The sequence below is a fragment of the Poeciliopsis prolifica genome, unplaced genomic scaffold, assembly GCF_027474105.1.
Source record: "Poeciliopsis prolifica strain line A6 unplaced genomic scaffold, Auburn_PproV2 SCAFFOLD025, whole genome shotgun sequence".
Taxonomy (NCBI): Eukaryota; Metazoa; Chordata; class Actinopteri; order Cyprinodontiformes; family Poeciliidae; genus Poeciliopsis; species Poeciliopsis prolifica.
Window position 1 is genome coordinate 2852027 of NW_026562400.1, and position 54116 is coordinate 2906142.

The 54116-nt window shown below is 37.2% G+C and overlaps 2 protein-coding genes and 1 long non-coding RNA gene across 5 annotated transcripts; all 3 read left to right on the forward strand.

Moving 5' to 3' along the window:
- The first annotated feature begins 6049 nt into the window (after positions 1–6049).
- On the forward strand, positions 6050–8792 carry sostdc1a (sclerostin domain containing 1a). The gene is made up of 2 exons (XM_055047229.1): positions 6050–6332; positions 7870–8792. The coding sequence occupies exons 1-2, from the start codon at positions 6119–6121 to the stop codon at positions 8313–8315; spliced, it is 660 nt and encodes a 219-aa protein (XP_054903204.1). The 5' UTR covers positions 6050–6118; the 3' UTR covers positions 8316–8792.
- Positions 8793–9411: 619 nt separating this feature from the next.
- On the forward strand, positions 9412–12155 carry LOC129370962 (uncharacterized). 3 transcript variants are annotated; one of them, XR_008607111.1, is made up of 4 exons: positions 9412–9714; positions 10657–11068; positions 11175–11336; positions 11429–12155. It is a non-coding gene; the product is annotated as an uncharacterized LOC129370962 (long non-coding RNA). The 3 variants fall into 3 exon arrangements; XR_008607113.1 differs by having other exon boundaries at positions 10669–11068; XR_008607112.1 differs by having other exon boundaries at positions 9412–9709.
- Positions 12156–14105: 1950 nt separating this feature from the next.
- Positions 14106–50460, forward strand: crppa (CDP-L-ribitol pyrophosphorylase A). The gene is made up of 10 exons (XM_055047367.1): positions 14106–14476; positions 16994–17267; positions 19923–20072; positions 23991–24095; positions 24812–24857; positions 27536–27633; positions 32816–32893; positions 32978–33070; positions 35164–35295; positions 50032–50460. Exons 1-10 carry the CDS (start codon positions 14226–14228, stop codon positions 50134–50136), a joined length of 1332 nt encoding a protein of 443 aa, XP_054903342.1. The 5' UTR covers positions 14106–14225; the 3' UTR covers positions 50137–50460.
- Positions 50461–54116: the final 3656 nt, after the last annotated feature.

Consider the following 54116-nt stretch of genomic DNA (forward strand, 5'->3'; position numbering starts at 1 on the left):
TACAGCCTCGCCTGTTACTCTTACATCAGTTTGCTGTTTGTTTTTTGCATCAAAACCAAAAACTGGTCATCTTCTAGATTTTTTATTTTTTTCAACCTGGCCATAATAAACAAACAGCAATTGTTTCAATGCAACAAAGTAAAAAACAACAAATTATTGTAAATCCAAGAAAAGGATCTCAAATGTTTGTCTTTGTTTTACATTAGTGGTCCAGAAGGTGATTTTAGTCTATGGGCTCTGAAACTTGCAGTTCTGTGGCCCTAAGTGCCTTTTTTGGATCCTATAAAGTGGCATCAACTAATGTTTCATGGTATTATGTCTATATCATGAAATAATAATCATAAAAAATGGAGATTTTAGAAATTTTTCAATTGTTTCATTCAATAATAGTGTTACATTTCCTCTACAAGGTAGCAAGGTACCTCTTATAATTTTAGATCCATTTTTCCTGTTATTAGATTGAAAACATGCTTTTTTTTTACATCATATTTCACAATGATGTTAACATCTCATAGACGAAAACATATCCATTCTCTGTTTTCCAAAACTATTTTTAGGGCAGGGAGATTATTTTAAAACCTAAAATTAGAGATAAATTGTTAAAAATAACTGACTTCTTACAGTAGATATATATAATAAATGATGGCTTGTCTTTTATGCATTTATTTCACAGCTTTAAATAAATTTTATTTAGCTCGTCTGAGGCAAAAATAGCGATTTTGACTGTACAGATTGGAGACCCCTGGTCCACTCACAGGAACAATTCAAAACAAAAAATCCTTTTATTTAAGCCAACTATAATGAATGGGTGTGTCCAAGTCTGTCTTTGAGTCAAAAGGCAGTTAATATTTTTGGCCCTTCTTACAGTAATACTAAAACAAAAGTATAAAAAATGAGGAAGGAAAGAAAAGTACTATTGTATGAGGCCATTGCCTGTTGAGCGTGAACTGTAAAATCAGACACCCTCAAAATAAAATGATAATAAAACGATCCTCCAATGCACCACTGAGATTCACAAAGTTGAGAATGACAAAACAATCAGTAACAATCACATAAATACCACACAGGAAACAATAGGCTGCGTTCACACTGCAACAAGAAGTTTCAGATGTGACCAGAATCTGATCTGAATGTCATTTATACTCGACAAACGTCACTATTCTGCATCCTGAGACGCACAAGAAAAAGCAACCATAGCGGACTGTGATGAGAATTAAGTTGTTAATGTACTGCAACATCAAAATCATAAGATATTGTTAGCATCCATGTTTACCTCTGCAAACACTGAGCACTTCTGCCTGTTTTTTATGGCGATTGGCAAAAACACGGACCAGCTCTTTATGTGTGACATTATTGCGCCCTCTACTGCGCATGTCCTGAATGGAGATCACAAAAAGCCTCATACATTTGGAAGTAACGCCAAAGAAAAAAACAATTGGTATTTTGTCACTTCAGGCTGAAGCTTTAGTCAGGAAATAACAGCAGTGAGTCAGACACAACCTGTCATCTGCTTTTGGGAACATTTCCAAACCACTGTGACCCTTTCCTCTTGGCTCTTTTCAAGGTGTTGAACACACCTTCTGCCTCCCACCCACTCCCCCTTTCTGCCTTGTCACACCTCTGATTACAGCATGAGGGTCCTTCCTGATAATAAACACGCTCCCACCGTTCTGCTTGTCAATGTCAAGTTAACCCGACCACCTTCCACTTCCTGTGAGGGTCAGGAGCTAAACGGGAGACACCTCTCACTTTTCTGTTACCTTTAGTAGAGGCTCTAAAGCTGGAAGGCAAATCATGTTTCTCTATTCCCAGGAGAAACTTTAGGGGGCATTAAAGAGTAAATATTCCTCTGGGAAGAGGTAGCCGTGCTGCCCTTTATTTTCTCTCGGAAGTGGATTGAATGGGTCTGTGGCGTCTGTTTGGGAAAGACATAAAAGAGACAGGAGATACTGACAGGCTGTGTGTGAAGATTAACAATAAAGTAAATTCTAAATGTCAGGAGCTAAACTTGTAAAAATGTATTTATAAGTGTTGGTGCATTATTTTCCAGATGATTTCATAAAACATAGACCGTGGTGGTTGGCTCTTGAGTATACTTAAACTTGGCATTAGGACCACCTTAGATTGAAATAAGGATGAAAAGAACGACATCCATTCATCGTTCGCGTCCACTTGTCCATTCAGGACTTGTTGATCAAATCGAACAAAAACAAAACATTTACAACAAACGGATTTGTTACACTGGCTGCCAAATAACTAACCTGAGGACACTTTTGGAAGGCAGTTTTAAAGTAACCTTACATTGACAAACTCACCCAGTTTTCCTCCAGCCCAGGATTTGAACCCCAAACCCCCCTTTTTTTTTTCTTTTTGCAAAAAGAAAAAAAATACCCAAACTTTTAATAAGTGCAGTATTATTGCACTTGTCTTGTCCTTTTTAGGGTTATTTTCCTATTCAATCACATCACTTACGTCAGTTTGGTGTTTTGTTTTTCTCAATAAAAAACACAAAATGGGTTCCTTCTAAATTCTGTCCTTTTTTAACTTGCTTGGCCATAAAATAAACATCCAACGTCTCAAAGGATCAAAGTAGGAGCAAAAAATTATTGCTAATAAAAATAAGTCTAAATATTTATTTTTAAATCTCCAGACTCTTTCGAACATGGCATCGATGATTAACCAAGCGTCACTATATAGTGGTGCTGTAAAACAGAAATCCAAGGGAAACTTCGTGATTTAAAAGAGCATAACATAAGTTTATATAAAGGTTGAGGTTTCGGTTTGTTTGTTTTTTGTTTGTTTTACATTGTGTTTGGGTTGGAAACTTTCAGTCAGATCCTGCAACCCTGACTTCAGGCCTTCAGGCTGCAAGTACCACCAACACTGTCGGTCCTTTGCTGTATTGACTGGTAAATATGGCTGAAATCCATCCATACATCCATCAACAAACAGAAAATACCCTGCAGGTAGAATTTCTTCTTTTCATCAGTGAAACAGCTTCTGTTCAAACATGGTTTTCCATTTTTGTTCATGTCTAGGTCAAGTGAGACCTTTTGATCTTCACTAAGTCGCTATTTTGAAGCATAATTGTTGCTGGAACTAAGACTTGGGAAGTGGCAGAGTACAACTCAATGGTTGTTATTGTTTTCTATTTTTGAACATTGTAATTAGCTGTATCCTTTCATCTCTTTTGTTAAAACTTTTCTTCCTGTGCATTTTAATTCTTCACCCTCACACACTTCACTGTAAATGTTTTTGTTCTTTAATGTTTTTGCTCCTTTCCGTAATTTTGCCCCTTTTTCTATCCTTCCTGCAATCTTATTATTCTTCTTTCTTTTATCCTCTTTTAACCAACGGTCCTCTTTCTCTTCAGCAGGATTTAAAATGATAAGATGTTCATAAAATATCTTATCTTATCTTATCTCATCTCATCTCATCTTATCTTATCTTATCTAAGTATTTTTTTAATTCAACCATTGTAAATTTCCTTTTGAAAGTCTTTCAGCAGCATCTGTCGTTTTCTCTACTCACTTTAAAGTTTAGTTATTCCAGTGTTGACCACTAGATGGCTCTACATTCAATAACCTGCTCCTTTAACCTAATCCAATAACATGAAACTCTCACAGGATGTCAAATTGACCAAATATTTGCATAGAGTCGTGCAGTGATTACTGTGTTTAGTTTATTCTGTAAATATCAAACAACTATTCCAGTAAAACAACAGTACTTTTAGTCAGAGCATATTTTAATTCATTCGTTTTTTGATCAGAGAAGTTGTGGAATTACGCTTCAGTCTTGGAATAACATTCACATAAAAAGCTATTAAAATACCATTCATTTTGAGGCCATAAGAAACATAAAGACCAAAAGTATTTGATTGTTCTTGGATTTTTCATGCCATCTTGAAAACAGCAGAAGGCATCAACAGCAAAAGTGTGTTTGTTTCAGTATCACAGCTGCAAATTTGAACAAAACCACTTCAAACAGAACAAAAACAAAACATTTCCAAGAAATAGATTTGTTATACCAGCTGCTAAAAAAAAGACAATATTAGGACACTTTTGGAAAGTTGTTTTGATCAATATTATTTTTTAATAAAAAAGGTTTATCTGTTTTCTCTTTTCATCAGGGATAACCCTCCCTTTACTTAGAGAGCTGTGCTGTAAGCAAAGCATTAATAACTTTTAGCATATCAGGGTTAAAATGACTGCGTTTAGTTATAAGCACAGCATCAAATCACACAAGCAGGAGTTTAATCTCATCCAGATCATTCGTCTTATTAGAATAACTATTAATGCATGTTTAATGACACTGAGTAAGTTGCATATAAAAGAAAAAAAAGACATTTTTCTTGATGTTGACTGGCTGTAACTCTAAAAGAAGAGAAGTGTTTAGACAGTTTCCACTGTGCACATTAATGCTTTTTTAAAGTATATTTGGTGTTTGAACTGCTAAAACAAGCAGTTAAAAGCATTTTTAAAGATGGGTCCCAAGATTTCAATGTGGAAATCAAGTCAAAGTTTTAATAGTCATCGAAACTAAGGAACTGAAACGACCTCTGGTATCTCTCTGCAGTCACGATAAGCACAGCTAAGTTACGTTCAAGGATCGGATAAAACGTAAGTAGGAAGGTACCAAATAATAAAAAGTTTTGTAAAATTGGAGTGCAAACATCAAGAATGAGATCCACTAAAACTGTGCTCATTAAAGCAGCAGAGTGATTTTTCATTTCTTCAAGGAAATAGAACAATAAATACAAATCAACTCAAAAAGAAGCAGCATAAGAAAACATGAAAGATTTTTAATGTATAGGCTTGCTAGACCATAAAGAGAAATTTAAAACCTGTCTTCTTGCAAATGTTTGTTTAACAAATGGATTGCTTTTGCAATGAAAGACTGTTTTGTCCAATTTTTTAAAAAGAAACGGGTAGCGATGCATTCTACCTGAGGGTAACAGTTCAAAGGCAGCAAAGGAGGATACTTTTGATCAGCTTCCATCCTCTGTGCTTTGTTTAGGGATTTCAATGCATAGATGTGCTTTAAACAGACAGAGAGAATGAATGGCAGGATTATACCTTCACCAAATATCATTTTCTGTGCTGCTCTTTAAACTGTTGAAGCTAGCCAAATTATGATAAAATGCGGTCTGATTTTTTCCCGATTTTATAGTCTGCAAGTGATATTTTCCAGTGTAGAAGTTACCTGAAAGACCCTAAAAACTCTCACAATTCAAAATAAATTTTGCATTATTTACATGACATCATGTACTTTGGCTTTTGCAATGGTGGATACAATTATGAACAGTTATAAGCAACAGTTAGTTTGGGCCTAAAATGTGCATATATATGTAAAATGTAGATGGATTTCTTAAAGTTTTGGAAAGGCTTAAAGTATGTTGAAACAAATAATGTTTTTTCTTGTGTCTTATTTTGTTGTTTTATAATCATGTTATTAAAATAAATAATTTTCATTTTGGTTGTTTAAACAGAAACATTTTCACAAAACTTAACATTTTAGTTGATCTGATGATGTGATTTTTATGTTTTGATCAGTTACTCAGTTCTAGAGTAGTTTTTTATTTTATTTTTATTTTTTTTTTACCCAAACTGTTTTACACTTATTTGAGTGATTTCTTGGATGGCTACTTTTTACTTTTACTTCAGTAAAAGTTGAAGTAGTACTACTCTTGAGTAAAACTTTCAGCTACTCTAGCAATCTCTGCCAGATACATTCCTATCAGAGACGCCTGAAAGAATAAACTGAATCAAGACTTGGTTCAAAAAAGTATGTTATTTTTTTATGTATTTACTAACAGATTTGTTTGTTTTTAAGTTGAACTATGCATGATTATTTGTGGAAAACAACAACAAGATTCCTCTTTTTCAGCCTACAGGGTGAATTTCAGGTTCTTGAGACTGAAATAAAACAAGTGGGCGGGGTTAGAGAGCAGCGGTGATGTATGGCGACCAATCAGATCCTCCAGAAACAGACATACCTGAGCAGCTGCCAGAGCCGGGTCGCATTTAAAACCTCTCTCCTCGCGCTCAGCAGCTCATCCAGCATCAGGACACTTATCTGCTTCTCTCAGCTTGTCATTTGTTTTAAAGGACAAGTAGCCATGCTCCTCCACGCCCACGCGTCGTGTCGCTCCCTCCTCCTGCTCTGTGTCCTCCTGAGGAGCTGCCAGGCCGTGGAAAATGACGCCACGGAGCGGGTGGTTTCGCACGTGAGCCCCGCTCCGGCCGCGGAGCTGCAGAGCAACGCGTCCCTGAACAGCGCGCGCACCGGAGGGCGAGGACAGGGCGGCGGTGCGGCTGCGCAGGAGCGAGGAGGTGAGTGGACAGGAAGGATGCTCTGCTCTTTTACTGCTTTACTCCTAATAAAGCCTGATTTATATGCACTATTTCAATTAATCTAAGTACGGCGAATAACAATTCTGAGCTCTTACTTTTGAGTAAAAATATGTTGAAGTACTTCTACTCTCACTTGACTACACTTTTTGGCCACTTCCGAAATTCAATATTTCGGTAGAGGCCAAAAAACCCGAAATATCGAATTTAATCAAAGTTTGATACAAAGCATAACTCAATGGATGTACAAACAGTTGCAGCCATGTCATGTCACAATATTTGTAGACTTTTCCATCTGAAACAATAATAAGATGAAATCTTTCTTTCAAAAATGTGAAAAACTTAAATGGAAGAAATCAAAAAAATTAACAATAATAATAATCAAACAAAACAAAACGAGGCCAAAGCTTCTTAAATCATTTCCATGATTGTCTCATTTGTTTTAATACAATCATTTACAAACCAAACAACTATTTTGTTCATTTGGATTTTGTTATTAACATGAGTGAATTAGTTAACCTTATTGGTTATTCGATGTGACAAATTTTATAATTAGGAATGAAAAAGTTGCAAAGACAACCAACATAAACAATTATTTTTTCAGTAACTTTTTTCAAAAACTCATTGATTTTTATATCAGATTACATAAAAAATCGAAATATTTGCTGCATTTCTGACTGATTTATTTAAATCCTTAGGAAGAAGCAATGTTTTGTTTGACTAAAAGGTCAAAATTAAGCCTAAAAAATAAGCACTACTGAGTAACACAGCAGATATCTGTGCTACTCAGTACTCAATGAGCATGTTCCAATAGACGTCTGAATATTTAAATGTATCTCAATCACAAGAGCAGCAACATTAAGGTAAACATAAAGCATAACAAACAAGAACAAAAAATAAGAATATTGTTTTGAAAACTACAGATTTTAGTTTTCTATTTTTACATTGTATAAACGGAATCATAAAAACACCAATGTCAGTGTATTAGTGTAGTAGAGATGGCTGCAGTCCAGATGGATGAGGTTTTCTCCCTGCGCCATTATTGCCCTGCGGCTCTCCTGGTATGAGACCCTGATGGATGGGGATGTTTGGGGGTGGAGGGAATGTAAGTAAGAGACAGGAAGATGGAGCTCATCCTGGCTCCATTCATCCAACGCTGTCACAGAGGTGTATGGAGATGCATGAATGGAGCAGGAATTGGGTTACAACCATGGAGGGGAGAGCAGGGGGACAGTTTTCATAGCCTGCAGGAGTAAAAACTGCCTGCCTGCAAAGGTGCATTCCTCCTGCTAATCCACGAGTTTTCTCTTTTTGTCACCATGCTGTAATTATAATTTAAGGAAGAAATGTCGAGATCCTATTGTCTTGCATCCTTGTCTTCATGTTTCTTGCCAGAAGCTTCAAATGGATTCACAGCCAATGTAATGGGAGAAAACTGGAGTCAGAAATCCTGAAGGGGGAATGCTTGAATTGTTTAAAAATATCTCGTATAAACACGGTCCTATCTGTTCGCCCACAGATCGGAGTCAGATTGGCTGCAGAGAGTTGAGGTCTACAAAGTACATCTCAGATGGCCACTGCACCAGCGTCAACCCCATCAAGGAGCTGGTGTGTGCAGGCGAGTGTCTCCCAGCTCAGATGCTGGAGAACTGGATCGGAGCGTCCCGCAGCAGGAAGTTCTGGGCCCGCCGGAGCAGCAGCCATGACTGGCGCTGCGTCAACGACAAAACCCGCACCCAGCGCATCCAGCTGCAGTGCCAGGACGGCACCACGAGAACGTACAAGATCACCGTAGTGACCTCCTGCAAGTGCAAGAGGTTCTCGAGGCAACACAACGAGTCCGGCGGCAAGTTCGAGGACCAATCCGTGCTGCAGCCGTCGGTCCTCCACAGACACAAATCCAAGAGCAAGAAGAGGTTGGGCAAGACCCGGCTGAGAGAGAACTGGCATGAGACCGAATCCTAAACATCTTCAGATAATCCTCGGGAGCTTTCTCCTTTTGACCTTTTGAAAGTTGTGGATTATCTTTCTGTGACTTTCATCTGACTCATGCAAAGTCAGGTAGCTAATTTGGAGACTTCAAAGTGGATTCCCAGAGATTTTTGATTTGAAAAATGTGAACAAAAGTGGATTGTACAGTCTGGAGAGTTCCATGTACTAGAACACATTATCCCATATGAGCTGTGCATTTTCTATGGAGAAAACACTAGTGGGAAAACACCCAAACATCTTTAAAACATTAACTGTAAATAGCTGTACATATATGAAATCCCTACTCACCTTTTGAAATATGGCTGTGTGTATAAGATTTTACTCTGTAAGAAATATGATTTTTGATGTAATATATTTTTTGTCACAATATATTTGGTGAATTCATTTGTTTAGCATCTGCAAAAACTTCACTCTTGTCTTTACTTTGTGCAAAATAAATCCAACAATTGATCACATGTTTCATATTATTAAAAGCTCTAAAGCTTTATGTAGACATGAGACCTTACACCCTAACGCATTTACAAACTGTTAGATGAAATCAATTTAATCAAGATTTAAATCGACGACAGTTTGTACAATTATTGTCTTAAAAAAGCTGCCCCTCCTTCAGATCCCTGGTTTTAGCTATCAGGACAAAATGTTTGATGGATACCAGGTTGACAAAAGCACTGTATGCCAATGCCATTCATTTGGAAAGACATCAGCAATGGGTCTAGTGAAGCAACTCTGGTTGTCCATCAATCTGAAAAGGTCATAATGTTCAAACAACTTAAAATTCATCCTTCGACAATGAGTTTTATTGTCGAAGGAAGACACATCCTTCGATTGCTTTGCAAGTGTCTTCATTGCAAAGTGGCAGAGTATACACTGTAAAAAGTCTTACTCACGATTAGTTGACATAAGGTATTTCTATAAGTTAGTTCCAATTAACATAATGAGTTATGAAATGTCAACTTAATTTCATGAGTTATTTTCATTTCAACTCGAGGATGTGAGTCAGTTCAGTGAAACCTAAAATTCAAACGTGTGAACATAACTTGACAATCTGAGTTTTAAATGTTAACCGGATCTTATAAAAACTGATCACCACAGGCAATATTAATGCGAGATACAAATAGTGCCGGGAATTCGCTCTTTATCTGATAAGGGACTAAATATGAGGTGAAATTTAGTCAGAAGTTCTAAAGTTTTCCATCCCAGTTAGAATCGCATATTAAATGAAGAAGAGGAACACCAGCTGACCACATTAAGGACGTCGAAAACACCTCGCGGATGAATACCATTTTTTCCGAGACCTCGGTCCTAAAGGCGTTCAAGTTCGGCGGGACATTTTTTCCAAATGCGAAGCGAGCTGGAGAGATAAAAATGTAAGGTAAGCTGCATTTTGTCGTTTTTTTGATAATGCCATCCATTTTTCAAATATGTTAAGAGCTAAAAGTTTGTGTTACATATTTAAACACAGGACATAAAACAACAGCTTGCTAATTGAGGGCGGCAGTTAGTTAATGCAGTTGAGCCTAGCTAAACGCAGTATGCTACTCGCTTCTAGAACTTTTTTAAGGGAAATACAAGCGGCTTCCACGATTTTTGTTTTGTACACTTCCTCAGAAATGCATATGTGGCGCTTGGTCAAAGTTCTGCATCGACGTGCTAACTGCAGACGAGTTAGCGGCTTCGGGAAAGGCTGTGCCAGTAATTAGTCTGTTTCTTGTCAGTAATTAGTCGTATCCTTTCTTTCGTGTGTTCTGCGCATGTGTGTCCCTTTCTGGTTGCCGGTGAAAAATGCAAACTATCTCCAGCAGCTATTACTGATTAAACTGTATTCTGAATTTTACAGTAATTATTTATCAAGCGTTAGCTCAGGCTGGGCGCGTGCCCAAGACTATCACATATCAAGGAGCTTTGGTGGCTTCCAAATAGTCAGGACCCCACTGTAGGTCCTGAAACATGGAGGAGGGGTTCTGAAAAATCTTTTTTCGATTTGATTACTGTTTAAAAATGACTATTTGATTTAGTTGTTAGTAAAGTGTGTCACCTTACAATGAATTAAACTAGCAAAATTAATTTTGTTGTCCTTCACTTGACCCAATATCAAGGTATATCATTTACAATAAATTGGGGACAGTCTGTGTTACTGTTATTGTGCAGGTCAAATTCTGAAAACTTTGGAACCTCTACTTTGGACAATGAAGCTGATGAAGATAACATTTTAGTCAAGTTATTTTAATTAAGTGGCAAAACTGGAATTTGTATGTATGAATACTTTATATTTTTAAATACCATAATCTGAAATGTATGGGGTTTTTTTGTTTAGTTTTTTGTGCAGGTGTCTGCGAGACCCAGGGTCAGAAAAGGGATGGCACTCATGGTTTCACAGTTTGAAATTTAAAATGGGAAACTACAGGCAAAAATTAAGTTCAGCACGATACCCTGAAGTGGTCTCAAACAAAAGAAAATCTGGAATTTCAAAAGGGGAAACTGTCAAAAAGTCAAAGAAGGGAGAGGTGAACTTCTGTCCTGATCCATCTGAAGGACACAGTCCTGAAAACATGGAGGTGAAGCGCAAGATAATGGAGGCTGAAATGCAGAAGAAAGACCCAAATCATCAGCTGCTTGAGGATTTGATGGTTGCTACATTTTCTCAGCGTAGGAAAGACATTGTAGGAGATCAACCACACATCACAGAGATCATCTCCTGATGGCCTGCTCTGTTCCATGAGAGACAGGTAATCGCATAACTGAATTCGTTCCACCAAGACATTTAGTGATTTAATACTGAGTTAACTGTCCTATTGAGACAAAGTTTTATATTCTATGTATTCTATTCCTCAGATTAGGGCAGAATTTACAAGAATTGTCACCACAGACCTTCTGAAATCTTTTCTTGACTGACTTGATGGCCTGGTTTTGAGACTGCTGGAGGTCTACAAAGCAGCAACCAAATCTGGAAAGAAGCAGCCACTCAAAGACATTTTGGACTGCCTTGCAAAAGATGTGAGCAGGACTGAAGATGGCTAGAAAACAAGGCATAATTTGTTAATTTTGTTAAAATATATTAATTTTACTGCATGTCTCATCTCTTGCAGGACACAAATGAAAGGAGAAGGGCTGCTGCTCTGCTTGGTTTGCCTCGCTACATATCTGGCGAAGATCCATCAACTGTCATCAGGATGTGTGATGTAAGACTAACAAAATTTCTTACAAAAACTGTTTACATGTTTACCTATTTCTCTTTCTTGCTATCATTTCTTTAAAATCTTTTTGTAGCATTTGTGTTTGCAAAAACATATTTTTAGTCCTTATTAAGAGACATCACTTCCTGTGTACTACAGCCATGCATAACATCAAATTCCGATGTAATTACTTTGTGTATCCTTATTAATTTTGCTAAAAGCCAGTTGATGGAAACATGCCTGATTTGCATTTTCTTTCATTTCTTTTGACATTTTAAGAATTTGATGATTAAAAAAATGCATTAAAATGGAAACACTGCTGGTGTCCTACATTTTTAGAATAATTTTAACTCTTCACAATGGTGGTTTTTAATCTGGTGAAGTTCTTAATTGGAGCCTTTTAAGTACATTTATTTATTGAGATTTCAATAAAATTCTGTTTTATTTGTCAAATCGATTTCTGTTTTTGTCAATTTTGGTCCTCCAATAAATGTCAACACCTCTGCTTGTCTTGGACAAATGTTTTCTTTTACACTTGATTTAAGGCTTGTCTCATATTTGATAGAGCAAGATAAAAATAAATGTATAATATTTGAAATGGAAGTGTATTTGGTGTAATTATTTTTAGGAAACTGGTGAACTTGGCATTATTAGTGGAGGAAGTGAACAATATTTGGAAATGTTAGTTTACTTAAATTGCAATTTTAAGTTCAATTGCTGCCTTAAACTCTTAAGTTAAATCAACTCAAAAAAGGAATTGGTATGAATATAGTTAGTCAGTTTAACTTTAAAATGAGAGTTGAAAGTATATATAATTGTTTGTTACTTTAACAAAATAAAACAAGTTTTCTGAATGGATAATGTATCTTTGCAATGTGTTTAAACTCAGAGTATGAAGTTCATACAACAAGTAGTCATTAGTTAGAAAAGTGGTATAATTTAATTATTTGAGTTCAAATAGAATATGATTTTAATTTCACTTGACAAGAGTACTCAATTTTTTGAGAATGAATAATGTTTTGTAGTTAGTCATTTCAACTTATGGTATCATATTTAAGCAACAAATTATAAGCAATTGGGCTACTTTTCTAGCTTGCCAACCTAAGTTGGAAAAATACATAATTTCAAGTTGTGCTAACTTGTGTTTTTAAGGCAGCAATTGTACTCAAGTTTTTAAGTTTAACCACCCTAATTATTTTTACAGTGTAGGTGTCTTTGTGTTTTGTTCAAAAATTAGGGAAAAATGGAGCAAGAAATTAATAGGCAAATTGGTGTATTTTGAAATTCTTCCTAAAGTTAATAGTTAAGAAACTCAAAAAGCTTAACATATGCCTTTTATGGCCTCAACACATTTAATATTAAAATTTATCAATGTATATTTAGAGAAAACCTGAACAAAAATGTCAGGAGAAAGAAAGTGACAAGGTTGAATCTGAATGAACCACAAAACATCTGGAACAATGGATCAAAACAAAATGCATGAGCATAATGCATTTGTCCAGCTAAAATCAAAGTCAGGAAATCAGCACAAACACCTGATACCAGCTGCCAGGGCTGAAACAGAAGGGTGATGATATGGGTTTGTTTTCCAGCCGCAAAACATGGCTGCCTTGCAGTCATTAATCCAACCATGTCCTCCTCTGTTTATCAAAGTATTCCAGAGTCAAATGTGAAGCCATCTGTCCAACAGCTGAAGCCCACACTGGGTCATCAACAGGACATTGTTTCAACACACAGCAGCACATCTCCAGCAGATGATGGAAAAATGGAAACAATGTGTTGCAATAGGGCTGATTTAACCGGATTGAAAAGCTGTAGCTGGACCACACAGAAGCTGATCAGAAAGAGGTTCAGCAACTTAAGGTGTTCTCTGTTTTTCTATTTTGTGTGATACCTTTGTTTATCATTTTATTTTTATTTTTATTTTCATGTACAAAAACAATAAAGTCAACAAGACTGTAAAAAAAAGTGGGTAAATAATGCTTGTGTGGATTCTGATGCACACTTCAGATTTAAATAGTTTCAAATTATGGTTGAAATAATTTTAGTTGATTAATTGAATAATTTAACATTAATGACACTAAGATGTTCTGACTCAACATACAAAAAATGAAGCAGGATGTACTTTTTACACAAAGTAAATAGAAATTTACTGTCAACATAAACAATAAAACTTAGTACATTAAGCAAATTCTGATATATTTCTGTTGGATTTTATCTTGCAAAAACCACTATGTCTTGAAATGTTCTATTTGAAATATCCATTTGGAGATATTTGGTGCACTAGGGTAACAATTTCAGATTTGCTGATAAATATCTGTCAAGTTGAAGTGATAAACCAGGATATGATTTTCAAAATAAAGTGAAGTAACTTCAGACACTGTATAAATTCCCAGGATCAAAGTCTCTAATTGCATGTATTAATTTAATGAGCAATAATAATAATAATAATAATAATAATAATAATAATAATAATAATAATAATAATAATAATAGTACGCATCATCTTTTAATCGGAAATGCACATTGTCTTACTTTGAAAGGTTAGGGCGGAAGTACTACCATTGTAGTGTTAGCTTCATATCGCGGTTATATCCGCCGCTTCTCCATCCACGCCGCCTCAGTGACAGACATCCTGCCGTCGGCCAGGAATGCACAGATTTTGGAGAAACCTCCTTTGACACCTTTTTACACCTCCAACCGTAAAAAGATGGAGGTCAGTCCCGTTTATATGCAGAGTGGTGACAGTGAGCAGGATAGGCCCGCTTATCCCCGGGTTTTCCCAACAGGCGAAGCCCGGAAGCGCGACCACCTTAAGGCGGGACTCTGCGTGGACTTCCCGGTGTCGGTGGTTCTTCCGGCCGGCGGCACCGGAGAGCGAACCGGACTGCAGACACCAAAACAGTTCTGTCCGTTTCTGGGTAGACCGCTCATAAGCTACACTGTAGAGTCCTTTGAGAGGTAGGAAAATAAGCTACGATAAATCCCTTTTAGTTATAAAATACAAAAAAAACTGTTGGAAATATAGTTGCCTCTGACAGGGATGGTTTTACTACATGTAGGGCCCAGGGGCTAAAAATTAAAGGTCCACCCCCAACATCTCAAACTGCATTTATTATTTTCTGCAACCATTCACAAATCAATCAAAATCCATCAGGAATTAGAAAAATTATTGAGACCAAACATACAAATCCTTTGTCTTTCCAAAATCAAAATATCTTCTTTTCCCAGCAGTTACTGGTGATACAAGGAGAACATATTAAAATGTCATTGAAGGTATCAGAAAAAAAGGTCCATTCCATCCATTTTGTCTGGGTATCACAATAAAATTAATGAACACAGAGAACTGATGATCGAGATTATGGTTATTGAGAAATATTCAAATTCTGTTTTTCCAATCGGTGGATGCGCCATAAATGCAGGTAGGTTCTGCAGACGCTAACAGATAACAAGAACAATGTTAAGAATAATTTTTGTGTGAAACCGAAGTCACCTATAGATAGAAAATGCATGAAGTTATTTGAAAAGATACACTTTTGACAATGTTTTGGGAATTACAGCTTATATTTGTTTATCCAAGTACAAATCTTCTCAAATGAGCAGTACCAATATCATATACGTTAAAGACCTTTATTCAGAAGTTATAAAATAAAAAATAAGTTAAAAAAAAAAAGGCATGTGTTGACCAGCTGATATTTTGAGTTGTCAGGATAAAATTTTGGCAATTTTCTACTCGAACCCACTCAGTTTTTTATTATTAATGATCTCAACATAAATAGACTGTGTTATGAGAAATTCCCAGTATTTTCCGATCGGACTTTGAAGTTTTTTTCCCCCCTCACATCCTGGCACGTTTAACCATGCCATTGTTAGGCTTGTCAGGAAGTACTCCAGGGTGTGTGTTTGCATGGAAGGAGTTTGTTTTATTCAAGGATTACCTTTTACAAGAAATGTAAGTGGCTTGTTTTGTGTGTTTCAGGAAGCTTTGATCCTGCCTTTGGCTGAAGTGTCCTGTTTTGGATGGCTTTTATTAACCACATAACTGCTGTGGGGGAATACCTTGATTAAAGCAGAACAATATAGTGTTATAAACTAAACAAAGCAAAGGGTTGTTATTTGAAGGAAAATTTAGCAGTGGTTCCGCTTTAAGTCATTTAAAAAACATCAACATTGTAAATTAAACAGCCAATGTAGATTGATTTAAAGTAAGAAAACATAAACTCTATTTTGAAAATGCAATTTACTTTATTACAGTTTGCTGGTGGAATATTTGAGTTTTTGTCTTTGGCAGACAGGTGGTCATATTTTCAACAGATTTCAGGCTCCATGATGGGGAAATGAAACTGAGGATGTTTACATTACATCTCAATCCCTGGCTGGTGATAAAAACTGTTAAAACAACAACTGCTGTTGATCAGATGAGTCCTATTTACCTGTTGATTGTTGATTGTCATTAAGCGAGTGAAAGGGAGAGGTTTTCTGAGGAGAACAGTCAGGATCACGGTGAAATGATGGTGTTAAAAGACACAATCTGAACCCTAAGTGTCCGCAGAGTTTTATTTGTGACTCAGTTTTCATATGAATGTATCATAGTTTGTAGATGATGGAACAGATCTGATCCAGTATCTGACCAAAGGCCACCAATCCATCCTAGAGTTTATACTTTGGCTGCACAGTTTGTCCAGGCCATTTGCAGCCCTTGGACTGATTTTTTTTTTTCACGGCCCCTGACAGGGATTTTAGAATGATACAATCTGAACCCACCAGGCACAAATAATTGATTTAATTTAAGCCTTTTTATTTTTAATTGGTGCAAAATGATCATAACTTAAATTTGTCCTACAGTTGGAAATACTGGCTACAATGAAAGTAATATGTTTTGTAGACTTTTCTGGCTCATTTTATGAACTTTTTTTATGTTTATTTAGCAAATTTAGCACTTTAATACTCCATAATTTATTTTCTAGTGAGCAAAACTGTCCTTGAGTGAAATGAAATGTAAGTTCGTTCTGTGTACGCTGTAAGAAATAGAAGTGAAACTCAAAGTATTTGTCTTTTAAGTAACCAGGGTTTTTATTTTCTCCTGCAAGCTCCACATCTCTCCTTTGATTTTTTCTCAACATTTTCATTAATTTATTAGAATTTGCTAAATGTGTTTTCAAAGAAAAAATATACTTTTCACAATTGGCCTATTTTTTTAATCCAGACTTAAAAAATTGAAGACTGGATGCTTTTCCTTTAGTGAGGAATAAATAAAAAAAATCTTATTACTTTAATTATATCAATGTGGCTTAGTTTTTCGTTCAGAAGGAAAAAATAAATTTTTCTGGCCTGCAAGTTCTGACTTATTGATTTCGACAAAAAGTTTGGACACCCCTGCTGTAGGAAATTGCAGTTACTCAGATCCAGCTGCTGTGTAGCTGGATTTGTTCTGACTGTGCCTACTTCTATCCTTTTTCATTTGCTTCATTCTTGCAGGGTGTCATGGATCCAAACCATTGTGGTTGTTGTTGCGAAGGAAAACATCGGCTTGATGATGGACATCATCCAACGGTTCCAGCACAAGAAGGTCCTAGTGGTACCCGGCGGCTCAACTCGTCACAAGTCCATCTGCAATGGAGTCGCGGCGCTGGGGGAGCAGCGGAGGCCGGCGGCCCACAAACCCAAGGTGGTCATCATACATGATGCTGTCCGCCCGTTTGTGGACGAGGACTTCCTGTACAAGATAGCGATGGCTGCCAAGGACCAAGGAGTGAGTGCAGAAAAAGCTAATTTAGTAAATACAGACTTAGGGATGGGTATTTATTGTATTGTTTATGATTTATTGTAAAAAATTAATTTCCATGAGAAGATTTTGATTTGTCAGTGTCACAATAAATTCAAATTAATGATGTTTAAAAACCCCTAGAACTGTTCATATTGTCAGGATTATTATAAAAGTGCATAAGTAGTTCATGTAGAAATCTGAAAAAAGGACAAAACTTTAAGTCAATATCCCCCACCACTACAGGGATTAAATTAAGAGGAAAATAAAAAAAATTAATAAGATTTCATCTACCCGTCCATCTGAATGGAGCTAATTTGAGATGCCCTGGGTTTATTGGAAGCTTGGATTTATTAGTCAAATGATTGTTCTGTGTTCAAGGCTCAGCAAATGGAAAACCAATGAAGTCAGTAAATTTCATCTCTCTGAGGGACAAACAGTGCAGAGACTCAATATAATCCCTGTTCAATTGGAGAAACAACCCTGAAAGCCACTCTGTCGTCCTCACGCTTGGAGAGACCGATGTAAGCTAAATTAAATCCTGACTAGAGCTCAAACTTATTCAGCCTTGAGCTGAAAACCAGAGAGGGTCAATCACAGAAACAAGTGGAAACAAATCCGCAGTGATTAGATGTCCCAGATTCAGATATTACATAGGAAAGCAGGGTGTAAGCTCATCTTTAAAGTCTTAAAATGTCTTAAATCCATTTTAAAAAGCAAGTTGGCCTTAGACACATTAATCACAAGTCTTAAATTTTGGATGTAGGTCCTATGTATTTTTTTTCTCTTGTCTTGCTGGACCTTTTGGTCAGACGCAAGTTTGAATTGCACACAGACATTTTCATTGCATTCTGCAACTCAAGATATTTGAGGCTACCAGTAACCAGATGCTAATATATCACTCTTGCTAGCTAAGTAGGAAGCTAGCTTGGTTTTTGCGTCTCTCACGGCAAAGTTAAAATTTTGCATTACCAACCTGGAGCATTATGGCAATTTACTGATTTTTTAAAATAAATTTCTATCATGACACATTTTGAAAGGTCTTAAAAGTGTTAATTTGAGTTTGTGAAACCTGCAGAAACCCTGGGACTTGAACCTAATTGTTCACCTGTTTCTGTAAACCCAATCACAGAAACACTCCAAAGCAGACCGAAAGAGCAGAATCAGGTTTCATGATTCGAGCTCATTTGAACTAGATTAATGCATCATTTCATGATGACAAAACATTTAGATATATGGATAATTTATAGTTAAAGCTGAACATGATGCAGGATCCTGTTGAAAGGAGGTCACACAGGCTATTAAAAGAACATTCACAGATCCCGGCATTTCTGATGTGTCTGAGCTTTGAGGTGAACTCCCAGAGCAGGTGGTCTGGTCCTTATTATCTAACCTCCTGAGCCCTTCTTTGGTAAAAAAAAAAAAGCAGATTTTCTATCTCAAAAGCATGCAGAACCCATTGAACATAGTTGCCTGCCCTTTACCATGCATCCACAATGCTGGACCAGAAATATTTCATTAGAATAGCAAAGGGTATGCACATTTGCTATTTTGTTATAAATCATTACACTAGTGGATTAAGTCCATTAATATGTCATTTGGTAACTATTTTAATATTTTTTCAATCAAATCCCTTCTTTGGATTTTAATTTTATTGAACTACATCTCAGTAATCCTCTGAGCTGCATTTAAGAGCCCTGCATAAATGTCTGAGTTATTGGAAGTGCGATTCGCGCACATTGGAGCGATCTGGTTTCATTACTAGCCTGGTTGATGCGTTTTGTCAAAATCCTGGAGCAGAAAGAAAATTTTAAACCAACTCTAATGAAAACTTCAAATACAGATTTGCTAAAATCTCCTCATCTGTGTTTTCTTCTGCTTCTCCATATATGGCAGCACTAGTCATAGTTGTGATGTAACATTAAACCAATTACAACTTGAACTCTCACTCCGTCTGAGCCTGGTCTTATTTTTCTAAAAGCACAAAATCTTACCACGTATTTTTGGTTTAGCTTCTGGTGCAAAAGTCTTAGTACATTTAAAATAAAGCAAAATGAACTTAAAAGTAACTTTTGAGCATGATACAGAGGCTTGTTTTAAGTAAATAATTCCTGAAAAAGTACTGGTTCCATTAGCAGATTATTTTACTTATAACAAGACATCATTCCTATGTTGTAGGTTAATTTATCTGCCAATGGAAAAGGTATTTTTTCTTCAATATTTAGGAGCTGTTTATTTGAAAAAAGTGGCTAAATCTAGCTGAAAAGTTACTTGTAACTTAGTTTGTCTAATTTGAATTGTGTTAAGATATTTGCACTGGGAACTAGACCAAAAATATTTGGTAAGATTTTGTGTTTTTGTAGAGATGATAAAGCTTCATCTTTTATTGCATGTATTAATCTGGCAGAAGTGTTTCCCAGTCAATCACCTTAAAACTCACTGCTTGCTGTTCCTGTCTGATGCCAATTGGGTTCAGCAACCCAAATTTACATGGTACAGATTTGTTTTTGTGCATTATACACAGCAGGGAACTTGCATGTGTCTAATTTTGCCTCTTACAAATATTTTGGTGAACATTATTTCTCTCTAAACTCATTCTTGATTCATAATAAATTCCAGATCCTACTGTCTTTTTCCACACAGGCAGCTGGAGCTATCAGACCGCTTGTTTCCACTGTGATCGCCACAACGTCGGAGGGATACCTGGATCATTCATTAGAGCGAGCCAAGTACAGGGCTAGCGAAATGCCTCAGGGGTTCACATATGATGTCATCTGTGAGGCCTACCAGAAGGTGAGGGCGGCTTTCTAAGTTACTGCGGTTTGATTCTTCTTTATATTTAGTAAAATAAAGAAATGTAGAAATGTTGGGACAAACCTTTATGTATGATTCCCATTTTGACAAATCGTAAAAATTGTTCCATTATAGTTCAATATGCCGAAAGCTACAGAGTTTCAGTGTAGAGTCAATTTTACAAGGAAATAAAATCTTCTGACTGTCTTCTGTTGGAGCTCAGTCCAGCATTCGACATTGTTGACTGTGATATATTGCTGAAATGTCTAGAGAGCTGAGTCAGACTCTGGTAGTGTACTGAACTGGTTCAAGTCTTAAAAAAAACATTGTTGTCTTTTTATCCGAGTGAACAGAAGTTACATGCTGGGTATGGTTGTTATAAACGATTATTTTAGTAAACGAGTATTCTAATAATTAATTGAATAAAAACTTGATCAAATAAAATACTGGTAAATCCTACCATAACAGCAGCGAGGTTTCCCCCAGAATCCGGTGGTTGGACGCTAGTGCAGTCGTGTTTTCTTGTTAAAAAATATCTAAAGTTGAAAATGTAAAATTATCACTTCATAAGAATATGTTACTCAAAGATTGGAGGATTAACACCTGGACACCTTCTATAAAGTCTTGAAAAATGTAAACATTTTAAAAAGATTTAAATAAATAAGCAATGCTTAGCCTTGTGGGGGCACAAGTAAAGGCTAGTGGCCCGCCAGGCTTATAATGCACTGGGGGAAATGCTGAGCAGTATTAAAGTCTTATATCAACATTGACCCAATTTTTCATATTGTTCCGATGTCACTGGCCAGTTTTTTCTCCGATGCACCTGGAAAACAAATCACACGCTAAACATTTGGGCATCCACAGACTCCTGCAGGACAAAATTGGAACAAAAATTCCCTTTTGAAAGATAACAAACTCTTAAATTACCCTTAACCTTTAGGTTGGCTCGTCTCAGCAGTTTTATACGTCTACCTGGATAGAAGAGAGAATTTAGATTGATCTGTGCAGTATCCCCTCAGAAAGCAAAGACTTTGTGTCCTTAAACCTCGGCAATTGAAACTAAAGATGCAGAAGTCGACTGCATTTATTTTTCAGACATTTGGAGTTGGAGATTTCAGCCTTGATTTCTGCTTTGAAACAGGCAGCAAACTTTTAGCTCACAGCTTAAGTATGCCTCTCACTGGAGCGCCATTTGTCTGAAGTTATTTTTATTCCTGGCACGCACAGATCTGCAGATCGCTTTGAAAGCTTCGCTGGCTACAACATTTTTAAGAAAATGAGCTCACTCTGGTGCTGCAGTGTCACAGATAGTCAGGTTGCAGAAAGACACACTGTCGCCTCTGACTGCGTGCCCCTCTCCTCCTTCTCCACCTTAAAAAGATTTGAAAGTCTAAGGTGTCTGTCAGGTTAAGACTGTAGGACATACTCATGAAAAATCTCAGAGAGCGTCAGATTTTGAGCTTGACATCCATTCAGAGTTGAAGAACTGAGCGGTGAAAAGACAAAAGGAGGGACACTTTATCCAGTATTCTGGGAGGGCTTTTGTATTTAGAGAAAATGCTAAAGGTTAAATTACCTCAACACAGAGACAATGTTTTTTCTCCTCTATGGTTACACAGACGCTGAAGGAAAAGAACCATTTATTATCTATTTTATCACTCAAATATTATTGAACATCAGCTTAAGCTTAACAAAATACCAACCTACTCACTGACTCGCAATACATTAAATCAAGGGTGTCCAAAGTGCAGCCGGGGGCCATTTGTGGCCCTCGGAAGGATTTTGGGTGGCCCAAATGGAGCATAGCTGGTTGATGCAGATAGACACTTTTTCAACTTAAAAAATAAATAAATAAATAAATAACATCAAATAAAAAAAAGTATTAGGTACCAAAAACTGATTCCCATTTTTTATGAGGGTTTTGCATTGATCTTCATTTTTAAGTAACTGGAAGCACAAACAATGTCCTACTATTTCTCAAAACACAAATCTTAGAATCAGCGCACGAAATGTAGAAACTGTGAGTCTTTTTGTATCTGCACATTCGTTTTCTACAAACATCTGACCATTTTGTTCATTTTACTAAAATTTTAATTGTTTAGATCAGTGGTTCTCAACCTTTTATGAGGTCCTGAACCCACCAGTTTCATGTTCACTGAACCCTTCTTTAGTAGAAATAAAATGTGCTTTTTTTTCCAAATTCAAGACATAGCTATATGTTTTTTTTACTGGTGCACAAAATGAGTCATGCATGAACATCTCCTTGCTCAAAGATCAAAACCAACACAATGCATGAACTCGCAACAAATTACGGTATTTCTTTATTCTGGCCCCCAAAAATATTTTTTATGCTATTTTACTAATGAAAAATTTTTTTAATAACTTAATTTTTTTTAATTTGAAATTTAATTAGTTTTTTTTTTGTCATTTTGAATCCACAAAATACTTTTTTACTTTTTGCCATCTCCATGCAGCTTCAAGAAGTGTTCCCTTAGTTTTGCCGGTGCGAGACTAGAGTTGCTCACCTTGGCATTGCATATCATGCAGATGGGACGCAGCATGATAATGCAATTTTTTATTATTTGTTTATTTTTATTCACAGTTTAGTAAACCTTACATTAAGGTGAACTTTTTTGAGGAAGATCTGACCAGGAAGATTCAATCTGAAAGTTTCACATTGCAAAAATGTTAGTCATCATGGTTCAGGTGCAATAATAGCAGTGTAACTTTTAAAGAAATCTTAAAAGTTTGAGAAATCTTTAAATGAGCCTAAAATCTCCCACAGAGACCAAACATTAAGCATTTATGTAGCTCCTCTGCTCTATTTGGTAGAAAATGCAGTTTGACCAAATTTATGGAAACTTAATCTTCTGCGAATCCAAATTGAAAATTACAGTGAGAACAAGCAGAGCTGCACAAGTTCAGGAAAACATGAACTTGCAGTTCTTTTGCTGAAACATTTGATTATATCAATTACATCACTTTTTGTGACTCTTTTTTTTCTCATTTTCCTTCTTCACATTTCCCTCCTTCCCATTTTATCAGCTTTAGGATCACAGTTATGCTGAACTTGCATGCAAAAAGCTGGGAACATAATATCCTACCAAATACTCCTGTCTAAAGTGATTGCAGTGTTGCCTCTGAATGCATCAGTGACATGAAGTAATCCTTTACTTTAGTCACTTTTTACTGTATTTTTGCAGCGTATATATGTACTTCAGGTTAAATGTACACACATATCTGTTCTGCTGATTGACAGACAAGGATCTCTTACGATGATCATCCTATATCGTTTAATGTCTTGTAAAATAATGTGGTCAAAAAGACCTTAATTAAAAACAGTTTTGGACATTTTTAGTGTTAAGTCTGAAAGATAAGAGAGCTGTTTAAGGCCAAGAAGATTTCATTGGCCAAAGAAAATGGAGCTCTCTGATGTGAAAAATGTGGTGACAGCAGCGTCATGTTCTGAGCATTTTCTTTGCAAGCCCATCACTTTGCAGACAACTAAATCAAATGGAAAAGAGCATTGTGAAGTTTATGATGCGTATAGAGCAGAAACGTTAGAGTATAGTAGATTCTTAAAGTTTACCATCAAAATTCAAATAATTGGTTAAAAATGGTGTTTAGTATTATTAAAGCCGAATCAAATTGTTTTGTGGATAAGGACAAAAAGAGGTTTTATTCACCAAACATTTCCAGGTTGATTTATGCTGCAACAATCTGTCAGGGTGTCTAATTAAGCCAAAGAATTTGCAAACACTTAAAAAATTTGCTGTGAACCATTTTTATCTTTTCTGCCAAGCTCTTCTCATACTTTAGAACCATTACTCCTGTAAAGAAGTACTTCATAAGAATTAAGACACATACTTTGTTGACAATAATTTAATAAATTACACTGTCCATGTGGCCCCACTGCAGTGCACCGAGTCAGACTTCGAGTTCGGTACCGAGTGTCTCCATCTTGCTCTGCAGTACTGCGGCACCAACGCCAAACTCATTGATGGCCCGCCAACCTTGTGGAAGGTGAGCGTAAGAACAACCTGCTTTGGGATGGTACTGATCCGTTAAGTGAGACTTTGTACTGTTTAATGAACACAAATAAAGGTTTTTGAATTTTAAAATAGTTTTACTTAGGAAAAAGTCAAAACATGGCCCATGCTTTCTGAAAAGAGTCTTTATATGCTGAAACATGACAGTTTCCAGTTTCCTGGGTACTGGCGCCGTTACACCGGTTCTGTCTGGAGGAATGGGGCAAATTTCACAGCAAACTGTGGTGAGAAGATTATGAAACAAAATCCACATAATTTGATCCAAAAGGCAATCCTATCAAATACTTAAAAAATGTTAGAAAAATGTAAAAAAAAAAAAAACTCCCTTCTAATTTTTGGTATTTGGTGAAGAGAAATAATTATGGCAATCTCAATTTAACAAAAACAAATCAGATATAATGTAAAAATATATTTATGTTTTAGCACTTGAACCACAATTGTATTTAAAGAACCTGAATCTTTCATTGGAGTAAAAGGGGATTTTAATGATTTACGATTGTTTGATTTATCACTTTATCAGCTCAGGTTTAGGCTTCTGTAGCTTAGAGGCAACATTCCACCTTTGTGAGGGTTTTAGGACAAATATCTCAAAATCTGAGGAAATAGTTTGAAAATATTTCTGCAAGGAAGTGCGTGAATAAACTACTTTTGTTTCTGCTTTGATTGACTAAGCAACTGTTTGTCCATCAGGTGACCTATAAACGGGATTTAGCTGCTGCAGAGTCCATCATCAAAGGTGAGTTTCCGTCCTCGTAACCTTTCTTTTTACACGGACTGTTAAGCAGTTCACCCGGAAAGTATTCACCGTGCTTCACTTTTTCCACATTATATGTTACAGCGTCATTTAAGATTGAATTAAGTAAAATCTCTTTCCACAAAATTGTGCACACAAATACTTCATTGTGACAATGTGGAAAACATTTGGGGATTTTTGCTAAAAAAAAAAAAAGAGGAGACAAAGAAATTTGCTTAATACTTTTAATACAATTGCAGCCTCCTCTTTTTCAATGTGATGCCACCAGATTAGCTTTGCAGTTCTTCTTTTAGTTGCATGGAAGATCTCTTCAGGTCTGGACTGTGGCTTCGGCTCTCCAGGACATTCACAGAGTGGTTCTGATCCTCTGTTGTCCTGCTGACAAATGAATTGTCGCCTCAGTTTGAGGTCAAGAGCGCCCTGGGGCAGGTTTCCATCCAGGTCAGGATGTCTCTGAACATTGCTTTTCATCTTTCCCTCTGTCCAGACAATTCATGCTGCTCCAAAAAGTCCCCATAACACAATTCTGGCACCACCTGGCTGCTGGAAAAGACAGGATTTAGTTGTTGACTTACCATCCAGAAACCACTTGCTGTATTATTGTTGATTTTGCAGGAGGCTCCAATTCTGCTTTTCAAAGATGTACAGTTGTATAATTGCACATCTGTTTGCAGGCATTTTTATATGTGAGTGTGAATGTTAAGTTGGGGGGGCGTGGCCAGTAGCAGCTTATTTGGATTTAATGTGACAAGAAGAGACCCTAAAACAGCTGAAAATAGATACAACTACCCACAAAAAAAAACTCATGATCTAAGAATAATTTTTTGAAAAAGATTTTAATTAAATTAATTAATTGGGAAAAAATCTCAAGAGAATTTCCGCATTGTCATAATGAGGTGTTTGTGTTGCAGTTTGTAACAAGACTGTAACAGAAAATATGGAAAAATTTGAGCACTGTTTATACTTTCCGGATGCACTGTGTGTGTCATTCAGAGATCTTTGTTCCTGTTGTTGAGTTGTACGGTATGCATGCATGCATGCATATGTGAATGGCTGACAGAATAAATGCCCTGAAGTGAGCAGAGCCGGGGTGCTTTGTTTCTTTTTGTGTGGTCTGTAATTTGCAGTCAATAGGTGACAATAAACCAAAATGACCCGTCACCATTCTCTAACTGGGGAAATTCTTTTTAAGCATTGTTTGGCCTGAGATGAAGAGGGCGAGTGGAAGCAGACAGTGAATACTGGGGAGAGCAAGTCAGGACAAGGGACACCTTCACAATCAGAGGAGAGGAAATAAACACAGCCCCATATTTCACCCTGCCAGCACCTGGACCAACAAGTACCTGTTTGATGGTGACAAGAGGTGCGCGGCGATAATTCCCAGAGCCTCCCAAGTGAATGAATTCATTGTGTGTTTAAAAAAAAAACACATGGAAGGAAGTTCTCATATCTGTCAGTTTGACTAACTGCTTATTGCTTCGGTTGGTGTGCGTTCGCATAAACGACTGGTTCTTTTATCAAGCGAGGCATCTAAACTCGAGGTCTAATTTTTAATTTTTTGGAGTCTGCAATGAGCTGATTGTCCTTGATAACTGTTGTGTTTTTTCTAAAGACGTGTAATTGTATTTTTGGTATGTCAACTGGCTTGGCTGGGTGCCAGCTGGTGAATTGTTGATATATCCGCTCACTCAGTGTAATCCACTTAGTGTGTAAATCAATCAGCAGCTCAGTGGCACATTGACAACAATACAAGCTGCTGACTAGTTATTGGAAAATGTCTAAATCTGATCATTTAAAAATGTGGGTTTTCAAATGAAACTTTTATCTCCTCAAAAGAATTACAGAATAATAAATGTTTTTTTCAGGCGGATTAATTTTAAAAAAATCATTTTAAATAGATAAAACAACAGAAAGCAATAAATGATTCATTTATTTTTGAGCATTTTCAACTTGTTTTAATTGCATATAGCTAATATGCAGTTTAAGAAAAGCTGTAACTACAATTCTAATTTCATTTAAACTTATAATCACATCTCATCAGTGCTACTGATGCTAAAATGTCTTCTTCTGTTCTTTCTCTCCTTTTTGAACGCATGTTCAATGTAAAGTTTTCAAAGCCAAAAATTAAGCTTCATCTGATTTTAGATGCAGGCACAAACAATAAGCAGTAGCGTTAGTGTCTGATTACAGAAACAGATTTAAAAAGGAAAAATGTAGCTAAACTCGAAACCAGTTACTTTAAAAATACATCTCCCTACATAAACAAACTGCTTTCACAGTAAATTTTATTGTTGTAAAATAGTATCCAGGTGATACTGAAATATTGACACGAAAAAGTCGAATAGCTTGATAATCAGACTTTACACCGTAATAACTTTAACCTTGCTCGAGCTTTTTCCTCTTAAATTTATGTTAGTAAATATTTTCTCCACCTACTGGCAGAGCATTGGTATTACAGTGTTTTAATTCAGGTTTCCGGACAGATGGGATTTTAATACAAAAGGAAAATATATCTGATCATAAAAATAATATCAGTGTATAATTATATAATCTTTTTACACGTTGAACCCTTGATTGTTGGAGATTTTGGTAACAAAGCTGAATTAGGATGCAGAAGTCTTAGTTCTCTTGAAATAACTCATCGGTTTCTTTGTTTTCAGAGACTTTGTCGCAGTCAGCTTGCCTTATAACCGGGGGATCGGACGCTGCTATGGCTCTGGCCAATGTTCTCCAAAAAGCTTTTGGAGCTCTGAATATGGTGAGTACTGCCGCAGAATACCAGCTTTCCATAATTACAGTTACAATGTTTAATGTTTTGTTCTCGAAATTGTTTTGAAATCTTCATGTGAAGAAATAAGAAGTTTTGTTCCAGAATATTAAAACCTGCTGTCAGTCCTCTTTGGTGCTTTTGCTTTTTAAAGAGCTTTAACTACTGTTGCCGATTGATTTTTCAAAAAGAACAGGTGCTTTTTATTTTTCACTTCCTCTTTGTCTCATATTCATTAAATTTTCCCTGTCAAAACTTCATGTGCGCTCCATGTGGGTGGCCTAGTGGTGGGAGTTGGTATTTACATTCAGCCGAGTATCATAGCCTGTCGAAAATGTCCACACTCCATTTTCCTCCTCATTTCTTCCCAAACTCCATTTCTCTCTGATTCAGACAGAAAGAGTGAACTCTGGGACTTTCCCTGATAAACTGGGTGTTTATTGATGAATTATTGCCTCCTCCTTAATATTATCTCCCTTGTAAAAGACCAGACAAATGGTTAATGTTCATCCCTCTGCCTTTCTGTAACATCTGTTTTGAACTCTCAGTCCTTTTTCTTGGGTAATCTAAAACAGCGCCTGAATGCACAGAAGTAAAGACTGACAGTTTTTCATATTAGATATGGCTGCACAGACCACATAAACCTTTGATATGTGAAACACTTTTCTGCACCTCAAGAACTGCGGGATTTCCGTTGATCGAGTTTGAAAATCAGAAACCTCCAACTCAGGGCTCTCAAGCTTCAATCTCAGAGCCTGCAGCTCAGCTACCTTTAGATGAATATCTTTTCAGCACAGTTACATCAAAGATTTTGATCATTTGGAGGACGTAACTCAGGCTTTTGATTCAGCTCTGTTGGACCAGGATCGCATGTTTCTACCTACACTGTAAAAGGATGAAAACCACTCAGGTATAAAAATAGAAACTGCTTTTCATGAGATATATGAAAGGTAACACGTTCTGCAGCCGTAATGAGAACATGAAACTGATCCCTGATGAACAGCTGCTGACAGATTCAGATGGCTGTGATGCAGAAAATATGTTAAAAAAAACCTCAAGAATTTAAAGATCAATGTAACTATCAATACCTGCAAGTAGATTTACCCAATATAAAAGAGATATTGCCTTAGGATGCAAGTTATCAATTACTGAGTTAATGTAAAGATGATTGATCTTATGGGTAAGCAGCCATTTTTTTATAAAAATTTTTTGCTCTTGTAAACATCTTTCAATAACATTAAGGGCTAATTTTATTTTATAATATGCTAAAATAACAATAAAAAAAACAAAACATTATTTTGCATTAGCTGTATAAATAATACCTGAATAAACAGAATATTGTTTTTCACATGTTATTAAACTTGAACAGTTTAATTTCCCATTCAAAATTTGACTGGAGGAACAAGAGCACACATTTTCAGTCAGGACTTCATGTCTTTCTTCTCCAAACTTGTAACGATTACACTCTAAACTTCTCCTCACACTTTGTCTCTGCTCGGAGCAAATCTTCACTTGCAAAACTCTCTGCTCACTTGGTGGGATTTTACTGCCATAATCCAGGAGGAATGTTAAGGAACTAAAAGTCAACCAAAAAGTTACTTCTAAGTTGGTTTTGTCTTATTTCAGGTTTACTGCGACATTTGCACTAGAAACTAAACAAAAATACTCGGTAAAATTTTGTGTTTTTGCAACGCAGTTGTTTGGCATGAAGTTGCTATGTCATTAAAACTGCTACTTGAAACACAATTCAAAAATATTTTTTGTTATTTGCACCAGCCTCTTTTCTAGTACGAGGATCTAAACTCTGGAAGCACCTATTCAGGATCTTAGCTCCACTTTTCTTCATTGGTAATTCTTTAGCTTCTTGTAATCCTTTTTGATCTTTCAGTCATTTGAGATGATTAATTATATACTTTAATTATATACTTTATCTTCAGTCACAGTGTCTGGTTGGTTGTCACCAGTCTGTCAGGATGTGAAAATTTAGAGTCTAGACCTGAACTCCATTGAGAATCTGTGGAATGCACTGAAGAAGACTTGACACAGCAGTCCATCATCGTCAGCTTCGTCAAAAATCCCCAAACTCTTGAAGATGTTTGCTTTGTGACGGGATTTAGAAGCTAAAGACAAAACATTTCACCGCTTTTTGTTGGTTTCCCAAACGACTCTGCTTAGATTTCTACTGTATTTTACCACATGTTCACAGCACCCTAAGCCAGTCTTCATATTTGGAGACATGAATCCTTTATCTTGCACATCTGTATTTATCTTCCCTTGGTGTAACCGCAGACAGTAGAGATTGGTGGAAGAACACTCCACATTTCAGTTTTAATGTTCTACAGTGATCTAAACAGTTCATCCTCCTTTAAACCCGCTCCAAGTTCTTCATGATCCGGTGCCAGAGCGCGCGCCTCTCGCTGTGCGGCGCTGAACAGAGCCTCGGTGATGTATTGGAGCCTCTGTTGGCTCCTTTGGATCGGCTGTCTGGAGAGATTCCCAGCTGTGCTCAGGTGGCCTGTGGGGCCGAGGCTTTCCGGTGTGCCTGCAAGGAACCAGATCCATCCTTTTCACTGGGTTTGGAAAAGGAGGAAGAATAATGGAGGGGATGAAAGACAAGTACAGGAGGCGGAAGATGAAAAATTACTTTTGTCCCAGCTCCATCACTTGGCTCTGACACAGGAATAAGCAGTTTGGGTTTGTGTGCAGGTGGAGAAATTAGCGGCGCATGCTAGCAGAGAGAGGAAGACTATGGAATAAAATGATTTGGGATTTCTTCAGATTCAGAGGAATGTTGTCAGCAACGTGTAACAGACTACAAACAGGATTGTTACGGTAAACATGGTGAGGTCTTTAAAACAATCTTTCAACTGTGTTTTTGTCACATAATATAGAGACATCAATCATATTTTACTCTTAAAAAAAGATGGAAACAATTAAAGAAATATTTTACAACTAAGAAATTCTGTATCACATTTCTAAAGGCATCCAACCTTCACTCACTGTTTTGACTGCTTGGTGCTCCAGTCAATGCTGGCAATACCTTAAATCTTTCTTTGAAGCCACAACTCAGATCCCTCTGGCATTGCAACACCTTCCAGTTCAATTCATTTCATGCTTATTAATTATCTGTACGTTGTGCTTTTATTTGACTAGCTTTAATGAGTTCTTGTTCAACTGATGAACAAACAGTTCATCATTTCAATTTGAAGCTCACGCTAGTTGTTTCCCTCATCTCCTTAGATCAGTGCCGCCCCCCTGTACTTCCAAAGCAATATTACAGTAGAAGTATGTTATGGTTTCAGGTTTCGTTTTAAATTTAAAACTTACTGCAACTTCTAAGTTCCTGCAGTGTTGAGAGCTTAGGGGTTTCTTTCCAAGCGTGATCTTAAACAAACACGTCTACTTCAGGATTTTACTGCCATCCTGATTTAAATCATGCCAGTTTCTATGTGGAAAGCTTGCAAATCTTTTGCAAGTTGGACTGAGCTGATTTTTCTCCATAGACAGTGAGCTGTTATCTATCTCCTCTAGCCCCTAACACATGTTTCCCATAACCATTACACATTTTCAATTGCTTTCCGTTACTTCGTTTGGGTAGAACAAACTGTTTCAGTGCCAAAGACAGCTTCTGGATGTCTATTGTGGTGTTTATTTTATGCAAGCAGGACATTTTAGTTTTAGAGCATAATTAGATGCAAAACAGAAGAGATGATTGGTAAATGAATTCATTGGGTGATTTGGTTGCTTTATGTTGCCAGGACTCATTGGAAACATCAGTACCTCCATGTTGGGACTGTTTCGACATAAAAGCTTTGGTGTATCGTGATTTTACTACATTTTCAGCGTAATGTAATTTAGGTTGGCTTGCATATAGTTTGTGCTTTTTAATTTTGCCCAAGAAATAATGTTTTCTGATACAGCAGGGGGTGAAAAGAGCAACAGTGACTACTAACTAGTCATAGTGAAATGTTTCTGCAAGCACAAATGGTTTTAAAGGCCTTTATTAGCAAATAACCCTAAATTATCAGAAGAGTTGATACTTAATGTGTTTCTTCATCTTTTGAAATTGATCTGGGCCAAAATTTTAATGTTTAGATCTTTGTTCTGCTTTTATTACTTTTGCTGAGACATTGTTGTTCATCATGTTTCCCTGAAATGTTGGGAGGAGTTTCTCTTGCAGAATACTTTCATACCATTCTTCATTTGTTGCGATGTCCTTGTCCCTGACTTGGGAAGAGACTGTTAGGCTGTGGAAACTTATTTTATTAACCGGAGCAATTTTTCAACCAATTCTGACATTAATAGATGTTTTCAAGAAGTCCGCTTTATACTTTTCAACTGTAAAAAGTTTTTCGTCAGATCTTGTTGACACTTTCTTTTCTAAATAATCATTTCAAATAAAGGAATCCAATGATGTCAAGCACATCTGCTTCTCTTTTACTGCAATCAGTCCGCTAATCCCTCTAATCAGTCCTCCAATGCTCTTTTTTTTTTACAAAATTATTTATGTGTGACTTATGATTATAGTATATTTACTGGATCATGAAGGAAAAAACTAAATGTTTTCATTTTTAATAAAATAAATGTCACACTTTCTATGCATTGAATATCCGTTAAATTACTGTGCACATTGTGAACTGTTTGCATAAAAGATAAAGCTGGAGAATGTGCAAAACACATCATTTGCATTGTATTAACTACAGATGTTCTATACAGACCAATATATATTCCACAAGAACAGATACGTCTCCTCTTTCTTTCGGGTCTGCAAGAACAAACCGGCATCAGTGTTTTTCTTGCAGCCTGTTCCGGACACATCTACTGTTTTCTTGCAATTATTATACTCAAATGCTGCAGCAGGAAGAACCCATGAAACTTCCTAAGCGTTATGCACTTTAATTTTTGTGAAGTATGAAATGTTCTGCCAGGGAGAACGTTTTTTGTTCTTTTCTTGTTCTTGCCACCTTGACTAAAAGAACGAGTACAGGGCTTATAGAACATTCTGGCTTTTAATTTCTGTAATCGTGTAATCATAAACGGCAGGAAAGCAGGTGGTTGTAACCAAAGGAGTGAAAGGGACGAGACCCAGAAGGTTCCTAAAGCACTGAAGTCAGTTTTCCTCTTGACCTCAAATGCACCAGTCCTAATTTGAAGGTTTGAAATATTCCTGCAGGAGCTGAATGTCACGCCAGATCTGGTGGGAGACAACGCCAGGTATCTGCTGGAAGACTGGAACTTCATTAAGGTTTCTGTGAGTTTCCCTTTTAATCTAATAAAGTTAAAACAACTTTATCTGTACCCATCTTCTTTAATAATTGCTTTCTTCGATATCCAGGTCGATCCATTTTGCCCTTCAGAAGTGGAGGCCATAATTGTGGCGTTAGAGGCAGAAAACCGGGTTCTTCTCAACCCAGCAGTGATTATCTGGGTGAGTTAACAGCCAGGACTCCACAGCCAAGTCGAAGCTTCGATATGTGTGTTTTAAAACTAATTGTTCTGATCTGTTAAGACATTTCCTTCTTGCCAACCGGAGCCTTTATCCTCCAGAACACAGTGACCATAAACCTTCAGTCTGCTGAGACTCAAATGGAAATGTTATGTGCAAAAAGGAAATTTTGAATAATAAGTTCCCTTTAATTTTAGGAGAAATTGACAACACATAACTTTGTAATCCTTTCAAGACTGATGTCAGTATTTTTTTCTCTAATTTGTTTTTGATTAAATGTGTTGCTTTTTGAGGTTTTCCTGTTGACAGGAATGTTGTATAAAAGTGTTATTTTTATTATTCTGCAGCTCTGGGTGTGAAATCAGGCCTTCCTGTGTCTACAGAGTTTTGTTAATAATATATATACATAATTTATATAGTTTAAGAATGAGGCCAAATGATTCAGATATTATACAATAACGACCTTTTTCACATTGTTGTCATCTGAACCACTCATTGATACAGCAAAGGAACAAAACCCACAGCAACGCTTCTGCAGTTTCAGGGGGAGAAAACTTCATCTCTTCATTTAATGAAGGCAGTCCAAACTTTTTAACTTTTCTTCCCAGATCACCAAAATCTTGGAAACCTGTGCCCAACTTGGAACATGTGCTCAAAAAACATATTACATAAAACCACTCTAATGAAATGAGTGTAAATGTCACAGAGTGTTATTTTTTTATTGCAGATTTAGTCACTGACGACTTCATTAGTAGAACATCCACCGCTGTCTGTCACAGCAAGACCAAATACAGTCTGTCCTTAACCATAGAGGCAAACTGAGCCGTCTGCGGTTTATTTATTCATTTTAAGGTTGTTTTCCTTTAGTTTCACTGTGAAAAGTTTATTTGCATATGTAACAGCTCTTGTTTGTCTTGGGTTGAAAGCAGAGGCAAAAAGACATTCTGAGAATTTGATCGTTATAAGTGCAGCTGGGCCTTGAACTGATGTAGCTGCAAACAAAGTCAGGAGACAAATAAACGAGCTGGACACTCTGTTCCAATGACAAATGATCGGTAGGGAGGCTGAGATATCAATCATGAGTTTTATTAATATTTCATTCAACTTTTATTGATAAAAATTCTCTTTTATCGCATGTAGATGAATCCAAGCCAGAATATGAAACTATTTAGCTGCTTCACATTCAGGCCTTCAGAAATAAAATAGAAATTGGTGACAAGTTTGTTTTTACATGGAAATTGATAAAATAACTCAATACGGGAGAAAGGAAGGTGAGGGTTAGGCCAGAAACCTTTCAATTAAAGAACTTAACCAACAGAAAATGGGTTATTCATGGTTTTTACCTGACAGTGAGAAGAACTGCACTTTCAGCCAAATTTTTATGGCCTTGAATGTAACATTAATTCTACTCCTTTATGCATATCCACCAGATCAACACCTGGATTATTAAAACAAGGGATTTTTTTAAACAAGACATTCTGTTAGCTTTGACTGTAGCTTTCCCAAAAATATCAACAAATAAAAAGTGTTGAGTACTGCTAGCTAAAAAGTTAATTGTGCTAACCCTAAAGCACCAGCCAGAAACATTAGTTCTGCTATTGCTATAGCACAATGCTAACATGATAGTCTATTGTTATCAAACGTGATTGAATTTGAAAAAAGGTTAATGTGAATCATTACAATCCAAACTTAAAAGACCCATCAGGCATTTAAATCAGTTTTCACCTGATTTTGGACGCATGTTCATTTATTCTGGTCTGAAAAATGCTTTCTTTTGAGTCTTCAGTATCTTTTGTTCCCCATATTTTTTTATATTGGGACAGATTTGTGTGGAGGTCTGGCCCTGCATGACTCAGTGGATAAAATCCTCCTAATTTGCTCAATAATCTGTCTTAACATATGAGATTGATATAAAAATAGATTGAAATAATTATGTGTTTAAAGAAAATAAACTGACAGCCTTGAATCGTTTCTCCTAGTCAGCTGAGACTTTTTAAGAATAACATCTATCTTTTGGGTTATTTTGGAATTAAAATAAAACAAAAAATAACACAATTAAATTTTTTGTTAAATAGATGCATTTGAGTGACACAGAGGATCCATCTACCAGCAGGAGAGCGATGGAGTCTGCTGCTCTGATAGACCTGGCCTCAACAGCCCGGCCCCGAAATATTCTTCTCTACGGCATCCGGCTTCATCAGCCTGAGGTAAGGGCTTTGTCTTTTCACACTTCCCTTTTTTTTTGTTTGTTTCGTTTCATTAGGAGCGCTCAGACTTCCTGAGGAATGCACAGTTAGGGAGAGGCCAAACAAAACAAGATGGGAAACATCTTTTAAAGTGTTTTGTTCAAATGTCTTGGCTTCAGGCAAGGTTGCTGTCTTTATCGTCTGTATGAGCAAAGTTCTGCTTGCCACCTTTTGTGTGCAAGTGGGAAAAGATGTCGGTCAATCGGTATGATTCAAAGAACAGGATATCACCGTTCTTCCTTTCTGACGCTGTATGTCTGAACTGAAAGCCAGAGATAAAACGGACGGAAAGGTGCTTTAGGTGTAAAGCTTTATGTGAGCCAAGCCACTGCGTTTGAACCTTGTGTCATGGAAATCCACTGCAAAGTCAGCCAAACTTGCACTGAGATCGTTGAAGTGGATGTGGCTGACCTAAAATCCATGAGTTACGACTCAGTAATTACAGGATTACATACATTTTGAAATATTCATCTTTCAGTGGGAGAAGAGTCTGGTTTCAGGCTACCAGAGCTAACAAATAAAAATTTGATTTTTTAAGACAGAATTGAGCAGGAAACCTAAGACAAATGTTGAATATTCATGACTTCTTTGGCTTTACATTTGACATTTAGCAAGATTTATGTTCATGGCTGATTGCAGTATTATGACAAATGAGGCTTTCCTGGCAGCTGCATGACTTTACAAATCAGTGCGAAAAGCGTCAAAGCCTCAGGCGAGGAGATGTTTTAGCAGGCCGGGTTTACTCAAACCTTCTTGACTTAAAAAAAAATTATTAAAGATTATGCATGATAACTTTTACAACACTTACTTTCGATTTATTTTAGGTAAGATCATTAGACCAGAAAAAAAAGGGCTACAAGTCAGCAACAAAGTTAGCCGAAAGATGCTGCAGAGGCTCGATGTTGTGTTTGGAAAGCGAAACATAACCGGCATGATAACAAACTCCTCCAGTCAAATTTGACTTATCCGGTGATTTATTGTGTTTATAGTGAGGATGAAGAATCCTTTTGGACTTAACAGACTGGCAGAAAATCAGGCATTGCTCAAATAGGCGTAATTTCTTTTCCCATTCTGGCCAGCTTTGTTGTTTGGATGTGCATTAGCTAATGCTAGACATGTGGCCAATTATGAGACAATAAGTCTGCTGTCGCTTATTTTGGCTCAAGTCACAGCTAGTTATTGCTAAATGTTGAAGGAAAGAACATTTGCAAAAAGCCGCTAGTAATCCGCAGACATTAGTAATGTTTTTTTCTTTTTTCCTGACAGTGCACACTTTAAACGTAAAAACAGAGCTAATGTAATGTAGGGCTGAAAAACGTATCACGATACAAACATTTTATACAGTCTTCCCTCTGCATACATCCTCCAACGTCGCGTTGCTCCTTCCTTTACTGCAGGATTCTTGTTGTGTCAAGGAAGAATGTTTTAAAGACACTTATCCACCCTGAAAGCTGGGGCTTCAACTAATGAATATTTTATTAATCGATTATTCAATCAATCACTCTGACGATTAGTCGGCAGATTTTTCATTTCACAAAATTAGAAATAATTCAGTTACTCTTTAGAAAATAAGAAAATACAAGTGTTATTAGCTGAATTTTAACAACATAGCATTCAATTAATGAATGCTTTGTTATTTGTGGCAAAGAATGTATCTGTAGCAAAAAAAAGTCTACTATAAAATATTGATTATTTTTTTGGATTAGAAAATGGACAGTAAACGATGCTTTTTTTGTTTGAGCAAATTGCTTTTTTGAGTCTGTATGCTGCAATTAACTATTAATCAATTACTTATTTAGTGGATGATAAATTTGAAAAGTCAAATTATTCTCGATTAATTTGATTAATTGTTTCAGCCCTAGTAAAAGCCCGTGGAAAAACTGATTGTGATTTATGTATACTAAATCCCTGTTGGTACTAATAAAAGTTGATTTCCACAGAAATCCTTGTGATCTACCAAATAATATTAGAACTGTGGGTTTTAAAATTTGTTCATAAATTGGGTTTTCTGATATATATATATGCATGTTCCTACTTTCAAGACTTTTGGTTTTCCAGCTCTGAAATATGACAATATGACCTTTAAATGATGAGTTGAAAGCTGCCTGGATTTGTTTGTGGTTGGCGAGACGGTGAACTGTATTGGTTCTAATCAAAAAGAGATGTTTTTCCTCGCTGGTTAGGCTTGCAAAACGCTGCTGTCCCACATGCGAGTTTGATTTTGGTGTCAGAAGTTGGACATTGTGGTTTCCCTCAGAATTATAGACACTAATGCTGATAATTTGTCAACCCGTTCCCCTTCTCTGACAGGACAGAGAAAATGATACAACAGGATTGGAAAGAGATGATGTGTGTTTCACCATGATAAAATGCTTCAGCCTGAGATAGTGGAAGAGAGAACGGGCTAATATAAATCAGTGCTAACCTTTTGTTGTAATGAGGATAACTTCCCCCAGCTGCCTTTATTAGACCCTGGTTAATGTTTTTAGAAATCTGTTGAAATCACCCCAGAAATCTGTTATTAGTAGTTAATCAATTCCTCAATGTGTGAGCCTTGAAGGGACTCAGAAAGTCATTCTTCTGTTCGATGTCATGAGAACTAATACGTTGTGAGTTCCACTTGACAACAAAATCTGGATTACATTTTCTGTTCTTGGCAAAGGCCGATCTGGTTTTTCTGCTGGAAGTGTCAACACATATTTTCTTTTGGCTTTCAAAGCAAGCTGTAAATACTTAACGATGCTGCTGTCCAGACATCTGCACAGTGAAAGTTAATTTTTTGATGCACAGTTGTATCTGTAAATGTGCTTCTTTAAAGCCTATTGTGCTGCTTTCATATCAAACGCGATTTGACAAAGGTTGACTTGGTGTTTGGTGCAACAGGCTTTGCCAATTGGGTTTGTCTGATAAAAAAAAAAAAGGTGGGACGAAATCGATCAGTGGAGCGGGAGATTTGCAGAGCCAGATTGGTCTCTGATTGTCGTCATTCCTACCTCCTCCATAATAATTTTGTGGACATTTTCTGCCATCAAGTAAATAAAGATCTATGCCAGGAAGACAACTTGACAAGGGTAACGTGAAGCCTTGGTCTCCGTGTACACAGAGAAGAATTTGTTATGGATCTGAAACGGAGCGCTCAGGTCTGCTTGAGTATTTTATTTATAATTACATGGCAGAGTTACAGTAGTAGAGATGACGTTTGGAGCTGGCTTAGCTGGGTTTCTCGTTTTAACAACAATAGTATTTACTCTCAATATGCGAAATGCAATTAATAGTAGTCACATAAACAACTCTCACTCACTTCCTCACCTCTGTCGTCTTTCACTGCCCTTTTGTCTTGAAGTCAGTTTCTTTTAGTTATAATTCTATGTTTTGAATATGTATTGTTTTATTTGTACAGTTGAGCTACTTCTGTAAAATCCATTTCTCTTGAGTTGGGAAAATTATTTTCCCTTTTTCTCTGCCATTTTTGTTTGCTTTTGCTGGATGGGTTTGCAGACGCACTGTGTCCAGCAGCAAGCTGCCAATGTTAGCCTGTAAGAGGAGAAAGAAATTATTACGTCATGCGGATCTAACAGCATTCTCTCTTTAACTACTTGTGATCAAAGCCCTTCTCTTGAGCTTTTCTCCATTTGTTGTTGCGTCTCTGAAAATGCCCACAAGCCAAACTTCAGATGCGTGAAAGTCTATAGACGTTGGCAGGGAAACACTCAAGACACCGGATCCTCGTACGCTGAGGTGATGTTGTGAAAACGCTGACGGTAAAAACTATCAGTGTCTGCGTCTGTGACAGGAAGTAAGTGTCATAGGATCTGTTCCTCCACAGGGTCTTGGTGACTTGTCTGCTGCTGAAAAGGGAGTTGTCACCGTGATATATGGGTGTTGTAATCCCTGCAGTGAGAGAGCCCTGATGTTTTCCCAACCCCATATTTCCTCCTTCTCAAAGAGCCCGGACCGGGATTTCTGAACCTGAGAAGAGATTAGGAAGAAAGGGAGAGAAAGGTAAAGGAGAGGGAGAGAAAGGCCTATTCTCCTCTACCTGTTTGGATCCAGGCCTGAAAGGAGACAAGTGAAACCATACACAACCTGCTGAAGATGCTGCTGTGACACTCCTGGAGTTGCACTCTCACTGAGGAAGACTGTGGTTTTAACACACTCCCTCATTTTCTCAAGCTATTCCACTGAATGAGCCGCACATCGCAGACTGAATTACTGCATTTCTGGGCATTTATTAATGTTAAAAAATCAGACTAAAATGTTATTTTTACCATTGTTTTCATCAATAGATATCAATAAAAATATGATTAAATGAAGCCTCGATGTGCAATTTAATTACATAAATCCAAATTATTTAAGTAACTGATATTCTAAAGAATCTGATTTGAAATGTGAATGATTTTCCAGAGTAGGGCTGTTTAAACAATTATTTTAGTAATCAAATATTGTATCATTTATTCTGTCGATTACCTGAGTAATCGAATAACTCATAGATTACTTGTGAGAGCAACACAAATAATCACCCAGCTGGAACACAGTGTGCTAAACAATAAAACATCATTTAACGAAGTTTCAAGGAGGGTAATTTGCTTCGAGGAGTTTTGACAATTGGGGAACTTGAATCATTGGAGGAATGGTTACAGTCTTACTCCAGAGGAGGATTTGTTTGCTGTGCCATGCTGTCACAACCGGACTCTGGCTGAAAAAATAAGTCATAGTTTTTTATCATTGTTTTTATTATACTCATAATATTTCCACAAAATATTAAATCTGTATCATCCAACAACCGGATGTTACTACTGGCAGAAAAGACAAAGAATACGACAGGAAGTGGTAGGAGGCAGCATCATTTTCAATTACTTATTCATTAACCACAGAATTGCTAAATTGCATTTTTGCTCATATTAGTAATGGACGCAGCTCCTGTGGGATCCTTGCTTCTCCACACAGTCTGAAACACAAGCATCGTTCACCTCCATGCATTTGTAGAACGCTGCGGTCAGAATCGTGGAGAAACCTTCAGCACTGTGACATGTGCTTGGTATCAACGTTTATCTTTCCTGCTGAGGAGGCTCCAGATGCGGGGTGGTATGTGTGAAACTTGACCAGTGGAGTTGGCTTCGAGGAATTAGACATACCAGAGCGGTGTTTATTCAGCTTTGATTTCTTAGATTAGAAAGACCAGAAGGCGCTCCCTGTTTGGGCTGAGGAGACTTCACTCAGACGACCAGGAGATGCCTCCCCAAGCGGGGATTTGTATGTCAAACAGATGGTGTGAGCTCGAGGAAGATTAATGCTCGCCGCTCTTAACAATCAATTTGTAAACAGTCAATCACGGAGGCTGTGTGTGAGCATGCATGTAAATCAGTTATGCCACTTGGTCTCTGAATGTTTTTGGCCACCCACAGATCATCGGCTTCAAGTTTCATTTAGGTTAGTGAACCCCTTTGCTTTTACCTTTTAGCTCTGCTGCTGCAGTTTTTGTACAACTCAAAATCATCTTAAAAACTAAGAAATGTTTAGAGGTCACAAATTAAAGCACAGTTTGACTTAATAGAGGAGATGCTGTAGAGCACCGTTGTCCAAAGTCCTCAAGGGTTGGAATACTGCAGGTTTTTGTAACAGAGAAGGATACACATGTTTTCAAATGTTTCAGAATAAAAAAACTGTAGCCTGCATATGTATTCAGACTCCTTTTATACCTACAGATAATTCAGTTTGCCTAATTAGTAAACAACCAAAGAGCTAAATGAACATTAACAAGCTGTTTTTAGCTCCATCCATCTTCCATGCCCACAGCATGATTCCTCCACCACCCTGTTTTGCTGCATGAATTGTTTGTCCAGGATATTTTCTGCTTGTAGGCCATGGATTTTGGCCATGAAGGCTAAAAGTCTTTTCTTTTTTTTATCCGTTCAGTTATAAACTGAACATGGAAAATTTTCTTAAAACAAATAAAATCAGATATTTGAAGAAAAAAACATTTTAGACTCAAAATACAAATAGGATCTTGCACAATTTAGATTTTTATAGGACATGACTACAATGCCCTATTTGTTTTGTTTTTCTTTATTTTTTTGGAGTTGGTTATAAGAACGAGGGAAATCATGATTTAAAGCTCTTCATAATTTAATGCGCGACTTGTCTGCTGCGTCATTTGGTCTTCATACTGCTGCTTGTTCATTTAATAATTGTATTGCAAAAAGTTTATAGGAGATTTGTTTTGTACTGAATTTGATCCAAGTGAATCTAAAATTACTCCACTGAATTTGACATAAAGGATTTTTTTTAATCAAATACAAATACGTGTATATTTTTTGTACAGTTTTGTCTTAATTACTGCTCTGATTATGTTCTTTCAGCAAGTAGCCAATTTTTAGTTTGACAATTAATCAATTACTAAATTATTTCTACATTTTATGTTAAAAATATGCATTAACCCTTCATTTGACTTTTTAAATGTCTTAGCCTTGGATTTTTGAGATTGCGCACATTGTCTGGGGAAAAAATGCTATCTGTTCCCCGTCTGCTGTTTAGTCTGTGGGATGCTGGTATTTTGACAACAGTACAAAAACACAGTGTTGCACCTCTGTTTGTGTGTTCAGCTCACAGCGATGACAATCTCCTGCTTGCTTCGGGGGTGGAACTGAGGACACTAATCCAGAATGTGTGCCGCTGAAAAATCAGGCTCTAACAAATGTCGTTTTTTGTAAAAAACAAAACAAAACTCCTGCACCTGCAGCTGACCTCTGATGCCCCGCGAGGTGGAGCGCTCCTGGCTTTCCTGGGTAAGGAATACAGCGTGATAAGTAAACGAGGCATCCGCTGAGACTGTGTGTGGTTGTGTACCCAACCCATGCCTTCATGCTTTCATACCTCTGAATCTAAGGTCCCATTGTTCGGCTCTCTGTTTTGAGGTTCGTCTTTCAGTGATGTGAATTCAAACAGAGTCGTCTCTCATCGGAGCTTGTTTAAAAAACTTCTCACTGAGGGGATCCAGTAGAAATACAGACCTGCTCAGTGTCCTGGGTAAACAGAAAGAGAGGATCTGTTAGACACAACTTTTGTTTGTCCGATCCAGACAGGATATTTTGGAAACCCGCACTGAAAAAGCTAAATCACTGTACCATGAAGGGGCTGTGTGACAGCATTTGTTCTACGAAGGATTTAGAAAGCAGGTAAAAAAAAAAAGCAGAAGCTGAATCTGCTGGGCTCTTTGGACCTTTGGAAAATCTGAGGATGCTGCACGACAGTCGTCTGCATTCTCCTTCATTACAGTAATTTTCAGATGAAGCATAGCAGACTCTGAGGCAGCGGATCTAAATACTTTGGCAAAATTCAACATTCTGCTGAGACGCTTCATGGTTATGTTTCTGTCATCTCATGTCAGCTTCAGCTGTCTGTCTCTCAGCTTGGCTCGGTCCGACTCCTGTGTTTAAAGCTCAGTGCTCTGATAGTAGAGGAGAAACTAGCCAAATGCTTTCAACTTCAATTTACAAGTGAAGACATGAAAAAGCTCATAAACAAGACTTGTGACGTCTTTATTTTGTAAAACTATGTTGCAGACCTACTCTGCCATCTTCACACATTATGCACACTAAGTGTGTAGTATTAATAAGCTATATTAGCTATATTAATGTGCATAAATAAATCAGAATCAGCTTTATTCGCTTTCACTCTGCACTGTCAAACAATCCAAACTCATTAATAAAGACCTGTTCCCCCTCCTTGCTTGTGGAGGCGCTGCACCAAGAACCACTGAAGGAATCAACATGAAGAAAACACTGAGCTCCACCTCCTTCTTCACGCAATGTAAACAAAAATGGAGTAGCATCAGATCTTAGCAGTTGTCGTATTTCTCTTTTGTCTTTAGCAAAAGACCACCAGCCATTTCTCCTGCTTGCATGTTTTGTTTCGGTTGTATTTACCCAGAATGCCCTGCGCTATAGTCTACTTTTAGTGTAGCCTCTGCTCTGCTTGACATTCACATATGTATTCGAACTGCACCAGAGTTCACTTCAATCAAATTGAGGTTTTCAGGCGAACCAAAGTTCGCTTCTTGGTCAGCATCAGAATGTGATTGTGCGCTCACACTTCCACAAACAAAACCATCTTTGTAGACGAATAAACACAAATTTTTTTCTTGGTTTGCTTGAAGCATTGGCAAAATCTACCTCTAATCATGTCAATAGCCTTGCTTGCTAAGCTGGGTGTATTGTCACTCCCTAATGAACAATAATTACCTAATAACCTTAGGTGTTCATTAGCTACTTTTCTGTTTGTTTATCAAGGTCTAAATAAATCAACCCTCTGCTCGTCAAATTACATACATGATTAAAATGATCCTACCTGACTGCAGTACCTCCAAACCAAACATATCAGTGTTTACGAAATGTCATCTGAGCCTCTCCAGCCGTGTAAAAGTCAGGGCTCTCACTGACCAGTAATTGAACCTGGGGTCTCTGTTCTCAGTTCAGCCCCCTAGCTACTGCCTGTCTTCAGTAAACACAGAGAAGAGGAAGAGAGCCCAGCGACCACAAAAACCCACTCAGGGATGAGCTGTCACAATCCCTGAAACACTATCTTTGCGCAGACTAATGCAACGGGTGTTTTTACCAGTATTGTACCGCTGGGCTTCAGGAGCACTCAGGTCATGTGGGGAGAATTTTTCAGAGAAACGACTGCGTGTGTGAAAGGACAGATGCAAGAGTAATGTTCAGAAAGGTCCAAGGCAGGTGGTTGCTCTTTCTTTTAGGACTCCCTGAGTGGAGAACGCCATCTGGCTTCAGTCCTGGCAAAGATACTGCCCTCAAGTGGATGAAAAAACTATTAGTTCTTTGACAGTAAAATATTAGGATGATGAAATGAGGCAGTAAAAACTCCTAGTGCTCTTGGCTGCGTCACTTATGGTAGCTGGTGTGACTAGCAGCCTTTTCCAGCATGCCCGGATCAGGCGTCATGCCAGGTTTTTCTATTAAAGAGTTGACGTGCAAATTGTCACAATTAAAGGTTCTAAATTTAGGACTTTTCAGCTTCAAAGTTAGCCCTTCTTGTGGGGCAGAAGATCTGCTGCAGCCTCGACTGAGATGGTAAGGTTGATTGCAACGGCGGCATTTCGGAGTGAGAGACTTTCTTTGCTTATTGTGTGGTCTCCCCGTTGGGCTCCTCCTGCGTTCTCCCTCTGCTTTTTGTTTCAAAGGGCTGTCGCGTCACGTCTCGTCAGACTTTTCCCCCTTTCAGCAGTTAGCAAAACTACAGGCTAATAATTGAAATTCCTTTCCATACATTTGTGACCGCAGAGACGGTCTTTGTGTGTGTTTGCGCATTCCAACACATGGGAGTCATTTTTTTATTTTTTATTTTGCTTTTAGTTGCTGCTTGATCAGATTATATACAGCACTGTTTAGATGTTCTATCAATGCTATCTGTTAATTTATGGGATTGGACTTTTCTGCAGCAAAAGAAAATACATAAACTCCACCAGGCCACCAAGAGATTGGCCAAATCAGCAATGGAAGTAACAGCTGCTCGGCAATAAATTTTGGGAAAAAAGTGTGTCACTTTCTCCCATTTAATGTGACCCTCACTGCTAATGATAGTTCTTCCACTATTGCATATAAATTATGATCTGTCTGGCAGAGTAATGCTCGAAGTGTGGATTTGTGGCTGTTAATCATTATGAAGTGGAAAGTAGGGATCCCTTATGTCCAATAATGGTAAAGTGAAACTTGTAAAAACAGGCTCTAACAAAATAAAGAGAAAACACTCTCCTGAAGAGCAGTTTTTTGGAACGTGTGAAAATTAAATCCACATTGTTAGAAACAAAATCCAGCCAATTATGTAAAATAGAGCTATCAATCTGATTAATTTGCTTGTGGGTCTTATCTAAAAGCTTCCTTGAGGTTTTACTTCATGAAACCAGATGTCCCACAACGGGACTCTTTTGTCACAATGCTGCAGCAGACGCAGAGATTCAGTCTTGACCTTCTTAACCACGCTTCTAGGACATGAGGTTGAAGACACGCAAATCCTCCAGGCTCATAATATGTTTAAAGTTGTTTGTATGTTGGTTCTCGTTTCGAATGTTTGGTGTCTGACACACGTAAACTCAATCATGGATGTTAACTCAGAGACAGAAACTCAGAAAACTAAACTTTTTTGCTCTAAACAATCAATACTTGAGCTAAAATATTCTCTGCTTCCCTCTCATCTCTGTCCACAGATTTTTGGGAATAACTCAAACCAGTTCTAGTCCATAGTGTGGCACTGATTCCTTCAACTACAAAAAGCCAACATTTTTGGTCTAAAAGCCAGACTTCTCATTTAGATGTGCTGCTCTCACTCAAAACACTCCACTCACACATAAAGCAGTTCTGATTTGCTCTCATTTTTCTGCTTTCAGATGCAACCAGAAAGCCAACAGAGGTACAGTGCTTCTGTTTGCCTCCAAAATGTTTTAGCATGAATCCCTGCTTATTCGCGGATTCGTCTGTGGAATTTAGCTCCAAACATTTTGCGGAAATTTTGCCTGTTTGTGGATTTTTTTGTCAAATACATCTAAAATGATAACAAAATGTAGATTGGGAACCTGAAAAACGTACTAATATGACAGCTTGACACACTATTGGCTGGCATCAACAAAGCAGCCAATCAGAGAGCGCCATTCATTTTTCTCGTTGTTGAAGTAATGCTCGTGTTAGCAGTCATGGTAAGACACTTTCTGTTGTGCATATTATTGCAGATTAAGGTATATTTAGTGTTTACTACTAAAATAGACAGTTGGAAGCGTTTCACAGGAGGTATTTGTTGATTTTAGTGATTGTGGTCCCAAACTCCCCCAAATGTCATTGCTTCACTCTAGGTAATTGCTTTAACGTTACATAGATTTAAATCAAAGAGCAGATGAACACGCAAACATCTTTGAGTGCTCCAAAGTCTTTCACTGTAAAGTAACTCTATCCATTTGGGTTTTTTCGTTTTATTCAACCACATTTTAAGCCAGAGCGGCACCTGCGACTACTTTAAGCTTTGCCACGAGTCGATGAAAAACTGAAGTCTTATTTTTGTTCCACTGTGCAAGCAACTAGTTGATTTAATATGAGGTTTATGAAGAAAGATTCATATTTCAAAAGCCACATTTCTGAAGCTGGGAATGATTCAGTGCTGGAGTCCGGACAGGCCTTCAACTTTGATCCTATGATCAGCCTTTGTGATTTGCTTTTTTTTGAGAAATTTGTGCAAACTTCAGGGCTCTACAATGTAGACATTAGCTGTGGCTTAATTGCTGTCGCTGTGTTCAATATGCAGGACGAGAACAGAACAATCCTTGTGTTTTCCCGTGGTCGTCATCGATGCGCCTGGGTGGCAGCCGTCTGATGATCTGGAAATTTTAAACGCGTTCAGAAGATGTCTGCTTTTAGATAACGTCTGAAAAAATGCTTTCATCTGACAAACGATGAAAAGATCCAATCAGATTTACATCTTCCTCCCTGTAGCAGTGATTAAACCACAGGCCAAAAAAAGACATTTTCCTGTTCATTTCCTCTGCTTCTTCAAAGATATTCTCTGTAATATAAATAAATTCAGAGAAAGTGAAAGACATACTTATCTTTTTGTCATCTTCTGTGTTTAATGAATGAAGTAGAAGTTGGTGATCTGAAGTTGAGCTTTCTTTTTGCTTTGCTGATGTGAAAGTCAGTAATGAAGTCAATAAAAGACTAAAGAAAATGTTATTTCTAGATCTGGATAGAAATTTCTCTCTATTATTTTGAGGTTGTGCTTGATGTGCTCAGATTAATTGCTAAGTCCTATATAAATAAATGTATGTTTTATATTTGCATGCACTTATTCAGAGCAGAAAAGTATCACCCAGGTAGATAATTAACTAAATCATTTTTTCAATTAAATGTAACTGAAATATCGCAACTAGTATTTTTATTTCTGTTATTTTTCCAAATTTTCTGCAGCTTTTAAACTGAGGCTCTTTTCTTTTAGCATGATGGACTTAACATATTCTCCATATGATGCTTTAAAATGTGTAAGATAAAAGTTTTAAACATTTTAAATCTGTCCACAAAGTTGGTTATTTTTGCAGTCAGATTGTTTCCGGAACATTCTGAGGAAAACCACTAATATCTGGAAACACCTTAAAACAATCAGATTCCTTCCACCTCAGTCATACAAACTGACGTTTCTTGCAGGATTTTTCTTCTTCCAAATATTTAAGAGCCTATAAAATTTAAATGTTTGCTTTGAGATTATTGTTGCTGACACGAATACTCCTCATAGTCCCATTTAAATCCAATTCCTGGACTCAAACGTTTCCTTCATGCAAATGAAACTTAGACGATTTTATTTAGACTTTTCAAATGCCGGTCAAACTTTTACAATTTCTACATGTCTATATATATTTTCTCATTCTAAATCATTTAGTTAGAATGATTTAGTTTGTGTTAGTTTATCAGATTTACACATTTAGGATTGTTATGTTTGACATTTTGACTTTCGATGTTGTTTTAATGTCTTTTAAATGGTTTCATCTTGTTAACAGCCCATTTGGTTGTGCATTTCAAATTAGCTCAGGCTATCAAAAAAAATTATTAAATCAGAAAATACGATGTGTGAAAATATCAACCTGACTAAAATGTAATCAAAATTGTAAATTTCATTGGACTTTTAGCTCAGATTAGATTAAATTGAACTTTTTGGCAACAAATACTCTAAATGGAGTGTGAAGTAAAGAAAAGCGCCACTGTTGGGTATGGTGGAGGGTCTGTGATGCTGTGGGCCTGTCACTGTAAAATCTAATTTTGTACTGTTTAATAGATAAAAGTGTTTCCTATGTAATGCAAAGTAAAAACAAAAAATCCTCGTTCACCCGATTCTGTGTTTTCCAGTCAACCTCCCAATTTTTCATCTCTACAAAATTCAGTAAATATTTTATTGTTTTCTGCATCAAAAGCTTCTTAAAAGTCCAGAGGATATTTGTGAATAATTCAGTCGGAGTTTGTAGCATGTCTCGGTGCAGAACGTCTGAGTCAAAGTCAAACTCTTTTCTGCGGTTTCTTATAAAAAAGGAAAACAGACGTCTCCCCTGGGCCTCATCTAAACACTAAATCAAAGCAGAGTCGCTGCAGACGGAGGAATGAAGTCAGGAGAGTGAAAACTATTAAAAGTGCATCATTGCAGCCGGTCTGCAGTGAAGAGAAAAAAAACGTAACAGAAGAGAGGAATCACAAAAGCAAAACAACCACAACACTGGAGCCCTTCTAAGAACATCAAATGTGAGGTCTTGTTTGTCTTAATGTGTGGTTTTGCAGCAGATCTGTCTAATATCATGCACTATAAATTTCAAAGTGGGTCATACCGGTTCAGAAGCCCCAGAGGAGTTCAGGCTTAAAAGGAAAGTCAAATTTCTTTTAATTATGTGGCATTTTTTTCCTCTCTCGTTTGCAAAATTACTTCCTTGTGTAAATTAAAGAAGTTTACCTCTGCAGGCAGGAGAAACATAGATTTCAAAAACTAACTGCTAATTTCAGGACCTCAGGACATAAATATAAAACATCTCATCTACTGGTGGCGTTGCTGAAGACAAATGGAATTTTAGTTTATTGTGATTTTTCTGAATATTTTGCAAATTTTGAACTTTTGGACATCGGATCCTAACTTTATTGAGAAGCAGAAGTCATATCTCAAAAAGTAGGTGGAAAATTTTACCTAACAAACTGAGATCCTGAACTGAAAACTCTTAAGAAACTTGAAGGCTTCCTGTTGTTCTGGATTCAGCCCAGACTTGATAAAAAAAAAAAAAAAAAAAAAACTAACATATCAAGTACAGACATTTTTAAGACAAAAAAAACCCAGAAATTTGTGTTCCTCTGAAAACTTTTGGGCTCTGTATAGCCTCCTACATAACAAGTCTGTTGTTTCCTGTTGCTTTAAAAGCTCAGAGGCCAGACTTGGTGGGAACTGCCAGTAATTTTATATCTTTTACAAAATGTGTGCAAATCTTTGCTTCTGATGTTGGAAAAAACACAATTTTACAACTGCAGTGTTTCCATTGAATATGACATTAAATGAAAACCTGAATAAATTTGTTCACGCGACAAGTCATTAAAAATCACAGCAGTGACAATCATAAACAGTTACATTATGTTCATATTTTAGTCATGGTGCTAGCGCTCATCATCTATTAGCTATCAGAGGAGACATCGGCGTCTTATTCAGGCGTTGGCGCGAAAAAACCCCTTAAATCTGAGAACGGATACGTTTGCGGCATTTGGGGAAATTGTAGTTGGTGGTTTTACTAAAGAGCGATGGATTCAACACGTTGAAATGACACAACCTTTAATGAAAAGCGTGATGCTGAGAGCTCTGATGGAGCCAGCTGTACATTGTCTTAATAAAAAACAAAGCACAAAAACAAACCATCATTCATACTCTTACTACTGCTTTCTGTTGTCTTCTTTGTTGTTTCTGCCAGTAGCAACATCTGGTTGTTTATCAATATATGTAAAAAAAAAAAGTGTGTCCATTACAGTTTTACAGAGTACATCTTTTTCGATACACTTGATAAACCACCGCTTGGGAACGCAGCTGCTAAAAAGGAAAGCTTTAATCTGTCCGTCCTGGATTGGAGTAGCAGATTACTGCCTTTGAGTCTTGACCTTTCTGCCCTGGTCTTTCCTCATGTCTCTGCAGGACTCAGAGCAGTGGGGCAGGTCGGCTTCACGGGTCGCTGACATCGCATCAGCCTTGATTCGGGACAGGAACCCCGCCTTTGTGGGACAGCTCCTGCAGGCGTGAAGAGAGGGAACATCAACAAAACAATCATCGCTCATGAAGACTGAAACTGGATTATTTATGCTGTCTGCTAGTCTCTAATCCTGCAGCAGGTTTAGAGGATGTTGTTTTTCCAAAGTGCATATTGAAAGAAACCTTGACTTTTACAGTAAACTGCGATCAACTGAGTCCTACATTTCCCACAATGCTTCTCTGAGCTGTTAAGATTCTTTCTTTGTTGCGTAACTCTGACCTGATGTTTTGCAGTTTTTACTGAAATGTAGTTTCATAGAGTTGAGCCTACTTTTTGGGCTCCTAAAATAAATTATCATTAAAAAAAATATCTTATTTACAGTAATTCTGAAATATTTCAATATTTTTCTTAACGGATTTAAAAAATGTATCAGAAGTTCATCTTCTACTTCCTTAGAAATCAAAGTGTGAAAGTTGTGCAGTTATTTCTCTGTCTTCTGCTAAAGCTAAAGGCATATTTGGCTCCACAGAGACCCTTAATGACCTCATAGAGGAAAGTATGACTGAGTTTTAAAATCCCTGCTAGTTACATTTTCTTCTTTCTGTTATTTTAGTTGTCGTTTTGCAACTGCTGAATCTGAGGATACGTCTTGAACAATTAGCAGGGACTTTAACAGTAAAAAATACATAAATGCAAAATCTACTAGACTTGAAACGAAGTGCTGCATTTTATAAATATTATGTTATAGCTCACACATAATCATTGAGAAGATTCTGGTGTAAATAGCTATTTTTAATTGTATTGCTGGCAAAAATCAAGCTCTACAATAATATGTTAACATAATGTGATGCACCTCAAAGATTTAAAACAGACTTCTGTAATAATTTTAACCTTTAATATTGTTTAAAAAACGTGAGCCAGGAGCAAATCAGACACTAACACGATTTTATTTTTATCGTGACTCTTTGAGAAACTAACGCATTAGTTTGCTTCTTCATGCAGAGCTTAATATTTTCAGCAGCTGATTTGGGTGGCAGCACCGACTGCAGCATTATGGTGTGCATGGAGTCGGAGTTGAAATCAACTGCAGTGAGTTCATTGTGATGAAGGCGCTTGTTATCACTCGATGCAGCGACGCGGCTCTGATGTCTTTTTAATGCGTTCTGGAGAGAAACAGAACCGTTTGGTACTGACGAATGGCAAATATGTCGAGCTCTGGCAGAGAAGTCATTGTTTTATTCTTCTATTTTCTGGATCTACTTGAAGCCTGATTGTTCATTCACAGGGAAAATAATCACGGATGCAAGATGGAGGAATTTGATCTAGTTTATGTAAGACGCTCTACTGAATAAAGCTCGACTGTCACACAGCATAAAATGAGACGTATTAACGTAATTCTGCAGATTTCAGATGCTATTTTCTGTGCGTTTCTGAGACTCGTTCTGCCTCTGGGAGTTTAATTCAGTTCTTCTTTGAACCAGTAAGCAGCACAATTAATTACTGACACAATTTTTAAATTTTATTGTGTCCAATAAAATAAGCACAAGTCATGTGAGAAGATAATAAAAATTACGAGAATAAAGTCATATAAGAATAAAGTCATAATATTACCAGAATAAAATTGCATTATTTGGCTATTCTTGCACGCGTATATTCTTGAAATATTCTAACTTTATTCTCATAATTGTTTTGTTGGAGTGGCTCCAATAGGCCTAAAATATTTAATAATTTTCAAACTAAATTCACTCAGTTACATTGTTCAACATTCAGCAAAGCATGCAATATTTTAATTAAATAAAGTTGTTTTTAAAGGGAGAAGATGTTAAATTATTGTACATGAGAAACTTAAAAATAGCTTTGCATGTTTGCTTCATAAAAAGACAGGCATTGATTGAAAAAGATTTAAAAACGAAGTAGCTTTTAGTAGATCAGGATTTCTTTGACAAAACTTTCTCGATTCATTCATTAAACCAGAATTTCTTCTGATTTTATTCACTATTAAATAAAGAATAAATTAGAAAGCCTAGTTACTGCCAGGAATATTTTGCCTCCATTAACAATAAAAAGCCAAGTCCACATGTGGATTAGGTGAGACAAATGTTTGTTGTTCTTGAATGGCACTCAGCGGCCACAAATGGCCTCTGCGCCACACTTTGGACACCCCTGCTCTAACAAAACCAGAGTCAGCGTTAGCAGCCAGTTCACTTGGGTTTGCCAGGTTAAAAGGGAAACCAATAAAACACAGAAGAACTGGACCTCACTTGCTTTCTTCTGCAAAAAGGAACAATAAAAGGTAAAATCAGCAAAAACAAAAGTATTATTCTAAAAAAAATGTTTTTGTTTTTCATTTGGGAGTCAGTCAGGGAGGTTGACACGATTTACTTTAAAGCTGAGGTTTAAGTCTTTCCTCCGTGATAAAGCTTGAGGTTAGGGGCGGCTGGTGTGAGTCATGCCTTTAGAAAAGCTGCTATAGGCGTAGCTGCTGCAGGGCCGGATGCACCGAGAGCCTTTTCATCACGTCTCCCTTTTATTCTTGGTGTTAATGCATACCATTATTGCTGCTTTGTATTTCTTCTTTCTCTTGGCAAGTATTTGTTGCCAACAGCATCTGTTTTTGCCTCAGTCTCCTTCCTGTCCTCTCCACCCCCAGCCGGTCTCGGCAGACCCAAAACTGAGCCTTGTTCTGGTGGAGGTTTTGTTAGTCGTGTGTAAAATTCATATTTTACATGTTTTTGTATTACTGCTTCTAAAAACAGGAAAAAAGGCACTAAAAAAACGAGGCCGGCCTTTTTATTGGCAATAAGCTTTTGTTTAGTTTTTTTGGTACGTGGAAAATGAACCATTTCAAAAACCTTCTAAATGTGTCCGTTGCCTAGCAACTCCGGCGGCATTCCGCTTGTCACCTAGCAACCTAAACTGAGCTGCTGCACATTTGGTCAGCTGGTTTTTTCGCTGAATGCCCTGTGAAAGAAACGTGTTTAGTCATTGAGTTACCATCCATCGTTGCTGCATTCTTGTTGGTTGTGCAGGAAGCCCTACTTCTGCTTTTCAAAGATGTACCGTTGTATAATTGCAACTCTTTTCTCACATTTTCATGTGTAAACGTCAAGCTGGGAGGGGAGAGGCCAGCAACAGCTTATTTGGATTTAAAGTGACAAAAGGCCCTATAATTGCTCATTTTCACAGATATGTTTTAGAACCATTGGACTCTGGAACCCGTTTTCAATCTGCGCCGTTGTCAGAGAAAACATTCAGTGGTTTCATGTAAATGTACAGAACAAAACTCTTCCATTTTCACCAGAAAGGGTTGTCGTGTAAACAGGGCCTTTGGCTTGGCGTCCACGGACCCAGACGTTTTTGTGGATTTTGCTACATTTCATCTCGTCTCAATTTAGTTTTCTTCTAAATCCGATTGAAACCCAATGAGGATAAACCAACATCTCACATGTTTACAGTAATCACCCAAAATATTAAAACCAGCTGTCAGTTAGCATGTAGGTCCCCGATCTGCAGCCAAAACACCTGTGAGGCATCGAGCCCTGGACTCCAGCAGACCTCCATCAGACTAAGGTTTTAACAGCAAATCCTGTAAGTTCTGCGATGGGGCCTTCATGGCTCTGACCTGTTTTTCCACCACATACCAGAGACGCTTGATCAGACGGGGATCTGGAGACCAAAGGCCAAAGCAACACTTTGAATGCTTCATAATGTTCCTACGTCCTTCTTTTTAGCATAACGGGGCTCATTAATAATACTTTTTATGACTTTTGTGTTACCCTGGTGTGCTCTGCAACGTTTTGTTGACCGATTTCTTGCCACAGCTCATCTTCAAGCTCAAACTCTCTTCCAGGTTATGACATATTTACACACACGCACAACTCTTTCTCTGTTGATCTGTGAACTTCTGGTTCTTCACTTTTACAGACTAACAGCTTCCAGCATAATGGTAGAAATTATTGAAACTGCCGTGATTTATAATTCAGAGATATTTCACTGGTACAAATGGACATAAAATGACTTCATGTGGGAA

Coding starts and splice junctions, on each gene's coding strand:
- sostdc1a (XM_055047229.1), top strand. CDS start 6,119: ATGCTCCTCCACGCCCACGCGTCGTGTCGCTCCCTCCTCCTGCTCTGT. Junction 6,333..7,869: donor GGCTGCGCAGGAGCGAGGAG/GTGAGTGGACAG, acceptor GTTCGCCCACAG/ATCGGAGTCAGATTGGCTGC.
- crppa (XM_055047367.1), top strand. CDS start 14,226: ATGGAGGTCAGTCCCGTTTATATGCAGAGTGGTGACAGTGAGCAGGAT. Junction 24,858..27,535: donor TGCAGAGTCCATCATCAAAG/GTGAGTTTCCGT, acceptor CTTTGTTTTCAG/AGACTTTGTCGCAGTCAGCT. Junction 35,296..50,031: donor TCCGGCTTCATCAGCCTGAG/GTAAGGGCTTTG, acceptor ATGTCTCTGCAG/GACTCAGAGCAGTGGGGCAG.